At 54.7% G+C, this 67407-nt stretch overlaps 5 protein-coding genes across 13 annotated transcripts; 2 read left to right on the top strand and 3 right to left on the bottom strand.

Moving 5' to 3' along the window:
* Positions 1 to 12885: 12885 nt before the first annotated feature.
* TRIM28 (tripartite motif containing 28) lies at positions 12886 to 19497 on the top strand. The gene is made up of 17 exons (XM_030819429.1): positions 12886 to 13918; positions 14245 to 14357; positions 14580 to 14712; positions 16181 to 16316; positions 16402 to 16518; positions 16597 to 16711; positions 16821 to 16967; positions 17081 to 17195; positions 17273 to 17379; positions 17524 to 17560; positions 17646 to 17694; positions 17773 to 18025; positions 18117 to 18436; positions 18522 to 18645; positions 18734 to 18820; positions 18924 to 19061; positions 19154 to 19497. The coding sequence occupies exons 1-17, from the start codon at positions 13579 to 13581 to the stop codon at positions 19328 to 19330; spliced, it is 2508 nt and encodes an 835-aa protein (XP_030675289.1). The 5' UTR covers positions 12886 to 13578; the 3' UTR covers positions 19331 to 19497.
* An 844-nt stretch (positions 19498 to 20341) lies between these two features.
* CHMP2A (charged multivesicular body protein 2A) lies at positions 20342 to 24388 on the bottom strand. 2 transcript variants are annotated; one of them, XM_030819424.1, is made up of 6 exons: positions 23757 to 24388; positions 22811 to 23002; positions 21050 to 21229; positions 20846 to 20976; positions 20697 to 20758; positions 20342 to 20553 (listed from the first exon to the last, which is right to left on the bottom strand). In XM_030819424.1, exons 2-6 carry the CDS (start codon positions 22976 to 22978, stop codon positions 20426 to 20428), a joined length of 669 nt encoding a protein of 222 aa, XP_030675284.1. In that variant the 5' UTR covers positions 22979 to 23002; positions 23757 to 24388; the 3' UTR covers positions 20342 to 20425. The 2 variants fall into 2 exon arrangements, with proteins under 2 accessions (XP_030675284.1, XP_030675285.1); XM_030819425.1 differs by having other exon boundaries at positions 23634 to 23875.
* A 90-nt stretch (positions 24389 to 24478) lies between these two features.
* On the bottom strand, positions 24479 to 28021 carry UBE2M (ubiquitin conjugating enzyme E2 M). The gene is made up of 6 exons (XM_030819428.1): positions 27038 to 28021; positions 25838 to 25932; positions 25667 to 25705; positions 25462 to 25565; positions 25091 to 25154; positions 24479 to 25005 (listed from the first exon to the last, which is right to left on the bottom strand). Exons 1-6 carry the CDS (start codon positions 27144 to 27146, stop codon positions 24865 to 24867), a joined length of 552 nt encoding a protein of 183 aa, XP_030675288.1. The 5' UTR covers positions 27147 to 28021; the 3' UTR covers positions 24479 to 24864.
* Positions 28022 to 30853: 2832 nt separating this feature from the next.
* On the bottom strand, positions 30854 to 44468 carry MZF1 (myeloid zinc finger 1). Of its 7 annotated transcripts, XM_030819420.1 has the most exons (8): positions 43546 to 43688; positions 42602 to 42759; positions 41805 to 41974; positions 40243 to 40678; positions 39593 to 39776; positions 38774 to 38844; positions 38535 to 38655; positions 30854 to 32439 (listed from the first exon to the last, which is right to left on the bottom strand). In XM_030819420.1, exons 2-8 carry the CDS (start codon positions 42611 to 42613, stop codon positions 31007 to 31009), a joined length of 2427 nt encoding a protein of 808 aa, XP_030675280.1. In that variant the 5' UTR covers positions 42614 to 42759; positions 43546 to 43688; the 3' UTR covers positions 30854 to 31006. The 7 variants fall into 7 exon arrangements, with proteins under 7 accessions (XP_030675280.1, XP_012355527.2, XP_030675279.1 ...); XM_012500073.2 differs by having other exon boundaries at positions 42319 to 43714; XM_030819419.1 differs by having other exon boundaries at positions 42602 to 43714.
* Positions 44469 to 44712: 244 nt separating this feature from the next.
* On the top strand, positions 44713 to 56860 carry LOC115836894. Of its 2 annotated transcripts, none has more exons than XM_030819427.1 (3): positions 44713 to 44801; positions 52975 to 53064; positions 55086 to 56860. In XM_030819427.1, the coding sequence occupies exon 3, from the start codon at positions 56015 to 56017 to the stop codon at positions 56600 to 56602; it is 588 nt and encodes a 195-aa protein (XP_030675287.1). In that variant the 5' UTR covers positions 44713 to 44801; positions 52975 to 53064; positions 55086 to 56014; the 3' UTR covers positions 56603 to 56860. The 2 variants fall into 2 exon arrangements, with proteins under 2 accessions (XP_030675287.1, XP_030675286.1); XM_030819426.1 differs by having other exon boundaries at positions 55083 to 56860.
* The last annotated feature ends 10547 nt before the right edge of the window (positions 56861 to 67407 follow it).

The following is a 67407-nucleotide window of genomic DNA, read 5'->3' as shown; positions in this document are numbered from 1 at the left end:
ATTGATGCCAAGTTCTCAGAGTGAGGGGCTGGCTTAAAATCAGCATCATATGGTGACAGATGGGTTTATTTTTCTGGATCTCTTTTTTTGAGAACACTTAAGGACTCATGGGTAGTGTGGATTTATTGTGCATCAGCCGATGACGGTCACTGTTCTTTCTGATGCTCCAGCTGTTTGATCAGGTTTGGCATCTATGTCCTTTTAACATATTTCCACCATTCTTTGGGCACCTCTTACTTTGTAATACAACAAGGTGTTCAGGCTCAGCTAGGACTTTCCCTGTATAGTCTGTCCCTGTACAGTCCTTGAATCAACCATTTTTCCCAGGAGCCCTGATTCCTATTAGCAGGGAAAGGGATGAGACTCTGGGCTCTGAGTGTCTCCTGTCCTCCCCCCTCCTTCCTTTCCCTGGAAGCTACAGGATGCTTTGGGAAGGCAGCAAACAGAAGGGGTGAGGGCACCCACCAAGTCCAGGAGTGGGTTGAATTTGTACAGGTCACAATGTGGAGCTCTGAACAGTCCCTTCTACTCTCTGGGAGTGGTTTTCCTATCTGTGAAATTGGGACTGAAGTAACTGAAAATGACCCCCAACGATATATACATCCTAACTCTGAAACCTGGACGTGTTACCTTATTAGGAAAAAGGGTATTTGTAATTGTGATTTAGGTTCTTGAAATGGGGAGATTACCTGGAATTATTTCGTGCGCCCTACATGCAAATTCACATGAATCGTAAGAGAGAGGCAGAGGAGAAAATAACGTAAGGCTACATGGCGCAAACAACAGAAGATTTTTTCTCACAGTTTTGGAAGGGAAAGTCTAAAATCAAGGTGCAGGCAAAGTAGGTTTCATTCTGAGGACTCTCCTCTTGCTGTGTTGGGGGAAGCTGGGGTGGAGCTCTTCCACATTTTTTCTTTTCTTTTTTTTTGAGATGGAGTTTCGCTCTTATTGCCAAGGCTGGAGTGCAGTGGCATGATCTCAGCTCACTGCAACCTCCACCTGCCGGGTTCAAGCAATTCTCCTGCCTTAGCCTCCCGAGCAGTTGGGATTACAGGTGTGTGCCACCACACCCAGCTCATTTTTTGTATTTTTAGTAGAGACAAGGTTTCACTATGTTGGGCAGTCTGGTCTCGGGCTCCTGACTCAGGTGATCCGCCCACCTCGGCCTCCCAAAGTGTTGGGATTACAGGCGTGAGCCACCACCCCCTGCCATGTTTAAGTGTTGGGATTACAGGCGTGAGCCACCACCCCCTGCCATGTTTAAGTGTTGGGATTACAGGCGTGAGCCACCACCCCCTGCCATGTTTAAGTGTTGGGATTACAGGCGTGAGCCACCACCCCGGCCATGTTTTTGAGAAAAAGTCTCGCTCTGTCGCCCAGGCTGGAGTGCAGTGCGTGATCTCGACTCATTGCAACCTCTGCCTCCTGGGTTCAAGTGATTCTCCTGCCTCAGCCTCCCGAGTAGCTGGGATTACAGTCATGTGCCACCATGCCTAGCTAATTTTTTATTTTTTTAGTAGAGACGGGGTTTCTCCATGTTGGTTAGGCTGGTCTCAAGCTCCCAACCTCAGGTGATCTGCCTGCCTCGGTCTCCCAAAGTGCTGGGATTACAGGCGTGAGCCACTGTGTCCGGCCTAATTTTTATATTTTTAGTAGAGACAGGGTTTCACCATGTTGGCCAGGCTGGTCTTGAACTCCTGGCCTCAGGCAAGCCTCCTGCCTTAGCCTCCCAAAGGCATTTTTTTTTTTTTTTTTTTTGAGACGGAGTCTCGCTCTGTCGCCCAGGCTGGAGTGCAGTGGCGCAAACTCGGCTCACTGCAAGCTCCGCCTCCCGGGTTCACGCCATTCTCCTGCCTCAGCCTCTCCAAGTAGCTGGGACTACAGGCGCCCGCCGCCACGCCCGGCTAATGTTTTTTTGTATTTTTAGTAGAGACGGGGTTTCACCGTGGTCTCAATCTCCTGACCTCGTGATCCGCCTGCCTTGGCCTCCCAAAGTGCTGGGATTACAAGTGTGAGCCACCGCGCCTGGCCCGGCATTTTTTCTTATGAGGCATTAGTCCCATCATGTGGCCCCACTATCAGGACATCATCTAACCCTAATTATTTCCCATAGGCCCCATTTCCAAGTATCATCACAATGGAGATGAGGGCTTCAACATATGAATTTTAGAGGACACAATTCAGTCCATAGCAACGATGCATAGAAGACAAGGCAATATGAAGTGAGAACAGAGATATTTGAAGCTGTCAGCCTTCAAGATTGGAGTGATGCAGTGAGAAGCCCAGGCCACCAGAAAGTGGAAGAAGCAAGGAAGGATCCTCTCCTGGCCTTCAGAACTTTGAGAGAATAAAGTTTTTTTTTTAAGCTGCCATGTTTGTGGTAATATGCTACAAAATCCACAGGAAAGTAACAGGAATCATAGTGATTCCAAAGAGCAGTTGAGAAGATCTAGTTGAACACTCATCTTTTGTTCTCCATTCTGCTCCCACCCATTCCCCAACTGGAACCCTTGAAATGGGAATCAGATCATGCCACCTTCTGCTAAAACCTTCTGTTAGCTCCTCATTACAGTTAAAGAAACACCCAGCCAAAAGCCACACACGGTATTGCCCACTGTAGCAGCTGTGTTAATAACAGCCCGAGCAGGAGGGAGAATGCAGTCAAGAGAACATGTAAGCAAATTGAAAGACATTCATACAATCGACCCTACACAACAAGGGCTGGGGAGGAACTAAGGTCATACGTGGCCGTACAAATGTGCACTGAGAAGCCAGACAGAGAAGTAAAGCCCCACGTGTGTTATGGGTAGGCAAAGCTTGTCTGTGAAGTTAGGGCCTCAGCTACAAGGGACATGGGCTTCTGGGAGCCAGAGATGTTCTGTTCTTCGCTATCACAGCTGGTTATCTGAGGTGCTCCCTGCATGCATCTCTACAAATCATAAGCCTCCACCAAAAAGCTAAAAAGTCCACAGAGACAGAAAGTAGATTAGTGATTGTCAGGGGCTGTTTGGAGGGGGACTGTGGAGTGAGTGTTAATGGTTACAGGGATTCCTTTTAGAGTTATGAAAATGACTTGGAAATAGATAGAGGTGGTGGTTGCACAACACTGTGAATACATGAAATGCCATCGAATGTACACTTTTAAACTGGCTAAAATGGTAAGTTTGATGTTATGTGAATTTATTATTATTATTATTATTATTAGAGACAGAATCTCTATCTTCAGGCTGGAGTGCAGTGGCACAATCTCAGCTCACTGCAACCTCTGATTCCTTGGTTCAAGCAATTCTCCTGCCTCAGCCTCCCAAGTAGTTGGGAATATAGGCACATGCCACCATGCCCAGTTAATTTTTTTTTTGTTTTTGAGACGGAGTCTCACTCTGTTGCCCAGGCTGGAGTGCAGTGGCGCAATCTCGCTCACTGCAAGCTCTGCCTCCCAGGTTCATGCCATTCTCCTGCCTCAGCCTCCCGAGTACCTGGGACTACAGGCACCTGACACCACACCCGGCTACTTCTTTGTATATTTAGTAGAGACAGGGTTTCACCATGTTAGCCATGATGGTCTCGATCTCCTGACCTCGTGATCCACCCACCTTGGCCTGCCAAAGTGTTGGGATCACAGGCGTGAGCCACCGCGCCTGACCTAATTTTTTTTTTTTCCAGTTGGAGTCTCGCTCTGTTGCCCAGGCTGGAGTGCAATGGCATGATCTTCGGCTCACTGCAACCTCTGCCTCCTGGGTTCAAGCAATTCTTGTGCCTCAGCCTCCCAAGTAGCTGGGATTACAGGCACCTGCCACCACACCCAGCTAATTTTTTTATTTTTAGTAGAGAAGGGGTTTCACCATATTGGTCAGGCTGGTCTCTTGGCCAGGCTGGTCTCGAACTCCTGACCTTGTGATCGCCTGCCTTGGCCTCCCAAAGTGTTGGGATTACAGGCATAAGCCACCGTGCCCAGCCTTAATTTTTGTATTTTTAGTAGAGATGGGTTTCACCATGTTGGCCAGGATGGTATTGATCTCCTGATCCCGTGATCCGCCTGCTTCAGCCTCCCAAAGTGCTGGGATTACAGGCATCGGTCACCGTACCCGGCCTGTTTTATTTTTAAATTTTAAAAAATATACTTTAATAATAGAGATGGGGCCGGGCACAGTGGCTCATGCTGGTAATCCCAGCACTTTGGGAGGCCAAGGCAGGCGGATCACCTGAGATCAGGAGTTCGAGACCAGTTTGGCCAAAATGGTGAAACCCTGTCTCTACTAAAAATACAAAAATTAGCTGGGCTTGGTGGTGTGTGCCTGTAGTCCTAGCTACTCAGGAAACTGAGGCATGAGAATTGCTTGAACCTGGGAGGAGGAGGTTGCAGTGAGCCCAGTTCACGTTACTGCACTCCAGCCTGGGTGACAGAGTGAGACTCCGTTTAAAAAATAAATAAATAGGCTGGGCACGGTGGTTCACGCTTGTAATCCCAGCACTTTGGGAGGCCGAGGCGGGCAGATCACGAGGTCAGGAGATCGAGACCATCCTGGCTAACACGGTGAAACCCCGTCTCTACTAAAAATACAAAAAAAATTAGCCGGGCGTGGTGGCAGGCGCCTGTAGTCCCAGCTACTCGGAGAGGCTGAGGCAGGAGAATGGCGTGAACCCAGGAGGTGGAGCTTGCAGTGAGCCGAGATCGTGCCACTGCACTCCAGCCTGGGCGACAGAACGAGACTCCGGCTCAAGAAAAAAAAATAAAAAATAAAAATAATAAATAAATAAATAAATAGGCTGGGTGTGGTGGCTCACGCCTGTAATCCCAGCACTTTGGGAGGCCGAGGCGGGCGGATCATGAGGTCAGGAGTTTGAGACCATCCTGGCTAACACAGTGAAACCCTGTCTCTACTAAAAATACAAAAAATTAGCTGGGCGTGGTGGCAGGCGCCTGCAGTCCCAGCTACTTGGGAGGCAGAGGCAGGAGAATGATGTGAACCCGGGAGGCAGAGTTTGCAGTGAGCCGAAATTGTGCTACTGCACTCCAGCATAGGTGACAGAGCGAGACCCTACCTCAAAAAATAAATAAATAAATAAATAAATAAAAATAAAATAGATACAAACAAAAAAATCAATAAACAAAAATAAAATAAAAAAGAAGGCCCAGCGCGATGGCTCACACCTGTAATCCCAGCACTCTGTGAGGCCAAGGCGAGTGGATCACCTGAGATCAGGTGTTCAAGACCAGCCTGGCCAACATGGTGAAACCCCTTCTCTTTTTTTTTTTTTTTTTTTGAGACGGAGTCTTGCTCTGTCGCCCAGGCTGGAGTGCAGTGGTGCAATCTCGGCTCACTGCAATCTCCGCCTCCCGGGTTCACGCCATTCTCCTGCCTCAGCCTCTCCGAGTAGCTGGGACTACAGGCGCCTGCCACCATGCCCGGCTAATTTTTTGTATTTTTAGTAGAGACGGGGTTTCACCATGGTCTCGATCTCCTGACCTCGTGATCCGCCTGCCTCAGCCTCCCAAAGTGCTGGGATTACAAGTGTGAGCCACCGCGCCCGGCCGATGGTGAAACCCCTTCTCTACTAAGAATACAAAAATTGTCCGGGTATGCGGCCACCCATCGCCTGGGAAGTGAGGAGCGCCTCTGCCCGGCCGCCCCGTCTGGGAAGAAGTGAGGAGCACCTCTGCCCGGCCGCCCCGTCTGGGAAGAAGTGAGGAGCGCCTCTGCCCGGTCGCCCCGTCCGGGAAAAAGTGAGGAGCGCCTCTGCCCGCCGCCCCGTCTGGGAAGTGAGGAGCGCCTCTGCCCGGCCGCCCCGTCTGGGAAGAAGTGAGGAGCGCCTCTGCCCGGCCACCCATCGTCTGGGAAGTGAGGAGCGCCTCTGCCCGGCCCCCGTCTGGGAAGAAGTGAGGAGCGCCTCTGCCCGGCTGCCCCGTCTGAGAAGTGAGGAGCGCCTCTGCCCAGCCACCCATCGTCTTGGAAGTGAGGAGCGCCTCTGCCCGGCCACCCATCGTCTGGGAAGTGAGGAGCGCCTCTGCCCGGCCACCCATCGTCTGGGAAGTGAGGAGCGCCTCTGCCCGGCCACCCATCGTCTGGGAAGTGAGGAGCGCCTCTGCCCGGCCACCCATCGTCTGGGAAGTGGGGAGCACCTCTGCCTGGCCACCCATCGTCTGGGAAGTGAGGAGCGCCTCTGCCCGGCCGCCCCGTCTGGGAAGAAGTTAGGAGCCTCTCTGCCCGGCTGCCCCGTCTGGGAAGAAATGAGCAACGCGTCTGCCCGGCCGCCCCGTCTGGGAAGAAGTGAGGAGCACCTCTGCCCGGCCGCCCCGTCTGGGAGGTCTACCACGGAGGCCAGAAGCAATGTGGGGGCTGGACGTGGTGGCTCACGCCTGTGGTCCCGGCACTCTGCGGGGCTGAGGCGGGTTGATCACTTCAGGCTAGGAGTTCGAGACCAGTCTGGCCAACATGGCGAAACATATGAAAAATACAACAGACAAACCAACCAACCAACCCAGCGACAACAAAACAGGTCTACCCTGGAGTCATACTCTAATTTTTTCTATTTTCCTCCCTTTCTGATCCTTTATTCCACTTTCTTCTTCTTTCTCTTCCTTCTCCTTCTTCTTTGTCAAATAGAGGATTGAGTTATTGTCACTGATCCATATAAAGTCCCTCTCTCATTTATTTTAATTCCCACCCCCCATTTCTATTCCCCGACTTCCCATGTGCAACCTTCCTAATATGTTTGATACGCATCTTTTTGTTTGTATGTATTTTTAGAAAATGTTTATTGTTTTGTGTGCAAAAAAAAATTAATTAAAAAAAAAATTGTCCGGGTATGATGGTGCACGCCTGTAATCCCAGCACTTTGAGAGGCTGAGACGGGCGGATCATGAGGTCAGGAGATCGAGACCATCCTGGCTAACACGGTGAAACCCTGTCTCTACTAAAAATACAAAAAAACTAGCCGGGCGTGTTGGTGGGCACCCGTAGTCTCAGCTACTCAGGAGGCTGAGGCAGGAGTATGGCGTGAACCCGGGAGGCGGAGTTTGCAGTGAGCCGAGATCGCGCCACTGCACTCCAGCCTGGGCGACAGAGTGAGACTCTGTCTCAAAAAAAAAAAAGAATACGAAAATTATCCGGGCGTGGTAGTGGTCGCCTGTAATCCCAGCTACTCAGGAGGCTGAGGCAAGAGAATCACTGGAACTCAGGAGGCAGAGGTTGCAGTGAGCCAAGATTGAGCCACTGCACTCCAGCCTCGGCAACAGAGTGAGACTCCATCTTTAAAAAAAGAAAAAAGAAAAAAAAGAAATTTGAGTGATGTAGCCACAATGCCTCCTCAGAAAGTGGCTTTGGGGGTGACACCTGAGGGCAGAAAGGAGAGCATGCACAGGTGTGGGGTTTGGGGAAGAAAGAGAGGGTGAAGATGGCTATCTTCAGGTAGGTGCACAACCAGGCAGTAGGCAGTCCTCAAGTGGCCTGGGTGCAGTCTGAGTGACCACTGCATATTGCTACACCTGTCTTATGCCCTGTTTGCAAAGCCAAAATACTGACAGTTCCCAATGGTCCAGGACTGGGAAGGGAGAGATGTGGTAAAGGGTTGGCAAGGAGCATGGAAGACAGAAGTATAAGGCGATACTAACTGCTCTGGCGGGCCAGCTGGGGAGCAGAGCCAACCAAGGTGCACTAGTGTCCTGCCATATACTTACGGACCTCTGAGTGAGGTCCCTAGTCTTACTCTCCTATATACCCACCCTGGCTTGGCCAATCCTAGGAAGCCCCACTCTGCTGTCCCTGAGTCAGCTTGAGCCTGTTTTCTAGTTAATCTCCCTTCCCCCACTGGTGTCCTGGCACTTGCTGAAGCCTCAGATTTTCCATGTGGACAATGGTGCCCCGCAGTGGTGTGGCACCTGGTGGAGAGATGATGCTCCAAGGTCTGCTGCTGGCATTGGGTAACACCTGCTGCTTGTGTGGCTGCCTCATACTGGGAATGAAGGTCTTGGGCCCAGGAGGAGGAAAAGAGGTACTCTAACAATACCTCTCTATTGTGCAGAGAGAAGAGCACGGACCTTGACGGGCCACTGAAACCCCAAGGCGTGTTGCCAGGGCCTAGGGGAGGGCCTGTTATGAGGGGCAGCCGATGATAGGGTGGCAGGGGATCTAATCTACCCCAGACTCTGCTAGCTGTAGAGTAACCTCTCTGAGCACCTCCCACCACTCCTCACTATTGCCTCCCTATTGCCTCAGGGACCTTGGACTTGTTTCTGCTCAATTGCCTTCCCGCAAGTGTTTGGGGCAGCCCCTAGGAGAGCCATTTCCACACTTTGTACCATAGTATTAATATTTTGACCTTCTGGCCCTGGTACCCTTGTCTGCCCTAGAGGCCAGAGGCAGGTGTGGGTCACACGTCCCCCTCTCTGGTGATTTTGGGGACCAGTGCAGGATAGGGCTGTGGAGCCGGGCACAGTGGCTCACGCCTGTAATCCCAGCACTTTGGGAGGCCGAAGCGGGCGGATCACGAGGTCAGGAGATCGAGACCATCCTGGCTAACACGGTGAAACCCCACCTCTACTAAAAATACAAAAAATTAGCCGGGCGTGTTGGCGGGCGCCTGTAGTCCCAGCTACTCGGGAGGCTGAGGCAGGAGAATGGCGTGAACCAGGGAGGCGGAGGTTGCAGTGAGCCGAGATTGCGCCACTGCACTCCAGCCTGGGGGACAGAGCAAGACTCCCGTCTCAAAAAAAAAAAAAAAAAAAAAAAAGGATAGGGCTGTGGAAAGTGCTCATCAAATATTTTTTTTTTTTTTTTTTTTTTGAGACAGAGTTTCGCTCTTGTTGCCCAGGCTGGAGTGCAAGTCACGATCTCAGCTCACTGCAACTTCTGCCTCCCAGGTTCAAGCGATTCTCCTGTCTCACCCTCCCGAGTAGCTGGGATTACAGGCGCGTGCCACCATGCCCGGCTAATTTTTGTATTTTTAGCAGAGACGGGGTTTCATCATATTGGTCAGGCTGGTGACGAACTCCCGACCTCAGGTGATCCGCCCACCTCGGCCTCCCAAAGTGCTGGGATTACAGACGTGAGCCACCGTGCCTGGCCACAGCAAATATTCCTAAAGGACGCCCACACCTCGCCCTGTGCACTTCCAGCACCAACTTTTTTTTTTCTTTCTTTCTTTCCTTTTTTTTTTTTTTTTTTAAAGACAGGGCCTCGCTCTGCCGTCCCAGGTAGGAGAGCAGGGGCGCGATCATAGCTCACTGCAGCCAACTCCTGGGCTCAAGCGATCTCAACGCGTCAGCCTCTGGCATCAACTTTCCTTATTATCAGAGGAAGGAAGCCAGGGGCCAGGGCCTCTTCAGGGTGGTGGGCTGGAGGGGGCGGGCCGGCTCGCGAGGCGTGGCCCTATGAAGGGGCAGGCTGGGCGTGGAGGCGGTGACTATGCCGCGGAGTGGGCGGGCCCAGATTTGGGGGGCCGCGCGCCCGGGCTGGAACAAAGGCAGAGGCGGGGACAAAGCCCCGCGGCCCCCAGTCTCCTTCAGGAACAAAGGCCACACCCGGCCCAGCGGTCGACGCGCCCGTGCTGCAGCCACGTGCGGACACCTAGCAGCGGGGCCTGGGGAGGCTGTGCCCCATTACCCTCACGCCCCGCCCGGCTGGCCACCTTTACCTGTGCGCGCCTTGGGAGTGGCGAATGGGTTTCATGGTTGTTCGCGCCAGTCCTCGCGGCCTCCAAACATCCTCCGGAAGCTGCCACCTACCCCGCCCCCAGCCGTTGTCACCTGGACTGGAGACCTCAGGACCCCAGGGGCACTGCACAGGGGGCTGAGGCCCACCCCCGCGGGGCCAGCCTCAATGCACCCACCCGTCAGATTTTCAACGCGCTGATAGTCCCTAGGCGGGTTCGCCTCTACCTACAGGCCCTGCTTCTCCCCTTAGACATGATTCTTCTCCCCCAGATCCTGCGTCCCTCAGACAGAGTTCTTCTCTCACACACCCTGCTTCCCTCCTCAGACAGGATTCTCCACACACAGACCCTGCTTCCCTCCTCGGACAGGATTCTCCCCACACACGCCCTGCTTCCCTCAGACAGGATTCTCCCCCCACACACCCTGCTTCCCTCCCCAGACAGGATTCTCCACACACACACCCTGCTTCCCTCGGACAGGATTCTCCCCACACACACCCTGCTTCCCTCCTCAGACAGGATTCTCCCCACACACACCCTGCTTCCCTCCTCAGACAGGATTCTCCCCACACACACCCTGCTTCCCTCCTCAGACAGGATTCTCCACACACACACCCTGCTTCCCTCCTCGGACAGGATTCTCCCACACACGCCCTGCTTCCCTCAGACAGGATTCTCCCCACACACGCCCTGCTTCCCTCCTCGGACAGGATTCTCCCCACACACGCCCTGCTTCCCTCAGACAGGATTCTCCACACACACACCCTGCTTCCCTCCTCAGACAGGATTCTCCCCACACACACCCTGCTTCCCTCCTCAGACAGGATTCTCCACACACAGACCCTGCTTCCCTCCTCGGACAGGATTCTCCCCACACACACCCTGCTTCCCTCCTCGGACAGGATTCTCCCCACACCCTGCTTCCCTCCTCAGACAGGATTCTCCACACACAGACCCTGCTTCCCTCCCCAGACAGGATTCTCCACACACACACCCTGCTTCCCTCAGACAGGATCCTCCTCCCACAGACCCTGCTTCCCTCCCCAGACAGGATTCTCCCCACACACACCCTGCTTCCCTCAGACAGGATTCTCCCCACACACACCCTGCTTCCCTCAGACAGGATTCTCCCCACACACACCCTGCTTCCCTCCTCAGACAGGATTCTCCCCACACACACCCTGCTTCCCTCAGACAGGATTCTCCCCACACAGACCCTGCTTCCCTCCTCAGACAGGATTCTCCCCACACACACCCTGCTTCCCTCAGACAGGATTCTCCCCACACACACCCTGCTTCCCTCCTCAGACAGGATTCTCCCCACACACACCCTGCTTCCCTCCTCAGACAGGATTCTCCCCACACACACCCTGCTTCCCTCCTCAGACAGGATTCTCCCACACACAGCCCTGCTTCCCTCCTCGACAGGATTCTCCCCACACACCCTGCTTCCCTCCTCGGACAGGATTCTCCCCACACACACCCTGCTTCCCTCCTCGACAGGATCTCCCCCACACCCCCCCCGCTTCCCCCCCCCCTCCCCCGACAGGATTCTCCCCACACCCCCCCCCTCAGACAGGATCTCCCACACAACCCTGCTTCCCTCCCCAGACAGGATTCTCCCACACACACCCTGCTTCCCTCCTCGGACAGGATTCTCCCCACACAGACCCTGCTTCCCTCCCCAGACAGGATTCTCCCCACACCACCCTGCTTCCCTCAGACAGGATTCTCCCCACACAGACCCTGCTTCCCTCCTCAGACAGGATTCTCCCCACACACACCCTGCTTCCCTCCTCAGACAGGATTCTCCCCACACACACCCTGCTTCCCTCCTCAGACAGGATTCTCCACACACAGACCCTGCTTCCCTCCTCGGACAGGATTCTCCCCACACACACCCTGCTTCCCTCCTCGGACAGGATTCTCCCCACACACACCCTGCTTCCCTCCCCAGACAGGATTCTCCACACACAGACCCTGCTTCCCTCAGACAGGATTCTCCCCACACACACCCTGCTTCCCTCAGACAGGATTCTCCCCACACACACCCTGCTTCCCTCAGACAGGATTCTCCCCACACACATCCTGCTTCCCTCCTCAGACAGGATTCTCCCCACACACACCCTGCTTCCCTCAGACAGGATCCTCCTCCCACAGACCCTGCTTCCCTCAGACAGGATTCTCCCCAAACAGACCCTGCTTCCCTCAGACAGGATTCTCCCCACACAGACTCTGTTTCCCTCCTCACTCAGACAGGGTTCCTCTCCCCACACAGACCCTGCTTCCCTCCTCAGACAGGGTTCCCCTCCCCACACAGACCCTCTTTCCCTCAGACAGGATTTTCCCTACACAAACCCTACTTTCTTCCTCAGACAGGATCTTCCCCACACAAACCCTACTTTCCTCCTCAGACAGGATTCTCCCCACACGGACCTGCTTCCTTCCCTCCTTGGGATTCCCCAATGTTGAGGTTCAGTTTCCCCATCTGGAGAAGCATCAAAGTCAGGGTAGCCGCTGACTAAAACATGGGAAGGGGATGCTTGGGGGGCTGGGTGGGATTTCACAGACTCATTGCACTGTAGCCTCTTGTGATTTATATATATACGTGTATATATGTATATATATATTTTTTTGTAGTGCAATGGCACAATCTCGGCTTACTGCAACCTCCGTCTCCCGGGTTCAAGCGATTCTCCTGCCTCAGCCTCCCGAGTAGCTGGGATTACAGGCGCCCGCCACCACGCCCGGCTAATTTTTGTACTTTTAATAGAGACGGGGTTTCACCACGTTGGCCAGGCTGGTCTCGAACTCCTGACTTCAGATGATCCACCCGCCTCGACCTCCCAAAGTGCTGGAATTACATGCGTGAGCGCCCGGCCACACTTTTCTCCATCTGTGGTCTAGGCTGGCGTGCAGTGGCACAATCCCGGCTCACTGCTGCCTCGGCCTCCTGGGCTAAAGGGAGCCTCCCGACTCGCATAACAAAGTGGTGGGATTACACGTATGAGCCACGGCGCCTAGCTGTCATCTACATTTGATTTAGTCAAGTTTCTGTGTTTCTTAAGTTTAACTATAACGTGGTTAAAATCCAAAAGTCAGCACCTGCGCTCACACAGGAGGTTCCTCCCTCCTGAGATGGAGACTCTCCTCCCCTCTCCCTGGACACAGCCCTTCACTCGGTCTTGGCCCCGCCTACTTCCCCATCGGCCCTGCCCCCTATCCCGAACTCTTAGTGACGCAGAGGCTGGAGACGACTCTACGCGGGCGAAGAGACGCGGGTTGAGGAAGAGGGACGGACTGCCCATGCGCTTGGGCGCACAGCGGCCCGCTTCGGTGTGGTCTGGAGGTGGAGCTGAGAGGGGAATCACACTCTATAAAGGTGCGCACACCCCACTGGCGGATTAAATTGCGCCAGTGACGTCACAGAGGCCCCGCTCCACCCCCACAAGAGCCCCACCGACGTGGGGTTGGCGGTGGTGGAAGGACCCGGAGTTGGCGCGTGCGTACTGGCGTCCTCTCCCGCACCGACCGGCCTGGGCCCCGCCCCCGGGCGTGCGGCGCCCAATGCGCGTGCGCGGCGGCGTCGGCGCCAGTTATTTCTGTCCCGCCCCCCGGCCTCGGCTCTTTCTGCGAGCGGGCGCGCGGGCGAGCGGTTGTGCTTGTGGTTGTGGCGCGTGGTGCGGGTTTCGGCGGCGGCTGAGGAAGAAGCGCGGGCGGCGCCTTCGCGAGGCGAGCAGGCAGCAGTTGGCCGTGCCGTAGCAGCGTCCCGCGCGCGGCGGGCAGCGGCCCAGGAGGCGCGTGGCGGCGCTCGGCCTCGCGGCGGCGGCGGCGGCAGCGGCCCAGCAGTTGGCGGCGAGCGCGTCTGCGCCTGCGCGGCGGGCCCCGCGCCCCTCCTCCCCCCCGGGCGCCCCCGGCGGCGTGTGAATGGCGGCCTCGGCGGCGGCAGCCTCGGCAGCAGCGGCCTCGGCCGCCTCTGGCAGCCCGGGCCCGGGCGAAGGCTCCGCTGGCGGCGAAAAGCGCTCCACCGCCTCTTCGGCCGCAGCCTCGGCCTCTGCCTCAGCCGCGGCGTCGTCGCCCGCGGGGGGCGGCGCCGAGGCGCTGGAGCTGCTGGAGCACTGCGGCGTGTGCAGAGAGCGCCTGCGACCCGAGAGGGAGCCCCGCCTGCTGCCCTGTTTGCACTCGGCCTGTAGTGCCTGCTTAGGGCCTGCGGCGCCCGCCGCCGCCAACAGCTCGGGGGACGGCGGGGCGGCGGGCGACGGCGCCGGTAAGTACGAAGTGATCGGGGCCACCCCTCCCCCTACTCTCTGCCTTTGATTCCGACTGGGTGCAGAGATGAAGTTGCCACCTGGGCAAGAGGATGGGCGCCCGGACAGGGCACGGGGAATATTTTCTGGGTCCTGCATAGGAACGTGGTTTTGGGCTGGCCGTTGAGATGGGACATCTGACTAAAGTTGGAGAAAAGAAGGCTCGGGGAGGGGAGGGGCTGGCTCGCTGCGGGATAATGGTCGGGGGCCTACCCAGCAGGGGGATGGGGGGGCCATAACCTGGGTGGGAACTTGTAATAGTCTCCCACATCCTTGCTTCTCGAAGTGGTGGACTGTCCCGTGTGCAAGCAACAGTGCTTCTCCAAAGACATCGTGGAGAATTATTTCATGCGTGATAGTGGCAGCAAGGCTGCCACCGACGCCCAGGATGCGAACCAGGTGCGTCCTATCTCAGCAACCACAAGGTTTCTGGGGAGGGGGCATCTGCGCAGGAGGAGCTTGGCACCAGCTCCAGGCTGTTACTCCACTTTCCCAAGGCTCTGGGTGGGCTGCCTAGGTTGGGTCAAGGGGCCAATCTTAATCTCGGGTTGTATTTTCTGGGATGTGAATGTGGATCTATCAAGTCGTCTTGCCTTCTCTGACCTTGCCTTTGTCTGGCAGTGCTGCACTAGCTGTGAGGATAATGCCCCAGCCACCAGCTACTGTGTGGAGTGCTCGGAGCCTCTGTGTGAGACCTGTGTAGAGGCGCACCAGCGGGTGAAGTACACCAAGGACCACACTGTGCGCTCTACTGGTACATGAGGCTGAGGGGGCCTGTTGTTCTCCCGTGTGTGCCCTCAGTTGCTTTTATAATGTTGGTTGCATCTGGTGGATGGGTCCTAGAGTTCTCTAGGGGGTGTTGCCCGCAGGTCCCGAGGGCAGAACTCCAAAAGCAGGAAAACTGGGGTTGTGGTGTGTAGTCTCTAGGGCCTAGGTGGGAGAGGGTGGGAAGGGGAGATAGGGGAGACCTTAATGTGCTGCAGGGAGGTACAAAGGGTTTGAGGAGGCTTATCGGAGTTCTCAGTCCTGGTGGTGAAGGGCTCAGCATATGCAAACAGGGAAAGGCATGGTGTGAAGGGCCTACTGGGTTTGTGGTTTCCTGGCACACATCTGGTATAAGATGCTGCTAGGGAAAGTAGACTTTGTGGGTCCATGGATTATAAGTGATGATGATTTTGGGAAGTGTTTTAGCTTTTGAGTTGGCAGAGACTTACCCAAAGTTTGGTTTGGCATTTCCAGCTTTTCACAGACACACGCTAGCTTTGGTTTGGAAAGGAGCTTGAGAGTCTTTTGAGTCTAGCCAAGTTTTGGGGCCAGAATCCTCCTATGAGTGGCCTTTTGGTAGCCATACTGTGATCCTTCCCATCCCAGAGGACAGCACTGGTGGAAGATAGTGGGAAGGTGGTGGCTGTGGGGCCTGAGGAGCCAGGAGGAATAGGCACGGGCTGCAGGGTGTCCTACATTCCAGACGTCCCAGGCAAAGGTCAGGGTGCAGGTATGAGTGGCATTGGGGAAGTCAGTTTCCCCAATGAGCCTTGATGCTACATATTTTGGATTTGGTTGGTATGTTGGACCAGTGTGTTTGATCAGTTTTCTAATGGGGAAACAGGCTTCGGAGGTTATTAATGTGTTGGTCTTTGGGTGGGATTATGCTGAGCACCAAGATTCTGCTCTAGAGGGGGTGTGACCACCATTCTGAGGGTCCTGGTTTGACATTTCATTTCTCCCAGTATGAGAACCTCTACAAGGTTGCCTCTGGGCCCTTGGATTGTAAGAGACGCTGGTGTTTTCTTGTCAGGGAAGAGGGAGGAAGTTAACCATGAAAGGAGGAGAAAAGGAATCCAGGGTGGTTTGTAGGCAGAATTCTGAGTGTGTCCACTTGGAGAAGTTTTCAGTAAAGGGAAACAGTGTGGGGAAGGGTTGTGGTGGGGGGGGTTGGTCCTGGTTTTCCAGAGGCTGTTATCCTTACCCTTACATTATTGTCACCTAAAGAAGCTAGAAGAAAGGGATGTGTTTCTCAGCTACGTTGGGGCAGAGAATTCTGGGAGCAAGGAGTTGGGCTTGCAGGCCTGTGTTGTTCCCTGACCACACCCTCTACATCTTCCCAATAAATGGCCCAGTGTCACAGAACAGGCAGGAAATGAGGCCCCAACTCAGTGTGCTTCCTGAGTTGTAGGGGGTGGTGAAGGGCAAGGTTCAGCCATATGATTCCCACTCCCCAGGGCCAGCCAAGTCTCGGGATGGTGAACGTACCGTCTATTGCAACGTACACAAGCATGAACCCCTTGTGCTGTTTTGTGAGAGCTGTGATACTCTCACCTGCCGAGACTGCCAGCTCAATGCCCACAAAGACCACCAGTGAGTCCCAAGGCATAGTGGTTGGGTGGGTGGGTGCCACCCCTTCCCTAGTTTAGTGCTCAGGAACACATCTGTCTGCTCTCAGGTACCAGTTCTTAGAGGATGCAGTGAGGAACCAGCGCAAGCTCCTGGCCTCACTGGTGAAGCGCCTTGGGGACAAACATGCAACATTGCAGAAGAGCACCAAGGAGGTTCGCAGCTCGTAAGTGTGGGTTCTCGGGCTGTGGGGGTGGCCCAGGGCAGCAAGACCCTACCTAGCCTGACCTGCTCTGTCCCCTAGGATCCGCCAGGTGTCTGACGTACAGAAGCGTGTGCAAGTGGATGTCAAGATGGCCATCCTGCAGATCATGAAGGAGTTGAATAAGCGGGGCCGTGTGCTGGTCAACGATGCCCAGGTAAGCCTTGTGCCAGTGAGAGGGTCCTTGAGCCCCTTATGCTGATTGATGATGCTGTCTGGGGTGTTCTCTGCCTTCTCTGCTTACCTCATACACCTTCCATCTGCAGAAGGTGACTGAGGGGCAGCAGGAGCGCCTGGAGCGGCAGCACTGGACCATGACCAAGATCCAGAAGCACCAGGAGCACATTCTGCGCTTTGCCTCTTGGGCTCTAGAGAGTGACAACAACACAGCCCTTCTGCTTTCTAAGAAGTTGGTGTGTACTGGTGGGCTCCCGGCTAGTGGGTTCCAGGCAGGTGGTTCCCAATACTTGAAATCCCTATTTGTTGTTGGTGTGCTCATTCTTTCCTCCCTTTCACTCCCAACCAGATCTACTTCCAGCTGCACCGGGCCCTCAAGATGATTGTGGATCCCGTGGAGCCACATGGCGAGATGAAGTTTCAGTGGGACCTCAATGCCTGGACCAAGAGTGCCGAGGCCTTCGGTGGGTCCCCAGCTCTACCTTGCTCTGTTATTACCCCACGTGCTGCACCTACTTATGTTTCTCTCTTCTTTGTGCAGGCAAGATTGTGGCAGAGCGTCCTGGCACTAACTCAACAGGCCCTGCACCCATGGCCCCTCCAAGAGCCCCAGGGCCCTTGAGCAAGCAGGGCTCTGGCAGCAGCCAGGTGAGCAGGAGAGAGGACCCAGGAAGTGGTGGGCAGGGAATGGGGTCCAGTAGCAGGAGAGAGGACCCAGGCAGGGGTGGGCAGGGAATGGGGTCCAGTAGGGTTCCTGTCCCACTGAGGCAGAGGGTTCTGCTTTGTTCACAGCCCATGGAGGTGCAGGAAGGCTATGGCTTTGGGTCAGGTGAGTGGGTCTGCCTGGTGGGTGGGGAGGGGCCCCAGTACTGTTTCTACCCCAACCTGCCAGTCTTCTTTCTCCATTTTCTAAGGAGATGATCCCTACTCAAGTGCAGAGCCCCATGTGTCAGGTGTGAAACGGTAAGTATGGCACCTCCCCTGGGGGTGGAGGTGGATGGAGGGTGGGGGTGTACTCATGCCAGGTTGCTGCATCTACAGGTCCCGCTCAGGTGAGGGCGAGGTGAGCGGCCTTATGCGCAAGGTGCCACGAGTGAGCCTTGAACGCCTGGACCTGGACCTCACGGCTGACAGCCAGCCACCCGTCTTCAAGGTCTTCCCAGGCAGTACCACTGAGGACTACAACCTTATTGTTATTGAACGTGGCGCTGCCGCTGCAGCTACCGGCCAGCCAGGGACTGCGCCTGCAGGAACCCCTGGTGCCCCACCCCTGGCTGGCATGGCCATGGTCAAGGTAAGCCTGTCCCAAGGAACTAATAGCTGTGGGATGAAGCCTGTAGTCCAGGTCTGGACTCTGTTGAACACCCCTCATCACCACCTTGCAGGAGGAGGAGACGGAGGCTGCCATTGGAGCCCCTCCTACTGCCACTGAGGGCCCTGAGACCAAACCTGTGCTTATGGCTCTTGCGGAGGGTCCTGGTGCTGAGGGTCCCCGCCTGGCCTCACCTAGTGGCAGCACTAGCTCAGGGCTGGAGGTGGTGGCTCCTGAGGGTACCTCAGCCCCAGGTGGTGGCCCGGGAACCCTGGATGACAGTGCTACCATTTGCCGTGTCTGCCAGAAGCCAGGCGATCTGGTCATGTGCAACCAGTGTGAGTTTTGTTTCCACCTGGACTGTCACCTGCCGGCCCTGCAGGATGTACCAGGGTGAGTGTGAGGCTGGTGGGGGTCTAGTCTGGGTGTTGGGCTGTCTGGACAGGATCAGTGCAGACCCTTATTCTCTTCACCCTAGGGAGGAGTGGAGCTGCTCACTCTGCCATGTGCTCCCTGACCTGAAGGAGGAGGATGGCAGCCTCAGCCTGGATGGTGCAGACAGCACTGGTGTGGTGGCCAAGCTTTCACCAGCCAACCAGCGGGTGAGGGCTGGGGTTACTTAGGTGGGGTTACCCAGAGAGGCTTTATAGGTGTTTCCCAGAGCTGTGACATCCCTTACAATGTTTGTAGAAATGTGAGCGTGTACTGCTGGCCCTATTCTGTCATGAACCCTGCCGCCCCCTGCATCAGCTGGCTACCGACTCCACCTTCTCCCTGGTGAGTCCTAGGATGGGAAAGGGGAAAGGGGTGGTGACTGCCGGGTCTCGCCCTCAACCTGTGTATGTATGTGTGTCTGTGTGTGTGTGATCTCTGCCTGCAGGACCAGCCCGGTGGCACCTTGGATCTGACCCTGATCCGTGCCCGCCTCCAGGAGAAGTTGTCACCTCCCTACAGCTCCCCACAGGAGTTTGCCCAGGATGTGGGCCGCATGTTCAAGCAATTCAACAAGTTAACTGAGGTGAGCCAGTGGAATGGAGAGGCTGTGGGCAGGGGGAGATGTGAAGGAAAGAACTAGGACCCATTCATCCACTGCATTCCTGCTTGGCCCAGGACAAGGCAGACGTGCAGTCCATCATCGGCCTGCAGCGCTTCTTCGAGACGCGCATGAACGAGGCCTTCGGTGACACCAAGTTCTCTGCTGTGCTGGTGGAGCCCCCGCCGATGAGCCTGCCTGGTGCTGGCCTGAGTTCCCAGGAGCTGTCTGGCGGCCCTGGTGATGGCCCCTGAGGCTGGAGCCCCCATGGCCAGCCCAGCCTGGCTCTGTTCTCTGTCCTGTCACCCCATCCCCACTCCCCTGGTGGCCTGACTCCCACTCCCTGGTGGCCCCATCCCCCAGTTCCTCACAATACGGTTTTTACTTCTGTGGATTTAATAAAAACTTCACCAGTTCCTCAGGCCTTGGCTGGTTGGGGGGCTGTGGTCCTGGGGCCTGGTTTATTGACTGTATCTACTAGTCAGCCTTATCAAGCACTGGTGGCACAAGGGAGGGGAGGGTCTTGTCCCCCACCTATCCAAGCCCATGTGTATGGATGCGTAGGGAGTGGGGTAGATTGCCTCCTTGCCCTTTCTGGGTATGGGGAGGGTCACCCAGGGCAAAGGATGTACACACTAGAGTCTTGTTGGGTACCCTGTGGGATACCGGGTAGGTGTGACCTGCAGCCCTGTGTAGGCAGGGTTAGCCCCAGGTGTAGCACAGCCACTCTACTGAATGCTTCCTAAATTTTGGTGCTGTAGCTGTTTCTCATCTTCAGAAGGTCCCACAGTGAACTGAGACCTTCCAGATGTGATTTTTTTCCCCGTCTCCCTTTGCTGGGTCCACTTAACATTATCATTCATCTCTGTGTTATGATTTAGTTACTCTACAGTCGAGCCTGTGTGAATCCCAAGGCCACCCCCTTGCCGCTATTGTTTGGTCTGCACTGTCTTCGAGTGTTGTCATTAAACCATCACTGGACCAAACAGTGTTGGGCACTACAGCCTGGCGGAGGCCTGGACTCTCAAGATCCTACCAGCGTGTTTGGGCAGTCCAGTATCTTGGGAGAGATGATGGAGAAGGGCCCACAGCTCACCTGAAGCTCCCAACTCCTGAAAATCCCAGGTGGACTTCGCTTATCCACCCCTGCTCCAAACTGCCACCCTTAGCTTTGTACCAAGTGCCTCTTGCCTTAGTGATACCTGTCCTCCCAGGGACCCCAGCCTGGTCCCACATCAGGCCAAAAGTCACATGGGCCTACAGACTAGTGTCAAATTTCTTTTATTACAGAGGGGTTATGGTAAAAGATCCTGGGCATCCACTGGTTATCTTGGAGTGGCAGGGGGCACTCAGTCCCTCCGCAGGTTCTTAAGCCGTTCCTCGAGGTCTGCATCAGCATCAGCTAGGGCTGAGGCCGCGGCCTCTGCTTTTTTCCCACCAGCAGCCACACTAAGTGAGCCCCCAGTTGAGGGGAGGTCTGCAGAGAAAGGGGGGGTTTGAGCAGGTGGGGTCAGGCTGAGTGGGAAACGCAGTGGAGGGGAGTAATGCAGGGAAAGGGAGGGCTTGGGGCTGTGGCTGGGCCTTGGGTGGGAAATGGGGCCCAGGATTTGGAGCACTCACTTGACAGCTCATCTGTTAGGCTAAGTCCCAGCTCATCCAGGACCTGGGACACAACAGCATCACTAGGGAAGAGATATAACTCAATGAGGGCTATGCACTCTGTGAGGGCCACGCAAACATCTCTACCCTCCCATCCAGTTTCCCCATACCTCTCCTCTTCATCTTCCTCATCACCCATGGCATCATCAATGGCATCATTCATCATCTCCTCCTTCATATCCATGATCTCTGCCTGCCGCTCAAACTCCATCATGATCTTCTGGATCTGGGGCAACTTCAGCTGGAAGTGACAGGAGTGTGAGTGTGGTCCCCATGGGTCGTGGGAGTGGGAAGGGCGATTGGGAAAAGCGCACCTGTCTGTTCATGGTGCCCATGGCCTTGGTGACACCCTTCATGGCTTGTGCCATCGAGTTGTTGGACTTGAGTGTCTGGATCTTTAGGGACACAGCCTGGATGTTGGCCCGCATCAGTACAAACTTGCGCACATAGCGCCGGGTGCGCACCAAGTCTTTTGCCATGATGCGAACAGCATCCTGCAGAGTAGACAAGGGTTATCAAGGACACAGGAATGAGATTATCCTACACTTCTTGACACCCCATTAGTTGGCTGTCCCTCCCCACCATCCCAATTTGCAATTCCACTCGAAGTTTCCAGAGACTGTGGCTAACCCAATGGTCACTGGTCCCTCCCTCCTTCTGACCTAACCCTCCTCTGCTTCTTGGGCTCCTTTGTAAGGTCCTCCTGACTTCTCTTGATCTGTAAATGATAAAGGCTCCAGGCTCACTCCTTAGGGTTCCTTTTCCCTCCATGTTTTCAGTCATTCTTTTGACTTACAACAGCCATTCCTCAATTTTTATTCCCAGCCTAGACAATCTGTCTCTTCCTCCACCTGATACAAACTCATACCTCAAACTATCCAGAATCACATACAAACCTATCTGAGGCTCAGCTTTTGATTTCCTCTCCAAACATTTGTCTTGCCCATCCCAAGAAATGGTATCTTCTCTGCCTACCTGTTCAGGCCAAAACCCTCTCACCCATCAAAGGCTGTGTTCCTTCTTCATGCTCTCCCTGCTGGTTCTGGCTGTCTCTTACCAGCCTCTTGGCCCTTTAGCTTATCCTTATCCTTTTTTTTTTTTTTTTTTTTTTTTTTGAGATGGAGTCTTGCTTTGTTGCCTAGGCTGGAGTGCAGTGGCACAATCTTAGCTCACTGCAACCTGTGCCTCCCAGGCTCAAGCAATTCTTCTGCCTCAGCCTCTCCAATAGCTGGGATAACAAGCATGCACCACCATGCCCGGCTAATTTTTGGTAGAGCGGGGTTTTGCCATGTTGGCCAGGCTGCTCTCGAACTCCTGACCTCAGGTGATCCACCCACTTCAGCCTCCCAAAGTGCTGGGATTACAGGCGTGAGCCACCATGCCGGGCCAGCTTATCCTTATAGTTAACCGTTTTTTTTTTGTTGTTGTTGAGTCTGTCTGTCGCCCAGGCTGGAGTGCAGTGGCATGATCTTGGCTCACTGTAACCTCCGCCTCCTGGGTTCAAGAGATTGTCCTGCCTCAGCCCTGCTGAGTAGCTGGGATTACAGGCGTGCGCCACCACGCCCGGCTAGTTTTTTGTATTTTCAGTAGAGACGGGGTTACACCATGTTGGTCAGGCTGGTCTCGAAGTCCTGACCTCAGGTGATCCAACCACCTCGGCCTCCCAAAGTGCTGGGATTACAGGTCTCTGAGCTACCGTGCCCGGCCCTGTAATCCCTAACCTTTCAATTTAGCTCCACCTTGGCCCACAATTCTGAATTGTCTGGTCCATGCACAACTCTTGAAGCTCACCTGTCATCTCCCATTTTGTCGAGGCTCTCTTTTAACATTTGCTGCTCTGTCTGCTTGACACATTCCCTGCCCAGATCTGTAGGCTCACTCTCATCACTCAAGCCTTGGATCTCATACCAGTTCCTTGGAGGCAGCCTTCCAGACCCCAAACTAGGGAAGCCCTGCTGACCTTTCACTCCACTCGTTTTGCTGAAAGCACCTGTGTTTGGTGTCTGGTCTCTTGTTCACTGCTGTTACAGCCGTGCCTGATTGACAGCAACCTGCCCCTGACCACCCACACTCACCATCTGGCCTTGCTTGGCCATCTTCTTAATGTCTGCAATGATTTTCTTCTCCTGGGTCTCTAGTTTCTGTCGCTCGCGGTCCAGCTCCCGCATGGCACGGTTCAGGGCCCTCTGGTTCTGCCGCAGTAGCTCCTCTGGCGTCTTCCGGCGCCCGAACAACAGGTCCATGGTGGTAGCAGCTCACTGGCAGGCCTGAGACAGATGTGAGGCCCAATTGTAGGGCATGGGGCCCAGAAGGAGGGCAAGAAGCAGAACAGGGTCAAGGGAGCCTTGCCAAATGGGAAGGGGCTAACGGAGACTGGAGGCAGGAATGAGGGGCCAAAAGGGAGCAGCTGAGAACACTGGGATTGTCCCGGGGACACATAAAGGGGGACAGGTAGACCTGAAAATTATCCAAGTGCTGGCTCAAGCCCCTCCTTCATCGCCATGCCCCCACAGAAGTTACGGCTTGCAAGTTCAGCTTCCCTCTCCAGACCCACGGGTGAGGCCCTGGAGTCCTTGATACGACTGAGAGCGGGGTGCGACGCGAGTCGGCGCACTGGTGTTTTGGGGACCGTGAGCACCGAGGACAGGGCAATTGTGGGGGTTCTGATAGAGGAGGACAGGATGGGCGGAAACCCTAAGTACCAAGAATAGGTGAATGTGGGGCTGTGAAGCTCAGGAGAAGGCATTAGGATTTGGGGACCCTGAATGCTGAGGGAGACGGTTGGGGGCGCTGGGGCATCCTGTACACCGAGGACGGGATGATGGAGATTGGGTCGCACTATACACCGAGGACAGAGAGTCAGTGGGCCCAGCACCAAAGCAAGGTGGTGTTGCAGACCTCGATGTTGACGACAGGGTCCCAGGGAAAAGCGAAGCACCGGACACCCGGGCGAGTAAAAGGCCTCGTACGCTGCCGCCCGCACGCCCGCCCGGGATCCACGGTCCAGCAGGGGCCACTCACCGGAGCTGGGACGGACACCCGCTTCCGCTTCCGGGTCACGCTTCTCTTTCTGGGATTCCCCGACTTGCCCACCAACTAAGGCCCCTCGGTCCTGTCGCTTCCGCCGCCGTTTCCGGATTAAACAACGTGACGTAACATGCCCCGCCCGCACCCGGAAGGTTGGGAAGCTCCAGGAGCGCGCGTGCGCACGTGCCCTGGAATGGGCCAGCGTCCGAGCGCATGCGCAACAGTTCCCGTTTCCTCTGCGCGTCGGAGTGTTTCATGTTTGAGTCCCGCCCGAGTGACCGAAGCCAGTACCGGGGTGGGCGCTTTCCACCCAACCTCCACTTGAGGACCCAGCTTATTCGTGAGACCCTGACTTCTGCCTGAGGCCTCAGATAGAAGGAACCTCAGGAGGCTCCTCCTCCTCGGTGGGCCCACCCACACAAGAAAGGGGCAAACCTAGAGATGGCTTGTTTCTTCCACTGTGCTGGCCTCTTGGCCAGGAAGCCAGAGGTCACTGGATCCTGCCTACGCTTCTCATCCTAGAGTAGGCTTCATCCCAACCAACCCCAGGCTCAGGCCTGGTATCCCCACCAACTTGAGAGCTGCCCCAGGCACTGGGCAGCCTGTTGTAGGGTGCTCATGCCACCTGTAAGCACACCTTCCACCACCCCAGCTTTGCAGGCCCTACTGGACCTCAGCTGCCCCTCCCACCTCATAGAAGTAAGAAGCAGAGGCCATGCAGTAACATTCCCCTTTAATAGCCTGGTGGGACCTCCAGAGGTGGAGGGGTGGGTTGCCTGGGCCCAGCTACCCAGGTCCCTTGCCCACCCACTCCGCAGCCCAGAGTGGGGGCTGAACAAGCACCCAGCAGGGGGGCTAGACAAGCCAATTCATTTCCCATCGCTGAGTGGGTCGGGGGAGGCAGCGCCGACCTTAATCACATGGTGGTAAAAAAAAAAAAAAAAAAATAATAACTAGGGGCAGGTGGCAGGAAGGGGAGGCAAGGCCAAGGCAGGGGATTTCCCCACCAGCCGCCCCCCAAACCCTTACCGATGGCCCCCAATAAATATTTGCAGGGGATGCCAGGGCTTGTGGCCGTGGCGGGGGTGGGTATGCGCTAACCCTATTTCAGGCAGCGCTCGAAGTAGGTGGAGCCGATGTAGCCACCCCGCATGGAGCGCTGCACGTTCTGCTCAAACAGCCGCCGGTTGTTCTGCAGGACCTCTGCGGCCTCCTTGTTCAGTGGGTCCTCAGGGTTGGGCTCCTGTGGCCAGTATAGGTCGGGGGGTCAACAGGCCAGAGGGACAGAAGGCCAATCTCCCCAGACCCAACCACCTATTCCTACTCACCAAGAAGAGATACTGCAGGCCATAAATTATGGAGTTTATCGTAAGGACTGGCTTCCAGTCCTCTCTGTGGACAGAGAGCATCAGAGTCAGGGCTTGTTGAGTGGGAGACTGCCACAGGCCTCTCTGGTATTGGGCCGGTCAGATCCAGGGCATAGGAGAGTGAGCATGTGAGAGGCTGGGAGGGAGGGTGTGGAGCAGGACAGGCCAGGGAGAAAACCAAGGTCAGGCCATGAGGAAGATGACTGGGAAATGAAGAAACCACAGACAACAAAGGGGTGGGAAGGGACAGAGTCTGATGTAGTGCCCACAAGACCATGAGGGAGGCCTGGCAGGCAGGGCTGGGGAGGGCCGTAGAGGGCCAGTGCCCTCACCTGAGGATGTTAAGGCAGACGTTGCCCTCGAGGTCAATGTTGGGGTGATAGACCATTGTCTCACACTTCACCTTGGGGGGATCATGCGGGTAACCCTGGCCCACCTGGTTCCAGGAAAAGAAAGGAGAGATGGGTAGGTGGCTGGAAGGGCCTCAGCTGCTGCCTCCTCAGTCCAGGGAGCCATCCCTGCCCACCTGGGACTCACCTTAAAACTGAACACAAACTTCCCACTCTTGTAGAAGCCCTGGGAGGAAAAGGGGGAGAAGAAAATTTTAGGGTTCCATCCTGTGAGGCCCGATGGGCAGAACGTGTCTCCCTCCTCTCAGTGGGGACACCCTTGGTTTGCTCCTGGGAATTCAGCCATATGCACCCTCACCTCATCAGGACAGATGACCAGCTTGAAGTTGAGGAGGTCGTCTGGATCTGAGAAGCTGATATCACACGTCTTGGGCAGGTTCAGCTCGTTTATGTCTGGGTTTGGGCAGCAGAGAGTGGGGGACAGAAAGAGGGAGGGGGAGAGAGGGAGCCAGCAGGACACTTAGGGCAGGTGTTTGTTAGCAGTGCCCCCATGGTCTCCTCCTGGACCCCCAGGCCTCTCTCCTGGGCTGTGCTCCACACCTCCAGCCCTCTCCCTGCTCCCCAGCTTGGCTCTTGTGGATACACAGCATACCCTAAACATGCATGTTCAGTTGTGTATGCATGTCCCAACTCCTGGCCCAGGGTAACCCCCAACATTTCTGTATCCACAGCTCCCAAATGCCCCCATTCCCAAACATCCTCTGACTGACTTAAACCCCAGGCTCCACATCCATGACCTCCACTCTCCAGTATCTACCTGTTCACCCAAACTCAAGATCCTGCCCAGCCCCACCAACCCTCAGCCTTCACTGTCCTTCCTCTTCCCTGTCTCTCAGACCCAGCTTCCCATCTGACCCCCACACTCTCAAGTCCCCAACCCCCACCACCCTACCCCACCCCCTCTGACTCTGAGGTTCACAGCACAATAGCCTAAATGTCCCCTCACCCCTGTCTCCAATCCCTGGTACTCATTAACCTTCCTTCCTCCACCTGTCACCCCAAACCCCAAATTGCTGTGACTCTCAGGCAGGCCCATGAGTCTCTGGTCCTCCAACCTACTTCACCCGTTTGACTATGAGATTCCCAGAGACCCCAGCATAATACACTAAATCCTCTTCCACTCATATCTCCAACCCCTGGCCTCTATTACCCCTCTTCTCTGCCTGTCACCCCAACGCAAGTTCCCGTCTAACCCCCAGACTCTCGAGCCCCAGCTCCTCCACTCCACTGCCCGACTCTGAGATTCCGATTCCCTAGTAGCAGACACCAGGCCTTCCTAATATCCTAAACCACCACATACCGGGCCCCTATCTCTGACCCCCTCCCCGTGACTGCATGATCCCAACCCTCAAGACTTGACCTCCGACCCCCCCCTACACTCGGGGCCCTCCACCTCTGACCCTCAGCAACCGCATTACCCCTTCCTGACTCCCACATCACCCTGCCTCGGGCCCTGACCTCCGACCTCCGGCTCCAACCCCATCCCCTGACCCCCTACCCTTCTGGATCCGCAGCTGCGCCGCCGACGCCTTCTTGCTGCTGCCCTTGGTGCCGCCCGCCGACTCCTCCTCCTTCTTCTGCTGCTTCAGCGAGAACAGCTTGATCATCCTGCCGCCGCCGCCGCCGCTGCCGCCGCCGCGGGGCCCGGGACCCCGGCCACCCGGCCCCCCGCCGCCGCCCGCGTCGCCTCCGCTCCTCGGACCCGCAGCTGCGGCCTCCTCCGCTGCTGCCGCCACCCGCCCGGCCTGCCGCGCCGCTCCGCTCCTCTCCGCGCCCACCGCGCGGCCCGCCTCGGCTCCCGTAGTCCGGCTCCGGCCTGGCCCAGCGCCTCGGGCTCGCTCGGCAGCGCTCGGCCAAATTCGGCTGTTCTCGGGCCCGCCCGGCCCCGCCCCCACTGCCCCGGGCCGCTCCTTCCTTGCCCTCGCCAACTCTGGTCTCAGGCCCCGCTGCAGCTGCGGACTCGGGGCTCCCCGGACCGTGCCGTTTGGCCGCTCAGCTGATCCCTCCGCGAGGGGGTGCGGCTAGGGGTGGGAGGAGGACACGGCAGCCGCGGTGACGGCGTGTGGGTACTGGAGGATCGTCTTCCGCGGCAGCAGCGGCTTTAGCGCGGAGGTCGGCAACGGCCTCGGGCGCCCCGCCGCTTCGGATATTTCCGCCGCTTGGCCGCTTGGCTCTTCCCTCCCGGCCTGCGTTGTGCGCCTGCGCAGCCGCCGCAAACCTGCGTTGCTCAGCGATGGAGTTTGGGGTTCGGCTTCCTTCGGCTGGACTCGTGTATTTCCGTTCCTGGAGATGTCGCTTCGGCGGCCCTGCAGGTCACTTCCGGCGACTCTCGCGGGGCCGGGCAGGAAGCGGGGTTAGCCGCCATTTTTGAGTGGGGCAGACGTGGGCCGCTTTGCTCGCGGTCACTTCATCCTAAGTAGTATATGTGCGGAGCGCGGCGCGGGTGGTCGCCTCCGCTGCTGCCGCCACCCGCCCCGCCTGCCTTTGACCCCATAGGTCACAGACAAGGCAGGGTGATCGCGGCAAGACCCTGAGTGAGACTAGAGGCGTTACCCAGAGGGTGCGAGGTCGAGCACCCTCACTGTCCCATTGCAAACCCAAAGATCCCCGTTCCTGGAGATTCTGATTGAGGTAAACTAACAAAACATGTATTGTGCCAGAGAGTGGTAAGCACTGTGGAGGGTTACAGTGGTGTAGGGGAAGACCTGTCGGGGTGGACACTTGGGGAACGCGACGTGGGGGCGGAGTCGGGCCGCTATTGGCGTGGGCCCCAAGTTCCAGCGGACACGCACTGCAGCCTCCGCGCTTCCCCCACTATCTGGAAAGGGGGATGGAGGCGGGGGTCAGCTTCCCATCCAATCAGCTCAGCGTGCCTCGGAGGGCGGGAGGAAACGGAACTCTGCGGGTCAGCGACGTCCGGCCGTCACCACGGAAACTAGCAGCCCCGTGAGGGCATGGTGTGGTGGCACTTGCCCGCGGAGGGGCCCAGGTGCCACTCCTCTGACTCTTCATGTCCTTCCCCAGGAGTGGCTTCTGGCCAAGGCTGGCTTGTCTGCTTTCCCTGAGGCCAGGCCCCCAGTCTTGGGGATTAGGGTGACTTGAAACAGCAGGGGAAAGTCCGGCTACACCCCGGAAGAAGCTTGGACACACAAACCTCAAGTCTCTGTTCCTAGAAATGCCCAGGCCAAGGCTAGCCTGACACCTGTCCAGAACAAGACCTTGAGTGGGGTTTAAGGCACAAGCTGTACCCTCCTGCACACAGACCCCTTCTTTGAAACTGCCTTTCACCCTGTGTTACCTGCACCCAAGTCACCCACTGGAGGGTTGGGGGAGAGGGGCTGTGTGAAGGACCTGGACAATGGGATGGAAGGGGAAGATGGCTAGGGCAAAATAGGCAATGGCACTGGGTCCTGGAGACGCCGCCCTGAAGCCTGCAGTATGCTGAACTTACGCTCTCAGCATCTGTCCACTTTCACCTAAGCTGCATTTCCAGTGGTTTGCTGCTGAATCTACTCCTGACTGAAACCTTCCAATGTGCATGGGGCCAGAGTGGGAGACGCCTTCAGCTCTAGTGATGGGAATGATCACCACGGGGCAGGGAAACTGGCCCAGGGCCTGCAGCCTTTGCTTTTCAGACTGGCTGGGGTTCCATCTGTAGGGTCCTACACCCTCATCACCTGCTGCTTGTAAACACAAGAACAGGAAAGTCCTGAAAAATCTGAATTTCCAGGTAAAATCTTCCTGTTTTAAAACTAGCAAATGATTTCCTAGGTGTAAAGGAGTTTTACAAGGACATCCTGAGGCAGAATCTGGATCAGTTTGCTCCTGCTGGATCGCATGATCTTGGTTGGCCAGGGAGAATCTGGCCTGTCTGGGTCCTTTCCTGGGGTTTGGCTTGGCCCATGGCCCAGGGGATAGACATGACAGGGTGTGGAGGGGAGCATGCAGGTTGCAGGCATCAAGTTTAGGCACAGTACCCCCCACAAACCTGGGGTTTGGCAGATCCAAGTGGGATCCTTGGCTCCCAGCTGTAAGAAGTGCTGTGACCCCACTGCTTCCCATTGTTCCTCTAGTACTAAGGGTGAGATGCTGAATGTCCCCATGAGTACAACTCTTCAGCGGGTACTCCTACTGATAGGTAGATAAAGGTAGAAAGCCTTGGCCGCTCATGACCACTTCGGGGAGTAGGGTGCTGTTAGGGTAAGGGTAGCTGGACAGCTGAGCTGGGGTGGGAGAGGTAGTATCATGGGAATCATCAAGCTGACTTGGAGCAAGGAGGACTGGGGCTCAGGAGGCTGGTAACGTCCCTGAGGATTCTCCCAACCCTTGGAGGCCCTGGTCTCAGTGTCAAAATCCCATGGGATTTCATCACCAGACAAGGCTGGGCTCCAGACCTACCCACCTAGGCATCACCGTGCAGGGCAGAGACTACAAACACCCCTCTTCACCTGCAGGCTGGAACAGGGGTTGGAAAGGGAGAAGAGACTAGGGCAGCAGCACCTCTTCCCCTTGGCAACAGCGGGTCCTTCCAGGAGCAACAGTTTTTACATACCTCCCAGAACCAGGCTCATTGGGCCCCTTGGAGACACCCACACCAGTGCCCCCTCCTAAGGAGTCTCATAGGCCTATGGGGCACCCTCCTGGGAACAGAGACCTCTAGACCAGCTGAGCAGTACCCCTCAGGCCCACATGGCTTCCCTGTCAGCTAAGAGACCCCAGGACTGGCTCAGCAGTGCCCCCTTCTCAGGGGCCTGAGTTCCAGCTCCATGGGAAACTCACTGGAGCTTCTAAGTTGCAATGCTTCTCTTTGTTCCTCTAGTCCTAAGGGTCTAGCTGCTTCCTGCAGGAACTTTCCCGTTTCTAAGACAGATTGACTTAACCTTCTCTCTCTCCCATCAATCACCTAACACCTAGTTAGCTACGCTCTGTGTCCTGACCCTGATTGATCAGGCATGGCACCGTGCTACGCACATATGGACTCTTTGGTGGATGCTGACAGAGAACATTTCTTCCTCTCTGGGTTTGGGAAACCGAGGTCCATTGCCCAGGGAGAGCTGAGGCTGGACTGCCCAGGGCAGTTCTGCTCCACCTCCTGCTGGTCCACTTCCTCAGTGTAAACCAGAAGCTTGATATAGCGGCCATCCCACACGCGGGGTAGGTGATGCTAGGAGCCACCTCTGTCAGGGTGAAGAAGGGTGTTGTGGAGGGGAACTCTCACAGGAACCACGTGGTTGCAGAGGGAGCACACCAGCCCAGCACTGTGGGAGTTGGAGGGTGGGGAGTGAAGGACGCACAGGTAGGGAGGCACTGAGTGGGTGGAGACCCAGTTTCCATCTACTGTTTATTGGACACCTACAGTAGCCAAGCCCTGGGAGGACCCGCTTATACTTATGTAATTGCCAGCCTCACAACAACCAGCGGAGGTAGGTGTTCTGACCACGGCGGACACAGGGCGTCCGGGCTGGAGCTACTCGGCGCTGTGGACGCGCTGGTGCTGGATGAGCTTGGTGCTCTGGTGGAAGCGGCGGCCACAGTCCTGGCAGGCGAAGGGCTTCTCTCGTCGGTGGGTGCGCAGATGCTGCGTGAGCGTGGGCCGCTGGCGGAAGGCCTTGCCACACTCAGGGCATGCGTAGGGCCGTTCGCCCGTGTGGATGCGCCGGTGTTGGGTGAGGTTGGCGTGCTGCCGAAAGCTCTGGCCGCACTCGGGGCAGGCGAAGGGCCGTTCGCCCGTGTGGATGCGCTGGTGCTCGGTGAGCCGCGAGACCTGCGTGAAGCCCAGGCCGCACTCGCCGCAGTGGTAGGGCTTTTCGCCGGTGTGTGTCCTCTGATGACGCGTGAGCTTGAGGCGCTGGCTGAAGCGCTGGCCACACTCGGGGCAGGCAAAGGGTTTCTCGCCCGTGTGTACGCGGAGGTGCTGCGTGAGCGTGGGCCGCTGGCGGAAGGCCTTGCCACACTCGGCGCAGGCGAAGGGCCGCTCCCCAGTGTGGATGCGCCGGTGCTGCGTCAGGTTGGAGCGCTGCCGGAAGCTCTGGCCGCACTCGGCACAGGCGAACGGCCGCTCGCCACTGTGCACGCGCCGGTGCTGCAGCAGCACTGAGCGGCGGCCGAAGCGCTCGCCGCACTCGACGCAGCCAAAGGACTTGTCGCCCGTGTGTACCGCCTGGTGCTCCAGTAGCACGGCGCGCCGCGCGAAGCTCTCGCGGCACTCGCTGCACGGAAAGGGGCCGGGAGGCTCGGGCGCACCAGGAGGGGCCGGGGGCGTAGCGCCAGGGCCCGGGGGATCGCCGTGGATGCGCTGGTGCTGCAGCAGATTGGAGCGCTGCCGGAAGCTCTGGCCGCACTCAGCGCAACGGAAAGGCTGTTCGCCCGTGTGCACTCTCCGATGCTCTTCCAGGCGCGCGCTGCGCACGAAGCCCTGGCCACAGTCGCCGCACACGAACGGCCGCTCCTCGGTGTGCGTAAGCTGGTGGCGCAGCAGGTGCGAGCTGCGGCTGAAGCTGCGGCCGCACTCGCCGCACACGAATGGTCGCTCACCCGTGTGGATCTTCTGGTGCCTCAGCAGGTTGCTGCGTTGGCTGAACACCTTGCCACATACATCGCAACGGCCGCCCCTAACCACCCCGCCCCCAGTGCTGGGGCGGCCCCGGCTCCGGCCCCTGGGGGAGCGCCAGCGGGTGGTGACCAGAGCAGGGCCCACACCCCGGCAGGGATCCTCGTCCGTGGGGTCCTGTTCACTCCTCAGATCGCTGGGGAGCACAAGCGCATGCGCAAAGCCACCTTCGCGGGAGGGTGATTGGATCTGGCCAGAAAGGCCAGCCATGCCGAGGTCCCAGGGGACGTGGAGGTGAGGGCTTACACTACCTGGACCTGCGGAGATGCTGTCTAGCTGCAGCGCAAACCCTGCATACACAAGGGGACCATTCATTCATGACAGAATGCCCACCGTGCCCGGACCCACTTCAGCCCTGGGGACACAGTGTGAACTACAGGGACTTGAAACTGACCAAAGAGGCGGACGGAGGCGACAAAGGCAGGGGTAGAGATTCTATCTGTACAGACTTCCCTGATGAGGTGATAATGAGACAGAACCCAGCGCAAGGAGGAAGACTGGGCTATGTGAAAAAGCTTTCTAGGTCTGATTTAAGTTGGAAAAAATCGTTTTTGGAAGGGCTGTAGGGCAAGCGTGGGGGCATTGTCTAGGTGGAAAATGATCGTCTCAGCAAATGCAGGGAAGTGGGTGGGTCTCGAAGGCTGGAGGTGGAGCCAACAGAAAGAGGGTGCAGCCTCCTGGATGGTGTTCTGGGGTTTGGATGTGCCTTGCTTGTGATGTCTGTGGGGCATCTGAGGAACACAGACTTCATGCAGACTGTGGGGAAACGTGAGCAAGGGCTCTAGGGCATACACATGGCACACAGAACCCAGGGCCTGCAAGTGATCAACACAGGGGTGGCTGTCTACAGAGGAGAGAAGTGGGTCCCAGCCACACTGTGAGCACTCCAGCGTCAGACGCTGGGTGAAGGAGGAGGCACCAGCAACTCCAACTGAGAATCAGGGCCTGGAGAAGGCGGAAGCCTGGAGGAAGTTAAATCAAGAAGACTGAGAGAGCAGTGAGGGCTTTTAGTGGGTGAGAGAAAATCCATAAGTCGCCAAAGAAAAGTTAGATAAATTAGAATACATCAAAGGAAATCAGCAAAAACCACATCAGAGTCAAAAGACAAATGGCCAAAAAATAAAAAAAATTAAAAAAGGACAAATGGCAAACTAATAAACTCTCCACAGGCAAAGGGCTAATTAACCTCCTAAGTAAAGAGCTACAATAAATCAGTAAGAAGGATCAGCAACCTCATAGACAACGTGGGCAAAGGATGTGAACAGGACAGGAAATGTAACTAATGCTTATATCCCATAAAATACACTCCATCTCCTCCTAGTAAGAAAAATGCACCTTAGGGCTAAACTCATCTGCCATTTCCACACCCTGACTGCAGGGACCCAAGTGTTCCTGTGTATTGCTGGTGAGCATACACCGGAAGACAGTGTGGTAAAATCCATCAAAACAGCAAATGTCCTACACTTTGATCAAGTAATTCCATTTTTAGGTACTTCTTCAACAGTTGTGTTCCCCTTGTACTAAATGACCTACGTACAAGGTTTTCAATGGTGTGTCCACAGTGAACCACAGTGGGGTTCTGTGTAGCTATCCAAAGATGTAGAGCACTTGCTGCTGTGTACTGAAGTTGGAAGATGCACAAAAAATGCCAGATGTGGAAAAGGGTGGAGGTTAAGCATCCATGTGCGTTTTTTTTTTTTTTTTGACTGAGTCTCGCTCTGTCGCCCAGGCTGGAGTGCAGTGGTGTGATCTCGGCTCACTGCAACCTCTGCCTCCTGGGTTCAAGCGATTCTGCTGCTTCAGCTTCCTGAGTAGCTGGGATTATAGGCATGCGCCACCATGCCTGGCTAATTGTTTGTATTTTTAATTTTTTTAGACGGAGTTTTGCTCTTGTTGCCCCGGCTGGAGTGCAATGGCATGATCTCTGCTCACCACAAACCTCCACCTCCTGGGTTCAAGCGATTCTTCTGCCTCAGTCTCCCGAGTAGCTGGGATTACAGGCATGCGCCACCACACCCAGCTAATTTTGTATTTTTAGTAGAGACAGGGTTTCTCCACGTTGGTCAGGCTGGTCTCCAACTCCCGACCTCAGGTGATCTGCCCACTTCAGCCTCCCAAAGTGCTGGGGTTACAGGTGTGAGCCACCGCACCCGGCCGATTTTTTTGTATTTTTAGTAGAGACACGGTTTCACCATGTTGGCCAGGCTGGTCTCGATCTCCTGACCTCATATGATCCACCCGCCTCAGCTTCCCAAAGTGCTGGGATTACAGGCGTGAGCCACCACACCCAGCCCGTGTGTGTGTGTGTGTGTGTGTGTGTGTGTGTACGTGTGTGTTTGAGACGGAGTCTCGCTCTGTTGCCCAGGCTAGAGTGCAGTGGCACCATCTCGGCTCACTGCAAGCTCCGCCTCCCAGGTTCATGCCATTCTCCTGCCTCAGCCTCCCGAGTAGCTGGGACTACAGGCACCCGCCACCACGCCCGGCTAATATTTTGTATTTTTAGTAGAGACGGGGTTTCACCGTGTTAGCCAGGATGGTCTCTATCTCTTGACCTCGTGATCCGCCCGCCTTGGCCTCCCAAAGTGCTGGGATTAGAGGCGTGAGGCACCGCACCGGGCCCATGTGTGTTGTAAAGAAGAGGAATGGGGCTGGGTGCGGTGGCTCACGCCTGTAATCCCAGCACTTTGGGAGGTCGAGGCAGGTGGATCACGAGGTCAGGAGATCGAGACCATCCTGGTTAACACGGTGAAACCCTGTCTCTACTAAAAATACAAAAAATTAGCCAGGCGTGGTAGCGGGCGCCTGTAGTCCCAGCTGCTCGGGAGGCTGAGGCAGGAGAATGGCGTGAACCCGGGAGATGGAGCTTGCAGTGAGCCGAGATCGCGCCACTGCACTCCAGCCTGGGCGACAGAGCGAGAGTCCATCTCAAAAAAAAAGAAGAGGAATGGGTCAGGCGCGGTGGCTCATGCCTGTGATCCCAGCACTTTGGGAGGCAAAGGTGGGCGGATCACCTGAGGTCTGGAGTTCGAGACCAGCCTGACCAACATGGGGAAACCCCGTCTCTACTAAAAAAAATACAAAATTAGCCGGGCGTGGTGGCGCATGCCTGTAATCCCAGCTACTTGGGAGGCTGAGGCAGGAGAACTGCTTGAACCGGGAGGCGGAGGTTGCAGTGAGTCAAGATCGCGCCATTGCACTCCAGCCTGGGCAACAAGAGCGAAACTCCATCTCAAAAGAAAAAAAAAGGGAATGAACATGTGTCTATGAATGTCTTTGCTTCTGTTACGTACAGAATCTTTTTAGAAAGACACATAAGAAACAAGCAATGTTGGCTCCTGGAGAGTAAGACTGTGTGGCCCAGGCAGGGAAGGGGCATTCCACTGTATACCATCTTGTGCCTTTTGAATTTCCTAACATATGAATGTATTAGCTATTCAGAATATTCTCCTGATGAAGACATAAAAAGACCTCTCTGAGCCAGGTGTCACGGTGGCTTGAGCCTGTAATCGCAGCTACTTGGAAAGCTGAAGCAAGAGGATCACTTGAGGTCAGGAGTTCAAGACCAGCCTGGGAAAAACAGCAAAACCCTGTCCTTTAAATAAATAAATCAAGACTCCATTTCATAAATAAGTAGATAAATAGATAGATAAACCTCTTTGGCTGCAGAGAAAAGGCACAGTTGGCCAGGCCTGGTGGCTCACACCTGTAATCCCAGCACTTTGGGAGGCCGAGGTGAGCGGCTCACGAGGTCAGGAGATCAAGACCATCCTGGCTAACACGGTGAAACCCCATCTCTACTACAAAAATACAAAACAAATTAGCCAGGCGTGGTGACAGGCGCCTGTAGTCCCAGCTACTTGGGAGGCTGAGGCAGGAGAATGGCGTGAACCCAGGAGGTGGAGCTTGCAGTGAGCCGAGATGGCGCCACTGCACTCCAGCCTGGGCGACAGAGCGAGGCTCCCGTCTCAAAAAAAAAAAAAAGAAAAAAAAAAAGAAAAGGCACAGTTTTATTCCCAATATTCTTTTTTTTTTTTTTTTTTTTTTTTTTGAGACTGGGTCTCACCCCCATTGCCCAGACTGGTGTGCACTGGCACCATCTCAGCTCACTGCAGCCTTGACTTCCCTGGCTTGGGTGATTCTCCCACCTCAGCCTCCCAAGTAGCTGGGACTACAGGTATGCGCCACCATGCCCAGCTAGTTTTTTGTATTATTGTTTAGTAGAGATGGGGTTTTGCCATGTTGCCCTGCATGGTCTGGAACTCTTGGACTCAAACAATCCACCTGCCTCGGCCTCCCAAAGTGCTGGGATTACAGGCATGAGCGACTGCGCCTGGTTAAGAAGATTCTAAAAACTCAGGAGTTGGAGGTACCTGGTACCTCTGGCCATGCAGGTGAATGAGCAGGGCACCAGCCCGGTTGGAGAGGCTGTTTCAGAAGCAGATGCTGGGCAGGGCTGCTGCTGTTGGCTCTATCTGCACTGAATTCTGAGCCAACAGTATGCACTGCCATGACTGACTTCTGGATTTCTTCTCCCATCCTGGCAGAAGGCTATGTTAAGGGTGACAAACCGTACTGAGAAAGTCAGGGTTATTAGGTAAACAGTCCCACTGGATGCTGAGATATCAATCTCTCTCACAAGGATGCTGGCAGGAGGCTGAAGTTACCTTCTTGTAGGATTCAGACGATGGAACGGAACATGCTTACAGTGGAGAGTGCCCCCAAACTGGCCCAGCCACATCCGATGGATCTGTTTGCAGCATCCACTCATACTCAAGCTGCTTGCTCACATACCCTAAGAAAAGGGTCTCCTTGGGGATTGGGGTTCCCCCATGTCCCTTCCAGCCAGTAAGCCCCGCATCTACCTGCTCAGAGCTGTCAGCCAGATTTGTGGTGCCCCTCTCTTGCATATAAGCCAACAACTAGGAGAGAATAGAGATCACACTTTTTTTTAAAAAGTTACTGCTGTTCTCAGAGAAATAAGGAAAGACATTGTAAGTGAAAGAACAACAGGAGGCAGCTAGAAAGATGAACATTCAGAGAATGAAAACACTCTTGGAAATTAAAAATATGCTAGAGGAGACCAGATGAAGTAGCTCATGCCTGTACTCCCAGCACTCTGGGAGGCCGAGGTGGGAGGATCACTTGAGGCCAAGAATTTAAGACCAGCCCTGGCAACATAGTGAGAACCTGTTTCTACAAAAAAATAAAAAAATTAAAAATGAGCAGGTACAGTGACACATGCCTGCAGTCCCAGATACTTGGGAGGCTGAGGCAAGAGGATCACTTGAGCCCAGGAGTTCGAGGTTACAGTGAGCTATGATGGCACCACTGTGCTCTAGTCTGTGTGAAACAGTGAGACCTCTCCCCAAAAAAAGCTACCAGAAATGAAAATCTTAACAGAAGGTCTGAAAGATACAAGTGAGAAAATTTCCAGAAAAATAGAGTAGAAAGACAAAGGAATGGAAAATTGGAGTGAAAAGATTAGAACATTAAAGGACCCATCCCAGATGCCAATAGCCAAGTAACAGGCATCCCAGAAACAGGCAGCAGAGCAATAGAAGGGAAGAAAATACAAGAAACATTGCAAGGCAGTTTCCCAGAACTGAGAGATGTGAATTTCAAACTGAAAAGGCTCACCAACAATAGTGATAAAAAAAGGTCTGTGACTGTATTAATAAAAAGAATTCTTCCAGCCAAACTTCAATCTAATGTTGAGGGCTAGACAATGTGTTTCAGATATGGGACATGTCAGAATTTTATCCTCTACACCAGAACACCCAGAAAGCTCCACCAAAACAAAGGTGTGAACTAAGAAAGAGGAGACCCTGGGTCTCAGGAACAGGAAGGAACAGAAGATGGGGTGTAGGGGGACTTGATGATGCCAGACAAAGGTGGTGGCTGAGAGGTAGATGGTAGGGGGCCTCTGGTCTGTAATGGCTGGATGATTGGGCAGGATCTCTATCCTGTGTCAAGGTCCCTCCTGCCCACCTGCTCTGTCTACTAACCTGCTGTCCTTGTCAGGTCCCAGCCCTACCTGTCATGATGCCTGACCAGCAGGATGCAAGCCCAGGAGGCCATCTAAGATACCAGGACTGGGAGAGAATGTGGGTACGGGGAATACTCGCCCTACTTGCAAAAGGTTTTACTAGGGTGGGGAGTTTCTAGAAAGTAGAGGGGCTGTGGGATCAGTGGTAGTGGTGGGTGGCTTTTTTTGAGGGCAGAAGATGCCAGAGGAGGTTGAATCTTACAGGGGATGATCTAGGGAATGGGGGAACTTAGGGATGCTGGAGTAAGAGGGCTGCCTGCGTAGGGCCAGGAGCGGGGTCGGCAGAGATGGTGCTGTCCATGCGGAGGGCCTAGTCCCACCACACCCCATCTCACTTACCTGGGGAGAAGATGCCCCCAGCTTCCTCATGCCACAGGGCCCTGGGGTGCTCCCTCCATGAGGGACCCTCAGGCCCAGTCTTGCTGTGGGGAAAGGCCTGGTCCAGCACGGTCCCACATCTCTGAAATCACAGTGGTCACTGCTCATCTGTGCCTGGCTGGGCCCAGGGAAGGACCTACCTGACCCCACCCAGCAACTTCCAGGGAAAGGAGGAGAACATGGACCTGGGCAGGACTTACCTGGGCCTCCTCAGGCAGGAGGGTGGGTACAGACTCCTGGGTGGCAGCTAGAGGCCCAGACTCCAGGAAATCTAGAGAGGAAAACTGGGATCAGGCAGCCTGAGCGAGTTTCCACCCCACTGCCCTTCTTAGTGGTGTGCCAGGTGCTGGGATGCAGAGAGGTGGGATTCCTGGTTGTGGGCTTGGGTTGGGGAGGGCAGTGCAGGGTAGCTGAGGGCCCAGCTCAGGGGCTGGGTGAAGCACAGTACCCTGGAAGGCCGGGGGTTGAGCTGCAGTGGGATGAGATGGGCTGAGGTCTGTGCCCCTGTCACCCTATGTGAACCATGGGGCAAGATGGTCAGCGGCGGTCAGAGGTATTGTACAAGGGTCCACACAGGAATGGCAGGGTGTGAGCAGCTAGTTCAGGTGCGCTGCCTGGGAGGTGAAAGGGGTCATACCCCTAACACTATGAGGTCCTCCCTCAGCAGCTCCTAATTATACCTCGGCCTGCTGTCTGTTCCCCAGTGACAAGCACATGTTGCCTAATGCATCTCCTTGGGGACTGAACACCACATGCCATCCGTACTGGGAAGCCCCAACAGTCTGCTCCATGCCATAGGGTTCGTGGGTACAGGGCTGTGGCAGTCAGGCTTGGTGTGTCAGGGGTAGTGATTGTGGTGGAGGGGAGACCTGACTGGGTGGAATGTGGGGGCTGCTGGCACATGGACACCATTCCATTTATAACAAACCTGGCCCAGTGGACTTCAGACTGACTGCTCAGGCCAGGTTCCCTGGCTCACCCAAGCAGACCTTAGGCACGCCCCCCCTGCATGCCCTCACCTGAGTCCTCTGTAACCTCTGGCTCCTCTTTCACCTGCAGGCCCAGTGGTGATTCCTGCACAGTCCTAGGAGGTGTCTTGGGCCCAGGCTCTGGAGTTGGAGGCTCAGTTTGAGGTAGGGGCTGGAAACTGGAGGGCTCCATCTTCTCTGATAGGACCTCCTGGCCCTGCACCTGGACTGTGACCTGGGGAGGTGCCCTCGCCATCAGAGGTCCTACCAGAGAGTAAGGCTGGCCGCAACCTGAGGTTTGTGGGCGCCCATCCCACTGTAGGATCCCAGGGGCCCGCCTTGTAAATACCTACTGACTAGGTCCTCCAAGGACCTACCTCCCCTTGGCCCTGAGCAAAGAACAAAGGGACCACCTGCAGTCCCTCCCCTGCTCTGACACCCTGGCCTTCCAGTACCTTCCCCATATCCCCCTAGCCTGCAGCTCCTACATCCATGTGACCGGAGGTGATGCAGGAATGGGCTGGGGAGTCTGGCCCTGGAATCCCTCTGCCCTGGGCAGCCTTGCACAGGGTCTGTGTTGCAGGTGGCCACTTCTGTACCACAAGGGAGAATGTGTGTCTGGCAAAGCATGGTGCTACCCAGGGTGAGGCCGAGCTGGATGGTGCTCCAGTCCTGAACCCCAATCATGGTCACTCACTCACCCATCTCCGGGGTCCGCCCGGCTCCCGGCGCAGCCCATCTACTAGGGCAGCAGCCTCCTCGGGGCTGCCTGGCCGCTGCCCCTGCACACGGGCCTGGATCTCAGGGGGCAGTGCGCCCAGGAACTGCTCCAGCACCAACAGCTCCAGCATCTGCTCCTTGGAGCGTACCTCTGGACGCAGCCACTGGCGACACAGCTCTCGGAGCTGGGCCAGGGCCTCTTGGGGCCCTGTGGCCTCCTCATAGCGGAAGCACCGGAAACGCAGGCGTGCAGCTTCAGGGCCTGGGTCCCATAGGGCAGCCTCACCCTCCTCCTCAGAGTCCTCTAGCTTCACCATGACAGGCCCCTCATCTTCTGGGGATGCTCGGTCTGGGGAGCCCAGCACCGCAGGCCTCATAGAGGGTACCAAGTCAGGTATCTGAGGCCAGTGTCTGCCCCTGGTGAAGAAATAGGATGAGGCTGTTGCAACAGGAGTAGACAGTGAATGCTTCACTGCCTAGTCTGCACCGTACCGTTTGATCCTCAGGCCTACCCCATGTGGAAGGCAGATGAGGAAACAGGCAAAGAAAGGCCATCCACACCCCACAGACTTATGCAGCTGGAAGCCCTCCCTTAGCCACCTGTATCCCTGGTCTTCTCTCCACTTGGGCCTGTGCAAAGTCTCTGATAGTCTCCCTGCTCCAAACAGAGGCTTCTTTTTTTTCTTTGAGACAGGCTGTCACTCTGTTGCCCAGGCTGAAGTGCAGTGGCGAGATCATGCGTCACTGCAGCCTTGACCTCCCAGGCTCCAGAGATCAGCCTCCCAAGTAGCTGAGACAACAGGTGTGTGCCACGACATCCGGCTAATTTCTTAATTTTTCTGTAGGGATGGGATATTACTATGTTGCCCAGGCTGTTCTTGAACTCCTGGGCTCAAGCAGATGATCCTCTTCCCTTGACCTCCCAAAGTGCTGGGACTTACAGGTTTGTTCCACCATGCCGGCCCACAGGCTGTTTTTTAGGACTAGAAGACACTTCTGTCCCCTGTATCCTTCCCTTCTTCTACATGTGCAACCTCATTCCTGCGCTACAGCTCTATCTTTACCAGGTGGATGGCATCTATACACCTACAGCCTGGGCATAAGCATCACTGCTGGCGTCTCCCCCTACCCAACGCCAGCCCTTACTTCACTTTCTACTCTCTCATCTACTTAGATTTGGCTCCTCATTTGGGCCCCACCATCATTCCCCTCCCAGCCCGGAAGCCTCACTCCTCCTAATGCTCCATATCAACCTGTGCAGTCACTTGTATGGCTCAGCTCCCAGGCAGCATCCTCTCTCCCTACTCAGTCCTATCTTCTGAGGCCAACATGACACTACGCAATGCCCCATCTCAGCTTCCTGATTTAGGTGGGGTTGGAAGGGGATGGGGGACCTTCGCAAGGGGTGGGGGTGGGCGGGCGGCAAAGGCTCCAAGACCGCTGGAACAGGAGCCTGCAAGGAAGTCCCGAGAGTCTGATTCCGCCCATCTTCAGGTCACTGTGCCTTTGAGAACTTGTTTCCCCATTTGCCAGTGGGGCTGACCTCCCTCCTCGCGCTGTTCCTTCTGCAGCTGCGGCTTTATGAAGGAATCTGCGTTTATGAAGGGGATGGCACCGCAGAATCATCCCCTCGTGGGTGGCATCGATTTCGAGGGCCGCCTCATCCTGGGGGCCAAGCCTCCACTCTTCAAGGTGCCAAGTCAACCTGAAACCCTGGGAGAAACTTGGGTCATAGCCAAGATGGCAGGTACCTACGGAGGGTCCCGAAATACATTTCCCAGAAGTCCAGGCGGCAACTTCCGCTCCAGGGTGCTCAGGAAGGTCCTGACGACGCCTAGGCAACCGGGGGCGGGGCTGCCAAAGCCTGTCGTCGTGGCAACGAGTAGTGATTGACAAGCCTCTCGTTCTAGCCCTGGGCGCTCCCGCAAGGAGTGCCCGGATTCGTTCCCCGCGCTCCCGGTCTCACTGGGGAGCTGGAATCCCTGAGTCTGCAGCCGCCGCCCCGGTCCCCACCCTAGCCCTCCCTCTGCGCTGGATTAAGAGGACCCCGCCCTCACCTCTGCGCTCAGCGGGCCGCTCCGCGCTCCTGAGCACGCGCAGTCTTCGACTTCCCCCTCCCGCTGGACTACGTCTCCCAGGATGCTCCGCGCACCAGCTCGAGCACCTCCTTGCCCTTCCCCCACCCTCGCCCCCGTTTCTACACCCTCTCCTCCCGTCCCCTAGCGGTGGTCGCAATGATCAGGTCACACTCCTGGCCGCTTCTTCCCATGCTCCCCGCCTCGAATCCGTGCGTCGGCATGCGCAAGCCTCTCCGGGAGAACAGACGGCAATACCGCCTACCAGATCGCGCATGCCCCCCACCACGTTTTCCTCAATTCTCTGCGGGCCTTCTTGAGATTAGCAGGATCCTGCACCAATCACGGCCGCCCTTAGAACTCCGTCGGCGCCCCACCGCGTCTCCATGGCAACTCCCTACAGGAAGGGGCCTCTGCTACTTCCTAGACCGCAAAATGGAGAAAGGCTTGGCCAGATGCTTTCCGGGAGATGTAGTCAGCAGGGTCCTTCGTGTGTACGTGCGCGCGCGGCGCGATGACGTTCCTCTGTGATCATGGGCGAGGGGCGGGCCCTGAACGTCTCCATGGTAACCTGGGGACCCGACCCGACATCCCCTGGGCAACCGGGAGACGCGGAGGGCACTGGAAATGCAATGGGGCATGTGGGATGTGGAGGTGGGGAAGGGTACTGGGGCAGAGAGATGCCGATCGATAGAAACAGCGAGGAAAGATGGAGACAGAGAGACCAGAGACTCAAGGGCAACGAGAGACGAAGGACCGGCGGGAGGAAGAGAGAGAGACAGACAGACAGACCCACAGACTGGGAGGACCGGAGACTCGACGCGAGGAGAGACAGTGAAAATAAGTGAACAAACATAGAGACACGGGTCCAAGTTATAAGAGGGCTGAGTGGATCAGAGGGTCAGGGCCGGGCAAACAGGTTTCAGAACAGTTAGCAAGAGAGAGGCAGATCAGAAAGGGACGCAGATGAAAGAGACACAAAGAAGGAAACGCAGAATAGGTTCACAGAGACAAGAAATGCAGATATCCAGACTCAAGAGGCAGATAAGAAGGGAGAGGGACAGAGACAAGAAGGGAGAAAAGGGACAGATATTAGAGATACAGTAAGAAAGACCTAGAGAAAGATGACAGCACGGAGAGACAGGGAGAATCAGAGGTAAAACTGTTAGGAAAACTTAGGAGTCCGGATGCTGTCCAGTTATATGCTACCTTGTAAAGGTTGATAGGTTGCAAATGCTTTCTGCCCAGTGTATCGCTTTGTAGCTCACTAAGCAGTTTTGTATCCAACTTTGTGCTTTTATTTCAGTGTTTTTCTTTTTTCTTTTCTTTTTTTTTTGACGGAGTCTCGCTGTTGCCAGACTGGAGTGCAGTGGCACGATCTCGGCTCACTGCAACCTCCACCTCGCGGGTTCAAGTGATTCTCCTGCCTCAGCCTCCCGAGTAGCTGGGACTACAGGCGCGCACCACCACACCGAGCTAGTTTTTGTATTTTTAGTAGAGACGGGATGGCATCATGTTGGCCAGGATGGTCTTGGTCTCTTGACTTCGTAATCCGCCCGCCTTGGCCTGCCAAAGTGCTGGGATTACAGGCGTGAGCCACCGCGCCCGGCCCGGCTTTTTTTTTTTTTTTTTTGACGCAGTCTGTCGCCCAGGCTGGAGTGCAGTGGTGCAATCTCGGCTCACTGCAACCTCCGTCTCACAGGTTCAAGCGATTCTCCTGCTTCAGCCTCCCGAGTAGTTGGGACTACAGGCTGCTCCACCACACCCGGCTGATTTTTGTATTTTTAGTAGAGATGGGGTTTTACCATGTTGGCCAGACTGGTCTCGATCTCCAGACTTCGGGTGGTCCGCCCACCTCGGCCTCCCAAGTTGCTGGAATTACAGGTGTGAGCCACCGCGGCCGGCCAGTGTTTATTCTTTCTTTCCTATCTTCCTAGAATCTTCTTGCTGGTTCCCTCAGTACGGTAAGTAAGTCTTTGACACACGCTCACTGAGAGTCACGTTTTTAACTGTTTTGAAATTATATTTGGCACTCTGAAGGGAACCTGTTCTCCGGGCTAGGGGACAAACAGGGAAAAAGAAAATAGTGACACATACCCAAGAGAGGAAGGAGGAAGGGAGGGTGATGTAAGACAAAGACATTAGGCGGCGAGAAAGCCAGCCTTTGGTCAGAAACAGCTTCTGGCGCCCGTGCCTGGACTCTGTGCGGTGCAGCCTCGTTGCCAAACTACATTTTCCGGCAGCCCCCGGGACGCCGGGCGCAGAGCGGAGAGGGTCGCAAGGGGCGGGCCTGACGCAGCCTCCTCCCTGCCCGGCCGTCGCCAGCCAACCTTCCCCCTTCGCGGCCAAGATGGAGCCTGGGTTCGGCGTCCTCCGGGAAACTGCGCTGTGAGGCGGGGCGATGGGGAAGGGCCGAAGCCCCCCCCGGCCCAGCTGAAGCAGACGGCTCGCGCTGCGACCCGAAGGTGAGGTTGATCGGCCGCGCTGGGGCCCCGGCTTCGGGGGCAGGAGCTGCAGCCCCTCCTCTTGGTTCGGTCCGGGAACTGGCATATGACGCCACTGTGCCTGCAGCTGGCACGCACCCGAGTGGGCCAATCGGAGCCTTCGGCGGCCCCACGGCTTTCTGGGAAATGCAGATCCGCTAGGCGGGGCGGTACCCGCCTCAGACCGTACTGCGCAGGTGCTGATCTGAGTCTGTGGCCTTTCTGGGTCGAGGAGTTCTTTGGCGCAGATCTTCGTGGAGGCGTGTTCGCCCGGCCGTAAGGTCCCTTGCGGGCCTCCTCGGCCTCACGGCGCGTGTCCGCTGTTCGTTCCCCTTCCCTCCTCTGTCTTGGAAATGTAGTCTCGAGGAAGGAGCTTGGTCATCCACCCAGACTTCGTGAAGCCCCGGGCTTGGGGCTGCCTGTTGAGAGTGGGAGGGAGAGAATGTGTGAATGTGTGGATGTATTAATTTACAATTGTGAGAGAGCAGGCGAAGGTTTGAATGTGGGAGAGAGAAGGATGGGCCCAAGAGTGGGTCAGATTTCGGGGCTTTCCCCGATTTCAAAGCTTGAGCTCGAGCCTTCCCCATGTCCACCCGCCTTTCCCTGTCTCCTTAGCTGAGGGCCCTGTGGGCTGTGCCTCCTTGTTTCAAGGCAGGTGCGTGGTCCATGGAGGTACTCATCATAGGTGTAGTCATTCCACAAAGAACGGTCAGGCGGCATTTGTTCATGTCTTTTTTCCTTTCTTCCTTCCTTTCTTGCTTCCTCCCTCCCTCCCTCTCTCCCTTCCTCCCTCCCTTCCTCCCTTCCTCCCTCCCTCCCTTCCTTCTTTCCTTCCTCCCTCCCTCCCTTCCTCCCTTCCTCCCTCCCTTCCTCCCTCCCTCCTCCCTTCCTCCCTTCCTCCCTCCCTTCCTCCCTTCCCTTCCTCCCTTCCTTCCTCCCTCCCTTTCTTCCTTTCCTTCCTTCCCTTCCTTCTCTTCCTTCGTTCCTGTCTTTTTTCCTTCCCTTCTTCCTTCCTTTCCTTCCCTTCCTTCCTTTCCTTTCCTTCCTTTTTTCTATCTTTTTTTTTTTTTTGAGACGGGAGTCTTGCTCTGTCGCCCACGCTGGAGTGCAGTGGCGCGATCTCGGCTCACTGCAACCCCCGCCTCCCGGGTTCAACCAATTCTCTTGCCTCAGCGCCCCCCCCGCACCGAGTAGCTGGGATTACAGGCACACGCCACCATGCCCGGCTTATTATTATTATTATTATTATTATTTTTTGAGACGGAGTCTTGCTCTTGTGGCCCAGGCTGGAGTGCAATGGCAGGATCTTGGCTCACTGCAACCTCCGCCTCCCTCTTTCAAGCGATTCTCCTGCCTCAGCCTCCCGAGTAGCTGGGATTACAGGTGCACGCCACCATGCCTGGCTAATTTTTGTATTATTATTATTATTATTATTATTTGAGACAGAGCCTTGCTGTTGTCACCTAGGCTGGAGTGCAATGGCACGATCTCGGCTCACTGCAACCTCTGCCTCCCAGGTTCAAGCAATTCTCCTGCCTCAGCCTCCAGAGTAGCTGTGATTACAGGCCCACGCCACCATGCCAAGCTAATTTTTTTTTTTTTTTTTTTTTTGAGACGGAGTCTTGCTCTTGTCTCCCAGGCTGGAGTGCAGTGGCAGAATCTGGCCTCACTGCAACCTCTGCCTCACTGGTTCAAGCGATTCTCCCGCCTCAGCCTCCTGAGTAGCTGGGATTACAGGTGCACGCCACCATGCCCGGATAATTTTTGTATTATTATTATTATTATTTGAGACGAAGTCTCGCTCTTGTCGCCCAGGCTGGAGTGCAATGGCAGGATCTTGGCTCGCTGCGGCCTCTGCCTCGCCTCCCTGGTTCAAGCTGTTCTTCTGCCTCAGTCTTCCGAGTAGCTGGGATTACAGGCACCCACAACCACGCCTGGCTAATTTTTGTATTTTTAGTAGAGACATGGTTTCGCCATGTTGGCCAGGCTGGTCTGGATCTCCTGACCTCGTGATCCGCCTGCCTCAGCCTCCCAAAGTGCTGGGATTACAGGCGTGAGCCACCGTGCCTGGCCTGTTCCTGTTTTTCACAAACACGGTTTAAAAAAAAAATTCACTGTTTTGACCGAGTGTTACATTCACATGGTTCAAAATGTAAAAGAGACAAGGTGAGACAGACGCACAATAGATAAATAACGGTGGGGGATGGCCCTCTCTCATAAGGTTGTGTTAGAAAAGAACTGCAGAAGGTGAGGGAAAAAGCCATGCAGATAACAGGGAAGAGCGCCTGCTCTGGGCCAAAGGAACCACAGGAACAAAAGCCCCTTTGTAGCTGGCACAGTGGCTCACGCCTGTAATCCCAACACTTTGGGAGGCCAAGGCGGGTGGATCACTTGAGGTCAGGAGTTTGAGACCAGCTTGGCCAACATGGTAAAACCCTGTCTCTACTGAAAATACAAAAATCAGCTGGGCATGGTGGCACACACCTGTAGTCCCAGCACTTGGGAAGTTGAGGCAGGAGAATTGCTTGAACCTGGGAGGCAGAGGTTGCAGTGAGCCAAGACTCTGCCATTGCATTCCAGCCTGGGTGGCAGAGTGAGACTCCATCTCAACAAACAAACCAAACAAAAAAAGCCCCTTTGCTCTGTCTGGAAGATGTAGTCAGGAGTGAGCAGAGTAGAGGAGGAGGCTTTGAGCTTTACAAGGGAGCCAGTGAGGACTGTGGCTTTTACTTGGAGGCCTGGGAGGGCTCCAACAGAGGTCAGGATCTGACTTAGGTTCACTGAATCATTCTTTTTTTTTTTTTTTTTTTTTGAGACGGAGTCTCGCTCTGTCACCCAGGCTGGAGTGCAGTGGCGCAATCTCAGCTCACTGCAAGCTCCGCTTCCCGGGTTCATGCCATTCTCCTGCCTCAGCCTCTCCGAGTAGCTGGGACTACAGGCGCCCGCCACCACGCCTGGCAATTTTTTTTTTTTTTGTATTTTTAGTAGAGACGGGGTTTCACTGTGGTCTCGATCTCCTGACCTCGTGATCCGCCCGCCTTGGCCTCCCAAAGTGCTGGGATTACAAGCATGAGCCACCGCGCCCGGACTACTGAATCATTCTTGATCTGGTGTGGAGAACCATCATCCCCTTCTATCCTTGGGTACTCCACGGTGGTGCTACCAATTAGGGACGGCCCTGCAGGATGTACCTGGGTGTCCTGCCACCTGCCATCTGGGTCTGGGTGGAGCCCCAGTGCCCTGAGAGCAGTGAGGAGGCTATGGCGCTGGTGGAGGACTTCACCCAGATGTTGAAGACTGGTGAGCTACAGGGGTCCAGGGATTGGCCAGAGGGGCAGGGGAATCTATGAGGGATCACAGCTCATGACCCTGGGCCCTGAGTGTTTCCCTCCGTCTGCCTAGGCCCTCAATATCCCTGTCTTGGGGAGGAGGACCTAGAAGCTGTGACGCATTTGGAGACTTCTGCAGCCTCTGAACCCCCCAAAGGCATGAGCCTGAGGTTGATGTGACTTCCCCTCTCTCGGGGTAGACCAGGCTTCCTTTCCCATCCTTCTTTCCTTCCCTGCAAGGTCACCAAGTGCCTGCCATATGCCAGGCCCTGTTGGTCCAGCAGGGAAAGACACTTGCATTCATGGAGCCCAGTCTGGTTGGAGAAATGGACCATGAGACCATCAGTCACAATTTAGGTATCCTTTCCCTGAAGGAGGTTGGGGGAAGAGGAGGTGAGCACAGAGACTGGCCTGGCAGGGAGCAGCTTTATAGTTTCCAGTGTCTAACGTCTTCACTGTGAGCTTGGGTTCCACACGTGTGTATGCGTTTGTGCTTGGGAGGGGGTGACAACTACAAGATAGGAGAGAAGGTTGGTTACAGCCACCATTCATCCTGGCATTTGTTCCTCTGTTCACTCGATTACTCATGCATGACTGCAGTGTCTTCTGCCTACTTGATTCTGTGTCAGGAAGTAGAAACTATATCACTTTTTTTTAAAAGCACACCTTTACCAAGTTATAGTTGACATACCAAAAAAGTATAAAATTGGCCGGGTGCGGTGGCTCATGCCTGTAATCCCAGCACTTTGGGAGGCCGAGGCGGGCAGATCACGAGGTCAGGAGATTGCGACCATCCTCGCTAACACGGTGAAACCCCGTCTCTACTAAAAATACAAAAAATTAGCTGGGCGTAGTGGTGGGCGCCTGTAGTCCCAGCTACTCAGGAGGCTGAGGCAGGAGAATGGCGTGAACCTGGGAGGCGGAGCTTGCAGTGATCCGAGATCGCACCACTGCACTCCAGCCTGGGCGAAAGAGAGAGACTCTGTCTCAAAAAAAAAAAAGAAAAAAAGTATACAATTCAGGGATTTTCAGTATATTCACAAGGTTGTACAGCCATCACCACCATTTAATACCAGAATTTAATCACAACCAAAAGAAACCTCATGCCCATTAGTAGTCACCCATCAGCCCCTCCTCTAAGCTCCCGGCAATCACTAATCTGCTTTGTGTCTCTATGGATTTGCTTATTCTGGACATTTCATTAAACGGATTCATACTGTATGTGGCCTTTTATGTCTGGCTTCTCTCAGAGCATAATGTTTTCGAGGTTCACCCATGTTTTAACATGTCAGAACTTCATTTTTATGAGCAAATAATATTCCATTGTATGGATATGACCCATTTTGTTTATTCATGTATTCTTTGATCAGCATTTGGCTTGTTTTTACTTTTTGGCTATTATGAGTAATGCTGCTATGGATGTTCATGTACATGTTTTTGTGTGGATGTTTGTTTTCATTACTCTTGGTTGTATACCTAGAAGTGGAATTGCTGGGTCATATGGTAACACTATTTGACCTTTTGAGGAACTTCTAACACACCACTTGTTTTAACAGAGGGAAGTTAAGGTACAAAATGTTACCGAGATATTGAAGAAGTAAAAAAGTACAAAAAGAACCCTAAGATGTCATGTTGGTAGGAACTGCAGGGAATAACATCCATTCCTAGAGCTTTGTGAACAAGGGAAGAGGTTGGGTTTAGCCTTTGAGAGAAGCTCAAAGGAGGGGAGCGTGGTGGTGGGGGCACTGGGGTCCAGATCCCTGGGGAGGTGTTGCTGCCGGCTGATGCTGGGGTCTCCACAGAGCTTTCGTGAAGCTGATTCTACACATACTGGAAAAGCTGCAAACTGGCTTCAGCTGCTGCTAAAGGGATTGAAAGCATTGCTTTTGCAGGACTGGTTTTTCCCTACACATGAATATGAGGGGCAGGGGAGACATCTTGGATGCACATATCTATAGTCCCCATGGGGTGTTTTTTTTTTTTTTTTCTCTGTAGTGCTGGGCTCTGTTTTCTTTCCTTTCTTCCTTCCTTCCTTCCTTCCTTCCTTCTTTCCTTCCTTCCTTCTTTTCTTCCTTTTCCTTCCTTCCTTCCTTCCTTCCTTCCTTCCTTCCTTCCCTCCTTCCTTCCTTCCTTCTTTCCTTCCTTCATTCCTTCCTTCCTTCCCTTTCTCTCTCTTTCTGTCTCTCTCTCTCTCTTTCTTTCTTTGACGGAGTTTTGCTCTTGTTGCTCAGGCTGGAATGCAGTGGTGCAATCTTGCCTCACTGCAACCTCCACCTCCCGGGTTCAAGCAATTCTCCTGCCTCAGCCTCCCAAGTAGCTAGGATTACAGGCGTACACCATCACACCTGGCTAATTTTGGATTTTTAGTAGAGACAGGGTTTCTCCATGTTAGTCAGGCTGGTCTCGAACTCCTGAACTCAGGTGATCCACCCACCTCGGCCTCCCAAAGTGCTAGGATTACAGGCATGAGCCACTGCGCCCAGCCATGGGCTCTATTTTCTAAGCATGTCTACCAGCATTTGAGGCAAGGTATCTCCTGAACAATAGCTGGCATTTGCCTGCTCCTTAAGGACTAATCCCCAGTTCTGGTTCCCAGTTTCCCATTGAACAGATGCCTAGATAATATGCACTCTAAATAGGGATTTTGGGCTGGGCACGATGGCTCACGCCTGTAATCCTAGCACTTTGGGAGGCTGAGGTAGGTGGATCACCTGAGGTCAGGAATTCGAGACCAGCCTGGTCAACATGGTGAAACCCCGTCTCTACTAAAAATACAAAAATTAGCCAGGCATTGCCGGGCACGGTGGCTTGTGCGTGTAATCCCAGCACTTTGGGAGGCTGAGGTGGGCGGATCACCTGAGGTCAGGAGTTTGAGACCAGCCTGGCCAACATGGTGAAACCCCGTCTCTACTTAAAATACAAAAATTAGCTGGGTGTGGTGGTACACACCTATAATCCCAGCTACTCAGGAGGCTGAGGCAGGAGAAATCACTTGAACCCGGGAAGCAGAGGTTGCAGTGAGCCGAGATTGCCCCATTGCACTCCAGCCTGGGGGACAAGAGCGAGACTTCACCTAAAAAAAAAAAAATTAGCCAGGCATGGTAGCAGGCACCTATAATTCCAGCTACTTGGAAGGCTGAGGCGAGAGAATCACTTGAACCCGGCGGGCAGAGGTTGCAATGAGCCAAGATCGTGCCACTTCACTCCAGCCTGGGCAGGCGAAAGCACAAAACTCCCTCTCAAAAAATAATAATAATAATAAAAATGAAATAAAGAAATAAATAAATAGGGATTTTGCATCATGACCACATGGGTATTGGAACAGCAGTCTATAGCAATCCCAATGGGTTGTGAATGCTTAGGTCCACTCAGCCTTGAAACCATATGTCTGCAAGTACCCTCTGGTTAACTTTTACGTGAAGACTCCTGCCTTCGCCCTGTGTCCTTTTTTCTTTCCTTTTTTTTTGAGATGGAGTCTCGCTCTGTCACCCAGGCTGGAATGCAGTGGCATAATCTCAGCTCACTGCAGCCTCTGCCTCCCGGTTCAAGCGATTCTCTTGCCTCAGCCTCCTGAGTAGCTGAGACTACAGGCATGTGCCACCATGCCCAGCTAATTTTGTGTATTTTTAGTAGAGACGGGGTCTCACTATGTTGGCCAGGCTGGTCTTGAACTCCTGACCTCAGATGATCTGCCCGCCTCCACCCCGTGTCCTTACCTTGTCTCAGCTCTGCCCATTATTGCTGGCCCCTCTGATGCCCCCACATGAGAGAAGGAGAGGGGCAGGCCCTGGGTGGGGGTGGGCTCTTGTGTTGCTGTCAGGAGTCCAGGAGCGACGGCTACTGAGCTCTTCCTTGGCTGTCACCATCCCAATGTATTTGGGGGTCCCAAAGACCACCTTCAGGTTTGATGATTTGCTAGAAGGATTCAGAGAACTCAGGAAAACTGTTATACTCCTGGTTATAGTTTATTGCAGTGAAAGGAAACATTAAAATTAGCAGTAGAAAAAGGTGCATAAGGCAGAATCCAGGAGCAACCAGGCGTGTGCTTCCTGTTCTCCTCTCCCAGCGGAGTTGTGTGGACAGCACTTAATTCTCCCAGCAATGATGTGTGACAACACACAAGGGGTATTGTCAACCAGGGAGGTTCATCTGAGCCATGGTGTCTGGGGTTTTTATTGGGGTCAGTCACATAGGGATGGAGCATCTGCACGACTGAATTTAGTTACTAAGTCTCTAGCGCCCCCCAGAGATCAGATGATGCAGTATTGGCCCAAGGCCCGCACCAGAAATCACATTGTTAGCGTAAACTATCTGGTGTGACAAAGACACTCTTAACAAGCAGATATTCCAAGGGCTTTGCGGTTACCTCCTAGGAGCAGGTCAAGGGCCAGACCTTTGTTTGGAATATGCAGGGGTTGGACACCCTAGGCCTGCTGAATTGACCCTCTACTGCATACTTGGCCACAGCTGAAGGAAGCTTCTCATCTCACCATCATTTCCTTTGTTTCAATGACTTGTTTATAAGGGATCTTGGGTGTACTCTCGGATTGTGTGTGTGTGTGTGTGTGTGTACCAGAGGGGTTTGCATGCCAGCTAGGGACAGGCCATTCTGTGTGGTCTGGAGGGCAGGCCCATGTCCTGTCCAGCCACAATCCTTGGCCAATGTGCTGGGACACTATGTGAGCTGGTGCACTGAACACTTGGGGACACTGGCCACATGTTGACTGACTGCCTGATTGGTTGGTTGGCCTAGGGGCCTGGCCCCTTTGTGCTTAGAGTAGGGCTGAGGATACTAATGCTTCCCTCTCTCCTTAGCATTGACTCAGGCTCCTTCTGAGGACTGGCAGTCTGGAGACCTGGCAGAGGCTGCCAAACCTTTTATGGATGGAGCTCAGGTGAACTGTCGGTCCAACAAGGTAAGAGATGCTACATTCTGCTGACACCCTGCACTCCCCAACCCCTCCTTACCCTAGGCCGTGGAGGGGCAAGGGGGCATATTAAGCAGCTGAGCCTGGTCTCCCCTTGCCCACCGCCAGCAGCTCCTGGTTCTTAGGGTTTGTCCTTTGCAGGCTCATGCCATTTGAATAGTGGAGTAGGTGTTTGTCTCTGTGTCTTGGGACTCCAGGTCCCAAATTCACAGGCACAGGAGCCAGCCTGGGGCCAGAAGAAGGCAGAAGTGACGAGGCGGTGCTGCCAGGTCTCAGCTACTTTTGGCTGGGGCAAACAGTGATGCAAGGAAAGCCAGAATCCAAGTTTTTACTCTTGGCACCCAGTTCACTTTTTTTTTTTTTTTTTTTGAGAAGGAGTCTTGCTCTGTTGCCGAGGCTGGAGTGCAGTGGCGTGATCTCGGCTCACTGCAACCGCCACCTCCCAGGTTCAAGCGATTCTCCTGCCTCAGCCTCCCAAGTAGCTGGGATTACAGGTGCCCACCACTGTGCCTTGCTAATTTTTGTCTTTTTAGTAGAGATGGGGTTTCACCATCTTGGCCAGGCTGGTCTCAAACTCCTGAACTCGTGATCCACCTGCCTCGGCCTCTCAAAGTGCTGGGATTACAGGCGTGAGCCACCGCACCCGGCCCAGCTCACAATTTAAAACACTCTCAGGCAGGCCCAGAGGATGCCTATGTGGGCTGTGCTCACCATGCCAGCCTACAGTGTGTGTTGAGGGGCTGGGGTTCCTGGTGCCTTGGCTGTGCCTCCTGGGCTGACTTGGATCTTGGCTTTGCTTTTGTCAGGCTCTGTGTAGCCCCAGTCCCAACCCCAGCAGGCTTGTCTCACTGTCCACCCTTGGGCTCTGCCTGACTTTCCCTAAGTGAGTTTTCTTTGATTTAGTTATTTCTGTTGCCCAGAGATAGAAAGAAATATACCATTATTATCTGTCTTCCCATTTTATTATTTATTTATTTATTTTTGGAGACAAGGTGTCACTCTGTCACCCAGGCTGGAGTGCAGTGGCACAATCTTGGCTCACTGCAACTTCTACCTGCTCCTCTCCGTGCCCCCCAGCCTGGGCTCAAGCAGTCCTCCCACTTCAGCCTCCTGAGTAGCTGGAACCACAGGTGTGCACCAAAACGCCGGCTAAGTTTTAGTATTTTTAATAGAGACAGGGTCTCACCATGTTGCCCTGTCTGATCTCAAACTCCTGAGCTCAAGCGATCCGCCGGCCTCTGCCTCCCAAAGTGCTGGGATTACAAGCGTGAGCCACCGCGCCCGGCCCCTATTTTATTTTTTTAATTTATAAATGTAATATATGTATATCATAAAATAATTTTTAAAAATAAGCATATAAAGTTATGGCCTCACACCCAGTCTCCTCTAGAGGTAGCCACTGTTAACTGTTGTCCTTCCCCCCATCTCACATGCACATATGTGGCATACACATGTATGTGTGTATGAATGTAGGTGCATACATACTTCCAAAGGAAGGCCCAGGCCCTACTCTTTTCACTCCGTCTCACAGGGGCCCTTCTAGTAATGGAAGTAACTTCCCCTTTTCTTTTTAGAGGGTCCGTAGGAGTCAGTGGCCCAGCCTAGCCAGGGCATGTGGGTTGCTGTCTGTTTCTTACCTTAGAACACACACCCCTGCCCTGTCTGCCACTCCTCTTTGCACCCTCTGCCATTCAGGCCTGGCTGTACTCTGAATCCCCTCCCAGCCTTCAGTCCCTGGATGTCCCTGGAGCCCCTGCTTCAGTAGTGAGCGCTGTGTAGGGGTGTTACACACCCAGTCCTCCCAGTAGCCCTATGTGGTTGCCCCAGTTGGCCAGGGAAGGGAGCTAAGGTGGGTCGTGGCAAACAGCTCATATCCCGTTGCCAGCTAGGCTTGCCTTGATATAGGAGACCTTCAGTGCAGCCTTCCCAGGCGTGGCTCTGCCCTGTGAGGTAGGTATCAAAGCTTGTCTCTGTGTCACAGGACACTCATCTGTTTGTGGCCCCAGCAGGTAACCCAGGAAGGAGAGAGGGATCTGCTCACAGACACTGACTAAGCATGTCTGAGAAGGAGGGCAGAACAGCTGAGGAGCATTCTGGGGTCTCCTGCCAGGTGAGCAGCGGCCACAGCCTGGCCTTCGCTTCCTTTGACTGCCGTTCTTGGGTCTTCCTGAAACCCTGCAAGCACTGGGAACTCTTATGGTGGCCCTGCCCAGATCCACCCCAGAGCCACACTCACCAGGTGTCCTGTGTGAGTTACTGGCATTCCCGCAACTCTGAGAGAGCAGCCAGGGCTGCTTTCCTGTAAATCTCTTCACAAATCAAGAGCGAAAGCCGAGTTCTGAGAGATCCTGTTTGTGGAAGAAACAAGGTGCCTGGCCTGCCCCCTGGTGGAATGACACGTGAGAAACTGGTCTGGTGGCTGCTTCTGAGTCCTGTGATAGGAGGGGCACACTTCCCTTTCCTGGTTCTCCTGCAGCCGATCGGGGTTATTTTCCATGCTGTGTATTACCTTTAAAAAGAAACCTCCAGGTCAGGTGTGGTGGCTGGCACCTGTAATCTCAGCTCATTGTTTATGGTGCCAACCTGAATCTTGGGGAGGCCAAGGAGTAGGTGACTTGGAACCCTGATGGTCAGTGTCGGGGGCAGGGAAAGCTTATAAAGTCCTAGTGTGTTTACAGAAGCTTGCTGCATTCCTGAGAGTGAAGTTAGTTTAGTGCATGGGGCAGACGTCCAGTGGGAAGTGAGCCTTGTGACCCTAATATGGCCCGAATCTGCTCCCTAAAGAGAGAGACTTGGTAAATTATCTTTACCAGGTGTTACCCAAGCCTGTCAGCACTCCCCACCAGTAAGCCTTGTGTCGGGTCAGGGCAGGGGCCCTAGTGGCAGCGAGTGCTGAGATCAGTGGGCTCAGTAGCGGGAACACAAGTGCCCCCTTGCGATGTCTGGAGGAAGCGGCGCGGACACAGTCTCCCGCTCCACCGTCTCCGGCCTGAAGAGGCCGCTGAGCGCTCGCGATTACTGCGGCATCAGGTGGGACCGCAAGGCCATCAACCTGCAGGTGAAGCTCGAGGCGCTGTGGCACTTTGAAGCCAGAGAGAAGCTCAGTAGAATCGGGAAGGCCCTGGGGCTGTCCGCCTCCACCTTGGCCACCATTCGTGACAACAAGGAAAAGATCTGGGCGAGTTCCCAGGAGGCCACACTGCAGGCGGCCACCAAGTTGACGCGTGCGGATGGAGGACCAGAGCCAAAGCAACGTGCCCCTCAGTGTGGTGCTCATTCAGGAGAAAGCCCACAGCCCGTTCGAGAACCGCAAGCAGGAGCAGGGCGAGGGCGCCTAGCCCGAGAGCTTCGGGGCTGGTTGAGGGTGATTCACTGGCTTCAAGGCGCGCCACAGCTTGAGCAGCATCGGGGCCAGCGGCCGCGCCGCAGGTGCGGACCTGGAGGCTGCGCACAAGAACCCAGCGCTAATGCGCAGGGCGATCCCGGAGGGCGGCCACACACCCTGGCTGGTGTTCACCATGGATAAGCCCAGGTTCCTTTGTAAGCGCCTGCCGAGAGGACGTTCATTTTCCTGTGGAAGGTGAGTCGGCCCCTCCTGACCCTATTGCTCGGTGGCAACGCGGCCGGCGACTTCAAGCTGAAGTCCCTGCTGGGGTACCCCTTGGAGAACCCGTGTTTCCTCAAGGGCGCCTCCAAGGCCAAGCTGCCCTTGGTGTGGTGCTCGCACAAGAAAGCCTGGGTACAGCCTGGGTGACAGAGCGAGACTCCGTCTCAAAAAAAAAAAGAAAAAAAAAAGCCTGAGTAACCATGAGCCTCTTCCAGGAGCGGTTCCTGCACTTCTGCTCTGCAGTGGAGAGGTGCTGCACCCGGCACGACTTTCCCTACAGGTGCTGCTCATCCTGGACAACACTCCCGGCCACCCTGGGAACCTGGACGACCCCTTGGACCACATGCGCATGGAATACCTGCCAAGATCACCACGGCCTTCATCCAGCCCGTGAACCGGGATGTGGTGGCCCTTTTCAAGGCATGGTACCTGCGGAGGATCTTCTGCCTGCTGACGGCCGGCAGTAAGGGACTTCCGGCAGGACTACACTCCTCGACACTGTCTACGATATCTCGGAGTCCGAGTCCCAGGAGGAACTCCCAACAGTTGCTCTGTTTGTTGTTTGTTTTACTTTTTTTGAGACAGAGTCTCGCTCTGTCGCCCAGGCTGGAGTGCAGTGGCGCGATCTCGGCTCACTGCAAGCTCCGCCTCCCGGGTTCACGCCATTCTCCTGCCTCAGCCTCTCCAAGTAGCTGGGACTACAGGCACCCGCCACTACGCCCGGCTAATTTTTTGTATTTTTAGTAGAGATGGGGTTTCACCGTGGTCTCCATCTCCTGACCTCGTGATCCGCCCACCTCGGCCTCCCAAAGTGCTGGGATTACAAGCGTGAGCCACCGCACCCGGCCATGCCTGGCTAATTTTTAAAAATATTTTTAGTAGAGACAGGGTTTTACCAAGTTGGCCAGGCTGCTCTTGAACTCCTGACCTCAGGTGATCTGCCCGCCTTGGCCTCCCAAAGTGCTGGGGTTACAGGCGTGAGCCACCGCGCCCGACCTCCTACCATTTGCTCTGAATGGAAGGTGGAAGAAGCTGTGGCCCCAGTGCGTCCACAGCGATGTGGGCATCCGGCTCATGGAAACTCTCCCGTAGATCTGGGGCGACATCGTGGTGCTGTTGCACAGTGCAGGTTTTGTGGAGGTGGCAGAGGCCAACGCGAAGGATTTACTGCAGTGCCATGGGGCGAATCCATCCAACGAGGAGCTGATGGGATGGGAGAAGGAGTAGACGGCCCAGGAGAAGGGCGAGGACAGCTTGCCAGTGTGCCGCCAGCTCACGGCCAGGCACCTGGCCAAGGCCGTTGCACACTTCGATGCTGGCTTGCAGATCATCAGTGACCATCCCAACTTGGAGCACAGTCTCAACATCTGTCAGGGCATCAGCAACATGATCAACTGCTACCAGGAGCTCTTGAAGGAAAAGAGAGGTCCCAAGTAGGGCCTGGGTGTGAGCTGGAGGTGGGATTTCTGAGGCACAGGACTTTGTTGGGGGAGAGAAGTTCCTCCTGTCTCTCTCCCTCAGTGAAAGTGGTACTGTTCTGAATGTTCCCACTTCATTATATTTAATTCCCCCCATTGTTTTTTTTTTCAGATGGAGTCTCAGTGTCGCCCAGGCTGGAGTTCAGTGGTGCGATCTCAGCTCACTAGAAGCTCCGCCTCCTGAGTTCACGCCATTCTCCTGCCTCAGTCTCCCGAGTAGCTGGGACTACAGGCGCCCACCACCATGTCTAGCTAATTTTTTTGTTGTTGTTGTATTTTTAGTAGAGACGGGGTTTCACCGTGTTAACCGGGATGGTCTCGATCTCCTGACCTTATGATCCACCCGCCTCGGCCTCCCAAAGTGCTGGGATTACAGGCATGAGCCACCATGCCTGGCCACTTTTTTCCTTTTTTTTTTTTTTTTTTTCGAGACAGGGTCTCACTCTGTTGCCCGGGCCGGAGTGCAGTGGCACCATCTTGGCTCACCACAGCCTCGACCTCCTGGGCTCAAGTGATCCTTCCACCTCAGCCTCTAGAGTAGCTGAGACCACAGGGGCGCACCACCACACCAGGCTAATTTTTTTTGTATTTTTCAAACTCTTTTTTTTTTTTTTTTTTGAGATGTAGTTTCACTCTTGTTGCCCAGGCTGGAGTGCTGTGGCGCGATCTTGGCTCGCTGCAACCTCCGCCTCCTGGGTTCAAGTAATTCTCCTGCCTCAGCCTCTCCAGTAGCTGGGATTACAGGCACATACCACTGTGCCTGGCTAATTTTTTTTTGTATTTTTAGTAGAGACAGGGTTTCACCGTGTTGGCCAGGCTGGTCTTGAACTCCTGACCTCAGGTGATCCGCCTGCCTCAGCCTCCCAAAGTGCTGGGATTACAGGTCAAACTCTTAGACTCAAGTGATCCTCACTCTTGTGCCTCCCACAATGCTGGGACCACTCCTGGCCCACTGTGGATCTTTTTCTATCCTTTAGACACCCAACCTGTCTTTGTATCTTAAGTGGGTGTCCGTAGATGGAGTTGGGTCTTGGTGACAATCCCTGCTTTGCACGTGGAGTTTCTCCATTTGCAATTCCTGTAATGATTGATGAGGTTGCTGTAGATCCCCCATCTTGCTACTCGTTTTCTAAGTGTCTTATCTTGTCATTTGTTTTTTATTTGTCATTTTTTTGTTCCTTTGTTCCTCCATTCCTGCCTTTTCTGGGTTAATTGAAATTTTTTTAGTACTTCGTTTTACACCTCCGTTGGCCTTTTAGCTGTGCCTCTTGGTATTACCATTTTTAGTGGTTATTCTAAAAACAACAAAATGAATCCTTAATTTATCAGCCTATTCACGTCACACAAAATGTGGGAAACTTGTAACAGTGTAATTCCTCTAACCCTGTTCTTCCTGTTATATTGCCATATGTTTAACTTCTGCCTACATTACAAACTCCGTAACACAATGCTACTTTTGCTTTAGACAATCTTTTGAATAAATTAAAGTTAACTTTTTAAGAAATTAACTGTCGGTTGGGTGTGGTGGCTCATGTTTGTGATGCCAAAATTTTAGGAGGCAGAGGCAGGAGGATTGCTTGAACTCAGGAGTTCGAGACTGCTTTCGGAAACACAGTGATACCTCGTCTATTAAAAAGAAAAGAAACTAGCCTGGTGTGGTGGTGCGCACCTGTAGTTTCAGCTGCTCGGGAGGCTGAGGCAGGGGGATCCCTGGAGCCCAGGAGGTCAGGCCGCTGTGAGCCATGGTCATTTTCCTCCCCATCTCCCCTGTCCGGCCCCCACACAGCTCCTTCTCTGTTGCCCCAGGCCAACCCCACCCCTGGTGCTGTGCCCTCCTCTCACTGCCGTCCTTGTTTCCCCCGAGCTCCGCCTCCTATGGTGGCAGAGGGGGAGGGGGAGGGTGGGAAGCATGGCTCACAGTCGGCTCCATCACAGAGGCCCTGTATTTGTCCAGTTTCACAGCCATTTGCTGGAGGAACCCAGGTCCAGCACTGGCTACCCTGTCACGGCAGGGGTGACCTCTTACCAGCCTAGCAGCCCAGAGGCGCCCCAGGCGGGGAGATGGCAGGTGGACACCGGGTCCCGCATGTTATGGCAGTGAAGCCTGCAGCCCGCCAGAGCTCCGACAGCAGAGAAACAGGCTGCGAGTATAAACGTGGAATTGCTGTGAGCCATGGCGCCAGCAGCATGTGCTGCAGAGACATCTAATCAATTAGCCCCTCCGTGCTGGGTGGGTGAGGCGTTACTGTGCGTGCACCATTCAGGAGCTCATGGGGAGAGAAATGCAAACTCCTCTGGGGGCCCCAGGGTGGATTGCACCACCACTCAGCACGTTCTATCGAGTGCCTTTCCCTGCAATGTGTGCTTTCTGAGGCTGTAATTTTGAGTGTGTCTTTCAAGGCTGCAGCCCTTAAGCAGCACCGCCTGGGTGTTCAGCTGGATAATCCTGTAAATGAAGTTTGCGTGGTTTAACTGCTCACAGCAGCAGGTGGGAGCTCGGGTGGTGGGGAGCATCTGGGGTTTCGAGGAGTCTGAGCCTGTGTGCAGTGCTGCAGGCTGTGGACGGGTTACGCGGGTGCTGGTCTTTAACGAGAGGACCTTCAGAGAGATGCAACAAAACCACACGTGAGGCAGAGATGAAGCCTCCGAGCTGTATTGGAAGAGCTGCTGTCCGTGCAGCCACTGCCCCCTAAATACTCTGTGAGGGTCCTGGCTCCAGTCCATCTGTCCATCGTCTTGGGAGCAGCCCATGCCAGCCACGTTGTCCTCCAGGCTTCTCTGCACAGACCTGGCTGCTGCGGGGTGCAGGGCATGCTGGTTGCACGTGTGCGCTCCACCTCTCTTTCACATGTGCGTTTTCTGTAACACTCAGGACAACCCCGTGAACTAGAACTCAGGTCCCCTGTTGAATTGGAGTTGGCCTGAGAAAGATCTTGGAGGATTAAGGCAGAGCTTTGCTCTGGGTCTGCCTCCAGGAAGGTATGTGAGTCTCCACAGGGGCTGTGCCACAGAAGCCCCCCACAGCTTTTGGAACCCCAGAGCCCTTCACTGCACATTTGCCCTGTAGCCTCAGTCTCCAGGGACCTGGCAAAGCCCCAGCGTCAGCTTTTATGTTCTTCTGCATCACCGTGTCCTCTGCCTCTCTATGAATGAGTTTATCAGGCCTCATCCTTGGGGAGTGAGGTGGGGGCAGGTGGCAGACCTCGGGGCCAACAGAGAGTCATTAAGTAATCTCATAGTAAACATGGCCTGGAGTCTTGTTTTTCAGATGGAAAAGGGAAAATTGGGCAAAGTTCGCAGGGGAAAAATACCAAGTTTTGTGGTGGTTGTGTTGATGGAGGGGATTGAGCTGAATCCGAGAAGCAAGTACATTTGAGGCTTGGCTGCCACACGCACGGACACTGCAGAGAATGAGGAAAAATGTCTGGCTGTGTTTTCTTTCCTCTGCACAAAAGAATAATTGCTTTTGTTTACGGATTTTCTGAAATGTCCTTCCAATTCCATTGCCCCTGAATTATGAGCTGTGCCAGCTTGTGTGCAACAAATGGGTCTTATTGAACACAAATACATGGGTGCAGAGCGTCTTTCAAAGAGGAGGCATCAGGGAGCCTCCTTCGGTCTCCTGCCAGGAGGCTGCTTCTCGAGATCCAGACCTGCCTGGGCTGCTTCAGGGGCCTCCCTGCCCTTCCCGGTGTGGCAGATCTGTGCCCACAGCAATGCATCCCCCACACCTGCACCACCGCTTTTTCTGAGGCCCAGTGTTGATTTCTTTGTGGCCCCAGTGAGGACATTTTTGAGGCTTCGTGATCTCTGTAGGATGCTGTCCAGGCCCATGCACACAGCAGGTGCATCCGTGAGGCACACCTCATATCTTAGCACTGCTGTGCTGTGATGCAAGTCCTCAGGGAGCTCGGCTCCACACTGTCACTCAGGGATCCAGCGCCCCTTCCACCTGTGGTGCTGCCCTCCTCTGGTTTGGTGTCCTCTCCGTTCAGTACACAGCTGGGGAGGAAAGTGAAGAGGCTGTTGCGAGGGCCTTATGAGCCAGGGCCAGGAGTGGACCGCATCACCCCTGCCCATGTTTCTTGGCTAGAACTAGCTATGTGGCCAAGGCAAACCCCTGAAGTGGAGGATGCAGGCAGCGCCCGCCTCTCTCTGTCTCTCTGTCTGCCATTTGCCCCTCACCCCCACCCACCTGACCACCCGCGCCCCCCAAGGAGGCTGCCTCAATGCCTTTCAGTAACCCACTTCTGTTGTGCAAATTCCACTCTGAAGAGCATTTCCTCTTCAGAGCGACTGCCCGAGAAAACTGGATAATCGCGCCTTTTTCTGTGTTTCTGTGGTTCTTTTATAATCCCAGTTTTAAAATCTAAAATAGTGCATGCTGGTATTTGCTTTTTAGGGTTGTAGAAGAAGGTTAACAAGGTACCACAAACCGGATGGCTCAAAACAGCGGATACTGACTGTCTCACGGTTCTGGAGACCAGAAGTCTGAAACAAAGAGGTGGTGGGGTCGGTTCCCTCCGGAGGCTCTGAGGGGGATGCGGTGGCTCTGAGGGGGATGTGGGGGCTTTGAGGGGGTGATGCGGGGCTCTGAGGGGGCGGCGGGGTGGTCTCTGAGGAGAATGTGGTGGGGCTCCGAGGGGATGTGGGGGGGCTCTGAGGGGCATGTGGGGGGGCTCCGAGGGGGAGGTGGGGGGCTCCGAGGGGGATGTGGGGGGGCTCCGAGGGGGATGTGGGGGGGCTCCGAGGGGGATGTGGGGGGGCTCTGAGGGGGATGCGTTTCCTGCCTCTCTCCGCCGTGCTGGGCTGCATCTTCGTGCTCCTCTGCTTGTGGATGCGTCACTCTGGCTCCGTCCTTCTTCACGGGGCTTCCCTCTCCCTGCGTTCTCTCCTTTATAAAGGCACCTGTCGTTGGATGCAGGGACCGCTCTAATCCACCATGATTCTATCTGGAGAACCTAAACTTAATTACATCAGTAAAGACCCTTTCTCCATGAGGTCCCACTCGCAGGTTCTAGGGGGACATGTCTTTTGGGGCCACCATTCCTCCCCGCTCCGATGCTCCTTTAAGCTCATTAAGCTTCATAGAGGGGATTCAGGTGGGGGTGCCCTCGGCTTCACTCCGTGGGCGTCGGGGGGCGCATCGCCTGCAGGCCGGCCCTTCTGCCCTCTCAGAGGCAGCCACAGCTCAGGCCACGCTGGAGGGTGGGGTGGATTTCCTCCCTCCCTCCTCCTCACTGCCCTCCACCCCCCTCCCCACCTGCTTCCTCCCATCCTCCCTCTTGCTGCCTCCCCACCCTGCCTGGGTCCTCCCATCCTCCCTCTCACTGTCCCCCCAACCAGCTTCCTCCCATCCTCCCTCTCACTGCCCCCCACCCCCCTGCTTCCTCCCATCCTCCTTCTCACTGGCCCCTCCTCCCCTGCCCCCCTGCTTCCTCCCTCCCTTCCCCGCACTGCCCCGCACTCCCTGCCTCTTTCTCCCATCATCCCTCTCATTGGCCCCACCACGAGTAAATGTCTGTCAGGCTGGGAGGCAAGAAGCAGCAGGTGCCTTCTGTTTGGCCTTGTACACTTGTTGTCATGAGCTGGGTCTGCTCCTCTGGGCTCAGACCCTCGATTTTCAGGGTTCTTGGTGGGTGGGGGGTGGGCACCCAGGACAGCTGCCTGGGAATGGCTGCATGAGACCTCTCAGGGGACATCAGCTGCTGTCTAGCTGGGGCTGTTACTTCTATTCTTCAGGTCTGGTGCCTTTTTATGCCATTGCATATGGAATTGTTTAACAATTTCATTTTTAAATTGTTCATAGAAATATAGGAAGATAATTGAATTTTGTACTTGATCAGATATCCTGCAACCTGACTAGATTCACTGAATCATTTTCAGTAGTTTGTTTTGTAGATTACATAGGGTTTTCTCAATACATAATCATGCTTGCAAATAATGGCTTTCTTCCTCTCTTTTTCCCCTCCCTCCCCCCATCTTTCTTTCTGATTTTTATGCCCTCTGTTTCCTTTTCTTGCCTTATTGCATTGGCTGGGACCCCCAGTACTGTATGGAACAGAAGTGTCAAAAGTGACCTTAAGTATGGGTCACTTTCAGTTTAGTTTTAGTTGTTAGTTTTCTATAAATGTACTTAATCAGGTTGTGGAAGGTCCCCATTATTTCTGGTTTGCTGAGAATTTTGTCATAAGTACCTACTGAATCTTTTTTTCCTGCTACTGTAGGCTTGGGGTTTTCTTTGTGGGAAGGTTTTTATGTACAAATTTAATTTCTTTAATAGGGATAGGGTTATTTGCAGCTTCCCCCTTATTTCCAGTATTTCAAGAACTGGCAATTTTAATGTTACATTGTGACAATCAAGACAAACCCTGGTTTCTAATAGAGAAATGGCAGATTTCTGGTTGGGGACAGCTAACGTGCACAAGGGTCCCAGAACGTTTCATTGTGCCTGAAAGCGAGGGGGCTTTCCAGGACGAATGCGGCCTGTCGAGAAGACAAGGAGACAGTTTGAAAGAGGTGGCATTGGTGGCATCTGGGACAAGCTGAGCATCCAAAAGAATGAGGCCCATAGTTAACTGGGATACATCCAATCCATTTACATCCATGAATCCACAACGACACTCTAAGAGAAAGCCTGAAAAACTCATCTCAGGCAGATCTTAAACCAACTCTTTATTTTGAATATTGGCAGCCAAAGGGAAAAATCGAACATTATCTTGTTTTGTGCTAGAAAGAGGATGCCAGTCTAACCAAACGGCACTAGGTATGAGGAAAGACCTCCTTTAAAAAGGAATGTTGGGCCGGGCATGGTTCTCATGCCTATAATCCTAGCACTTTGGATTACAGTGTTGAGGAGGCCGAGGTGGGTGGATCAACTGAGGTCAGGGGTTCGAGACCAGACTGGCCAACATGGCGAATCCCCATCTCTACTAAAAATACAAACTTTAGACGGGTGTGGTGGCAGATGCCTGTAATCCCAGCTACTTGGGAGGCTGAGGCAGGAGAATTGCTCGAACCCAGAAGGCAGAGGTTGCAGTGAGCTGAGATCGCACCATTGCACTCCAGCCTAGGCGACAGAATGAGACTCTGTCTCAAAAAAACAACAACAAAAAGGAATGTCGGCCCACAAATGTGAATGAGTGACTGAGTTAGAAAAATTGTCTTTTCCAAACACCACTGAAATCATGGACTAGGACAAGGTTAGCCCATGAGTGTTTAGACCGTGAGGTGAGCAGCTGCTGGGGACACGACCCTTGTCTGATATCGGCGGCAGGGAAGGCTGTGAGCCTCCCCTCGTGTGGGCATCAGCCTCAGCCTCCCAGTGAGGGTCACGCAGGGAGCATATCTCCTGGTGAGAAGTGCAGGAGCTTCACATCCCTTGGATACATCCCAGCCGAAATTTTTACCGTGAATCCGGCAACCTGTGGAGCTGATTTCCATTTCTAAGGAATGAGGGGGGATGGGGAAGAAACCCCCAGGACAGCACCGACAGGCCCGGCGGGGACCTTCCCCGGACACCCGGCCTTCTTGGCGAGGCAGGTGGCGGAACTGGTTCCACATCTGATCTTCTTAGACAAACCTGCCCTCAGAGGAAATTGTGGACAACTGGAGAAATTGGAAAATGTACTAGATATTGGCTGATATGAAGGATATATGTTTGTTAAGTATGATAATTCGATTTTGGCTCCGTAGGGAAATGCTCTTATTTTAAAAAGATGTGCACTAGAGAAAAAAGAAACAGCACGTAGCAAATACATCCACGGATGTCCTCCTGGTTTAGTTGGTTCTGTGGCCCCGGTTTCTGCCTTCTTGATGGCACCTCTGTGATTGGAGCCCAGACCCCGGCATCAGACCGGCCTCTGCAGGGAGGAGCTGCGGTGCCCAGGCCAGGCCGGGAAGCACCATTGCCCACTGCCTGGGCCTCACCTCACGAACGCCAAGCACTGTGGCGGGCACAGGCGGAGCCCGGCGGCTTCATGCCCACACCGGCAGCTCCTCAGCCCCTCGCCCGCCGCTGCCAAGTCCGGCAGTTCTGGAGCATGGGAAGCTCTCTGGGGGTTGCTGGGCAGCAGCACCTGGTCTGAGATGACTGAGTCTGCCCGGGTCTTCATGTGCCTAACTGAGCATGAGCGTGTCCGAGTCTTACTGCAGAAACATTAAAATGCTTGGTGACAGGTGTTAGGAGACTTCTGGGATCTGCACTGTAGCACTTCTCTAAAACTGGGAATATTCTGAGTCTCAGAGCTTGTCTGGATGAGGAATCCTGGGGCCCGATTCTAGACCTGAGGCACCAGCAGCAAAGGATGTGGCCCAGCCCTGGAGCCCCAAGCAGCTGCACCCGGAGCGCGCCCTCCTACCTTCCCAACCCAGTCGCAGTCAGTTATGAAAAGGAACAGTGCACGATTCCAAAGTTATATTTAAATGCCAACTGCATTGAATTTGGCAACATTTGACAGGAGTTATGGAAAGCTTTTCAAAGATTTAGCAGGACAAAAACAAACTAGCAAGAGAGCATTATTGTGTGCTTTGAAAGTAAACAGGCTTGAGCAATGGTGTTTGTTTTAGGAAATTGACAAGCCTGGCAGGTGGATCATGGGAGTGCCTGTAATTACTCAGTATTCAACCAACGTCCCCTCCGGTCTGTGCCTCATACAAAGAATGGGTATTCCACTGAAATTCAGCTCCTGGAGCAAAAATTTCAGAAATGCCCTCTGTATACCAGGTGAATTGCAAAGGGGCCAGGTGTGAGAAGGGACTCCGATTTCAGAAATGCCCTCCGTATACCAGGTGAATTGCAAAGGGGCCAGATGTGAGAAGGGACTCCAGGCTCAGAGCCCTGGGGGCTGGCATCCCTCTCCTCTCCTGGAAAGCCGGCCCAGCCATGCCTCTTCCCCTTGCCCCTCTCCTACCCTCCCTGGTCTCCTTCTCTCCCTGTCTCTCTTCTGCACTGGGCGCCTTCCAGCCTTGGGAGCTGGGCCCAGCTTTGCCTGAGGATTAACGACAAAAGAGAGTGAAGATGTGGCTGGCAGACTGCCCGCTGCCCCTGTGGCTGGGACCTCTGCTGTCAATGGGAAGGTGACTGCATCATTGGAGAATAATTGGGTCATGAGGCAAGCAGGAGGGGGGTGGCTGTTCTGGAAGGTTCTGCAGGGCCAAACTGTGATGAAGATTGCAGCATGAATATGCTCTTCCATCCCCCAAAAGTCCAGTCTGACACCTCTGTTTATTACGGTGTTGACAGTA

Source organism: Nomascus leucogenys, chromosome 10, assembly GCF_006542625.1.
Source record: "Nomascus leucogenys isolate Asia chromosome 10, Asia_NLE_v1, whole genome shotgun sequence".
Taxonomy (NCBI): Eukaryota; Metazoa; Chordata; class Mammalia; order Primates; family Hylobatidae; genus Nomascus; species Nomascus leucogenys.
The sequence above is the reverse complement of the archived record's forward strand: the minus strand, read 5'-3'. Positions and strand labels throughout refer to the sequence as shown.

Bases quoted from the DNA above. Each gene is read 5' to 3' on its own strand.
- MZF1 (XM_030819419.1), bottom strand. The intron at 40,679-41,804 runs GTCAGCCCCACT...TTTCTTCACCAG, and splicing joins GGAACAGCGCGAGGAGGGAG to GGGCAGACACTGGCCTCAGA. The intron at 38,656-38,773 runs GTAAGTCCTGCC...CTGTGATTTCAG, and splicing joins TCCTGCCTGAGGAGGCCCAG to AGATGTGGGACCGTGCTGGA.
- LOC115836894 (XM_030819427.1), top strand. From the start codon at position 56,015: ATGTCTGGAGGAAGCGGCGCGGACACAGTCTCCCGCTCCACCGTCTCC.
- TRIM28 (XM_030819429.1), top strand. From the start codon at position 13,579: ATGGCGGCCTCGGCGGCGGCAGCCTCGGCAGCAGCGGCCTCGGCCGCC. The intron at 16,968-17,080 runs GTGTGTACTGGT...ACTCCCAACCAG, and splicing joins TTCTGCTTTCTAAGAAGTTG to ATCTACTTCCAGCTGCACCG. The intron at 18,026-18,116 runs GTAAGCCTGTCC...ACCACCTTGCAG, and splicing joins CTGGCATGGCCATGGTCAAG to GAGGAGGAGACGGAGGCTGC.
- CHMP2A (XM_030819424.1), bottom strand. From the start codon at position 22,978: ATGGACCTGTTGTTCGGGCGCCGGAAGACGCCAGAGGAGCTACTGCGG. The intron at 21,230-22,810 runs GTGAGTGTGGGT...TCTACTCTGCAG, and splicing joins TGGCCAAGCAAGGCCAGATG to GATGCTGTTCGCATCATGGC. The intron at 20,759-20,845 runs GTATGGGGAAAC...TCTCTTCCCTAG, and splicing joins GAGGAAGATGAAGAGGAGAG to TGATGCTGTTGTGTCCCAGG.
- UBE2M (XM_030819428.1), bottom strand. From the start codon at position 27,146: ATGATCAAGCTGTTCTCGCTGAAGCAGCAGAAGAAGGAGGAGGAGTCG. The intron at 25,933-27,037 runs GTAGGGGGTCAG...GCCCAAACCCAG, and splicing joins GCAGCTGCGGATCCAGAAGG to ACATAAACGAGCTGAACCTG. The intron at 25,006-25,090 runs GTGAGTAGGAAT...TACTGGCCACAG, and splicing joins GCCTGCAGTATCTCTTCTTG to GAGCCCAACCCTGAGGACCC.